The sequence below is a fragment of the Engystomops pustulosus genome, chromosome 9 (genome assembly GCF_040894005.1).
Source record: "Engystomops pustulosus chromosome 9, aEngPut4.maternal, whole genome shotgun sequence".
Lineage (NCBI taxonomy): Eukaryota > Metazoa > Chordata > Amphibia > Anura > Leptodactylidae > Engystomops > Engystomops pustulosus.
In genome coordinates, this window is record NC_092419.1 from 50798655 (window position 1) to 50870743 (window position 72089).

The 72089-nt window shown below is 42.3% G+C and overlaps 1 long non-coding RNA gene across 1 annotated transcript; it reads left to right on the top strand.

Annotated features, from left to right (window-relative positions):
* Nucleotides 1-1192: 1192 nt before the first annotated feature.
* On the top strand, nucleotides 1193-40500 carry LOC140077179 (uncharacterized). Its single transcript, XR_011849723.1, has 4 exons — nucleotides 1193-1396; nucleotides 11191-11334; nucleotides 38534-38692; nucleotides 39468-40500. It is a non-coding gene; the product is annotated as an uncharacterized lncRNA (long non-coding RNA).
* Nucleotides 40501-72089: the final 31589 nt, after the last annotated feature.

The window sequence follows — 72089 nt, forward strand, 5'->3', positions numbered from 1 at the left end:
CATAACTTTTTTTGATAACTTTTTAGAACATTTTTGTGTAGAGATTTTATGAAAAATGTACATTTTTGGCGTATTTTACGGGTTTTGTTTTTACCGAGCGGGTCCAATAATGTTTCTGAGTTATTGTACGGATTTTTACGGACGCGGTGATACCAAATATGTGGGGTTTTTTGGCGATTTTGTGTTTTTTCACTTTATTTCATGTGTATAGGGAATATTTGTGTTTAGGGGACTTTAACTTTATTTAATTAATTATTTTTATTAAAAAATTATTTTATGTAGTGTTTTTAACATTTTTTATTAACTTTTACAGGTTAGCTTGAACAAGTGATCCACTGATCACTTGTTCAAGCTCTTCTTCACATTACACAGTGTAATACAGATGTATTACACTGTGTAATGTAACACACTGAGCATGCTGCGCATGCTCAGTGTGTTACAGTCGGGTCCTGCCAGAAGGCACGGACCCGGCTCACAGAAGAGGATCGCGCAGCCCCGGGCACCGGCAGTCCCGGGGCTGCGATCGGAGCAGCGGACCCCCCCGGTAAGCGCCGCGGGGGGGTCCGATTCTTCTCAAATGCCCCTAGCACACTGCGGTCAGCGCGACCGCGGCGTGTCAGGGGTTAACACCCGCGATCGGAGAGATCTCCGATCGCGGGTGTTAGAGGCGGGTGTCGGCTATAATATATAGCCGACACCAGCAGCTTCTGGCGCAGGCTCCGTTCTGGAGCCGGCGCCAGAAGCATGACGTACTATTACCGCATTTTGCGGGAACGCACCTCCCGCCATGCAGTAATAGTACGTCAAATGTCGGGAAGGGCTTAAAGAGGACCTGTCACCAGTATTTTACTACCCTTACTAACAACGCCTGCTGATAAAGAGTTACAAGTCCTCCCTATTTTACCTAAAATAGTTGTCAGTGAGTCACTGTACCTTAATTACAGAAGTTTTTCTGATATGCAAAATAGCTGGCTGTGACTCTTCTCTATTTCAGGCTGGCAGAGAATCCCAGCTCTGCCTCCTTGTACTTAGGGACTGTCTGCTAATATTCAACTACAGACATATAAAGCACTATTTAAAATGAATGTGTCATTTTACACGGTGCCATGTGTTACATTCATGTCATGCGCCCAGAGTGTCAACATCCTTTAGCAGGCAGATCCTTTAGCCTTCTAAAAATAGCAAACTGCAGACCATGGAGGTCCATAGAGGCTGCTGTGACTTCATGTGATCACATACAGTACAGTATAGGTGCTATTGTTAAGAAGCTGAAGGCCCTGAGATCGTGTCACCCTGGTCACATGACATAAAGTACTGAATAGTAAGAAGGCATAAGGCGTCGGGAGAAGTAGATGGGATAGCCCTGCCGAGCAGAACACACCCTCTCTGATGCCAGGTAATATCAGATAAAAGTTGATTTATGTGGATGCAAGGGAAACAATTCTTAGCTAAAAGAAGGGTGTCAGATAGTTAATTGGGCTCTATAGGAACCTGTCACTGGCTGTATATTTGCAAATGTGGTGACAGATTCCCTTTAAGATTTAACAGTTATCATTCTTTAGTAGCTTGTTATAATTAGAGATGAGCGAACATACTCGTCCGAGCTTGATGCTCGTTCGAGCATTAGCGTACTCGAAACTGCTCGTTGCTCGGACGAATACTTCGCCCGCTCGAGAAAATGGCAGCTCCCGCCGTTTTGCTTTTTGGCGGCCAGAAACAGAGCCAATCACAAGCCAGGAGACTCTGCACTCCACCCAGCATGACGTGGTACCCTTACACGTCGATAGCAGTGGTTGGCTGGCCAGATCAGGTGACCCTGGGATAGACTAGCCGCTGCCCGCGCTGCTCGGATCATTCTGTGTCTGGATGCCGCTAGGGAGAGAGCTGCTGCTGGTCAGGGAAAGCGTTAGGGTGTTCTATTAGAATAGTGTTAGGCAGGAGTGATTCAACAAGAACCCAACAGCCCTTCTTAGGGCTACAATAACACTATATATTTTTTTTTTTTTGTTTGCTTGTGGCTGGGCTTGCTGGCACTAGTAGTGCAGCTAGTACCATATTGTGAGGAATTTGCAGGGGGACTTGCTACCGTTGTGTTTAGCTCTTAGTGACACACATATCCACCTCAAACACCAAAGTGGGAAAATTTATTAGGGGTTTGATTTCAATTAGGCACAGTCTGCCATTTACTTTTTATTTTACGTTTATTTTTTCATAACTCAGCGTCATCTCATCAGTGTGCTTTCATACTTGGCTAGAAAATAGCCATAGGAGAATCCAAACGGCTTACTTACGCCTACAGTAGCGTTATATATATTTGATTTCTGGTTGATCTGCTGGTGGCTGTCCTTGCTGCAGTGCATCTACTAGCAAATTGTGAGCAATTTGTAGTGAGAGTTGCGACCGCTGTGTTTTGCGCTTAGTGACGCACATATCCATCGCAAAGACCGAAGTGGGAAAATTTATTAGGGGTTGGATTTCAATTAGGCACAGTCTGGCAGTTTCTTTTTATTTTACGTTTATTTTTTCATAACTCAGCGTCATCTCATCAGTGTGCTTTCATACTTGGCTAGAAAATAGCCATAGGAGAATCCAAACGGCTTACTTACGCCTACAGTAGCGTTATATATATTTGATTTGAAATTGAAACAAAGAAATAGGGATGCCCAAAGTATATAACAATTTATAGATATTTATTGAAAAATAAAGTGCATATATTTAAAAACAATTAAAAAAGCACAGATTGTGCAAAAACAGACCAGTGAGTCCCGTGCCTAATTCATATCGGCTATACACATCATCAACAATATATAGTGGTAATAAAAAGTGTATACATAGATACTAAATATGCAATCCACTAGTGTGGTATAAATTTCATAGGTTGTATAGTAAGTTACATCATAATTACCTATATAGCATAGATATAAGAGCCGGGCACCGGGACCTGGAGAAGTCCCCACGCGTTTCGCCTGTTAACCAGGCTTCCTCAGGGGTGCCAGAGTATGTGAGATCAATCATTATATAGTCCTGCTGCCCCCGGACGTCCGGCACGGACCAATCACCCACTGCGGTTCAGGAGTGCGGCGTGCGTGCCACAGACCGGAAGTGTGTGGGTCACGTGCACAGCTCGGACCGGAAGGGAAAACAAAAGTGTATGCGGGTTGAAGCGCATGCGCAGGTGGCATGACAGACACGAAGGTCTTGTCATGTACTTATGGTAAGATTCATTCACTCCAAATAATCGCATGTGCATATTAATATACCTGCGGAAAACACAAATAATGACAAAAAATCCCTAAAGCAGGGTGACACGTTGTGATAAGCTATCCAAGTGCTAATGAAAGGTGTTTTAAGGATAAAAAATGGGTAAGTATTATGAAAGTGCCTGAGTGCATAGACTTGAATAAAGTGCAATATAAAGTGCAAAAGTGCAAACACAAGGGTTAGGGAATCATAGTATAGAGCCACAGCAGGGATCCGTGCCGGACGCTAGAGGCAAACAGGAAATAAGATTAATATATTATATATTTGATTTCTGGTTGATCTGCTGGTTGCTGTCCTTGCTGCAGTGCATCTACTAGCAAATTGTGAGCAATTTGTAGTGAGAGTTGCGACTGCTGTGTTTTGCGCTTAGTGACGCACATATCCATCGCAAAGACCGAAGTGGGAAAATTTATTAGGGGTTGGATTTCAATTAGGCACAGTCTGGCAGTTTCTTTTTATTTTACGTTTATTTTTTCATAACTCAGCGTCATCTCATCAGTGTGCTTTCATACTTGGCTAGAAAATAGCCATAGGAGAATCCAAACGGCTTACTTACGCCTACAGTAGCGTTATATATATTTGATTTCTGGTTGATCTGCTGGTGGCTGTCCTTGCTGCAGTGCATCTACTAGCAAATTGTGAGCAATTTGTAGTGAGACTTGCGACCGCTGTGTTTTGCGCTTAGTGACGCACATATTCATCGCAAAGACCGAAGTGGGAAAATTTATTAGGGGTTGGATTTCAATTAGGCACAGTCTGCCATTTCCTTTTTATTTTACGTTTATTTTTTCATAACTCAGCGTCATCTCATCTGGCATAGCAGTGTGCTTTCATACTTGGCTAGAAAATAGCCATAGCAATAGGATAGCATTGTTTGGTTTTAAAAACTAAAAAACACAAAAAAAACCTAAAAAACGAAAAAAAACACAAAAAAAAGTAAAAAAAAAATTAAAGTTATAACTTTCATTTCAAAATGTTTAACCCAAGGGCTAGGGGTAGAGGACGAGGGCGGGGACGTGGGCGTCCAACTACTGCAGGAATCAGAGGCCGTGGTCCTGGGCGGGGTGAGACACCACCTGCTGATGAGGGAGCAGGGGAACGCCGCAGAGCTACACTCCCTAGGTTCATGTCTGAAGTTACTGGGACTCGTGGTAGAGCACTGTTGAGGCCAGAACAGTGTGAACAGGTGATGTCGTGGATTGCCGACAATGCTTCGAGCAATTTGTCCACCAGTCAGTCTTCCACGCAGTCCACCCATGTCACCGAAATCGGCACTCCTCCAGCTCCTGCACCTCAGCCTCCTCCCCCCCAGTCTGCCCCCTCCCAGGAAAATTTGGCATTTGAACCGGCATACTCTGAGGAACTGTTTTCTGGACCCTTCCCACAGTCACAAACCACTTGTCCGGTTGCTGCTGAGCAATTTTCCGATGCCCAGGTTTTCCACCAGTCGCAGTCTGTGGGTGATGATGACCTTCTTGACGTAGTGGAAGAAGTGTGTAAAGAGGTGTCCGACGATGAGGAGACACGGTTGTCAGACAGTGGGTAAGTTGTTGTCAGGGCAGGAAGTCCGAGGGGGGAGCAGACTGAGGGATCGGAGGATGATGAGGTGACAGACCCAAGCTGGGTTGATAGGCCGGGTGAACACAGTGCTTCTGAGACGGAGGAGAGTCCTCGACCAGAACAGGTTGGAAGAGGCAGTGGTGGGGCCAGACGGAGAGGCAGGGCCAGACCTGGTGCATCAGCGCCAAATGTGTCAACTAGTGAAGCTCCCGTGGCGAGGGCTCCTGCGGCGAGGGCTAGATTTTCAGAAGTCTGGAGGTTCTTTAAGGAAACACCGGATGACCGACGGACTGTGGTGTGCAACATTTGCCAAACCAGGATCAGCAGGGGTTCCACCACTAATAGCTTAACTACCACCAGTATGCGCAGGCATATGAATGCTAAACACCCCACTCAGTGGCAACAAGCGCGTTCACCTCCGGCCGTGCACACCACTGCTCCTTCCCCTGTGTCAGCTGATAGTCAGCCCCCTGCCCAGGACCCTGCCACAAAAACCCCATCGTCGCCTCCACGATCCTCCACAGCATCCACCAGCGTTCAGCTCTCCATACCCCAGACGCTGGAGCGGAAACGCAAATATAGTGCAACCCACCCGCACGCCCAAGCCCTTAATGTCCACATCTCCAGATTGCTCAGCCTGGAGATGCTGCCCTATAGGCTAGTAGAGACCGAGGCCTTTCGCAACCTCATGGCGGCGGCCGCCCCTCGGTATTCGGTCCCCAGCCGCCACTACTTTTCCCGATGTGCCGTCCCAGCCCTGCACCAGCACGTGTCAGACAACATCATCCGTGCCCTGACCAACGCCGTTTCTGACAAGGTCCACCTGACCACGGACACGTGGACGAGTGCTGCCGGGCAGGGCCACTATATATCGCTGACGGCACATTGGGTTAACTTGGTGGAGGCTGGGACCGAGTCTGACCCTGCGGCTGGTCATATACTGCCGACGCCAAGGATTGCGGGGCCTACCTCGGTCCAGGTGTTTCAGGCCTACTATGCCTCCTCCTCCTCCCACCCCTCCTCCACCTCCTCCTCCGAACTACCATCCGTGGGCATGGCGCCATCAGTCGGTAGCTCTAGGCACAGCAGCAGTGCCGTCGCTAAGCGACAGCAGGCGGTGCTCAAACTGCTGAGCCTAGGCGATAAAAGGCACACCGCCCAAGAACTATTACAGGGCATCACGGCGCAGACTGATCTGTGGCTGGCACCGCTGAACCTGAAGCCAGGCATGGTTGTGTGTGACAACGGCCGTAACCTGGTGGCGGCTCTGCAACTCGGCAGACTGACACATGTGCCATGCCTGGCCCATGTGTTAAATCTGATAGTTCAGCGTTTCCTCAAGACATACCCCAATCTGTCTGATTTGCTCACGAAGGTGCGCTGCATCTGTGCGCATTTCAGGAAGTCCAGCACAGATGCTGCCACTCTCAGGGCAGCGCAGCGCCGCCTCCAACTGCCCGCTTACCGACTGTTGTGCGACGTGCCCACGAGGTGGAATTCAACACTGACCATGTTATCCAGAGTTTACCAGCAGCGCAGAGCGATTGTAGACTGCCAGATGTCAACTTCCACCAGAACTGGTAGTCAGGTCAGTCAGCTTCCTCAAGTCTACAATGAGGAGTGGACGTGGATGTCTGATATCTGTCAGGTGCTGAGTAACTTTGAGGAGTCAACACAGATGGTCAGTGGCGATGCCGCCATCATCAGCCTCACCATCCCGCTACTTGGCCTGTTGAAAAAATCTCTGATCAGCATGAAGTCGGAAGCTTTGCGCTCGTCACAAGAGACGGGGGAAGAAGATTCCCTTGTTGATAGCCAAAGCACCCTTAGGTCTGTTTCTCAGCGCATATCGGAGGAGGTGGAGGTGGAGGAGGATGAGGAGGAAGAGGAGGAGAATGTTGGCGAGACACAAGAGGGGACCATTGTTGAGTCCTACACTGTTGAGCGTGTATGGGCAGAAGAAGAGGAGTTGGAGGAGTTGGAGGAGGAGGAAATGGACAGTCAGGCCAGTGAGGGGAGTGAATTCTTACGCGTTGGTACTCTGGCGCATATGGCAGATTTCATGCTAGGCTGCCTATCCCGTGACCCTCGCGTTCAAAGAATTTATTCCAGCACCGATTACTGGGTGTTCACTCTCCTGGACCCACGGTACAAGCAAAATCTTTCCACTCTCATCCCTGGAGAGGAAAGGAGTGTGAGAATGCATGAATACCAGCAGGCCCTGGTGCACAAGCTGAAACAGTATTTCCCTTCTGACAGCGCTAGCGGCAGAGTGCGTAGTTCTGCGGGACAAGTAGCGAGGGAGAGTAGGCGAGCAGGCAGCTTGTCCAGCACTGGCAAGGGTACGCTTTACAAGGCTTTTGCCAGCTTTATGTCACCCCAGCAAGACACTGTCACCTGTCCCCAGTCTCGGCAGAGTAGGGCTGATCTTTACAGAAAGATGGTGAGGGAGTACGTAGCTGACCATACCATCGTCCTAAATGATCACACAGCTCCCTACAACTACTGGGTTTCAAAGCTGGACATGTGGCACGAACTGGCGCTCTACGCCTTGGAGGTTCTTGCCTGCCCTGCCGCTAGCGTCTTGTCAGAGCGGGTTTTTAGTGCAGCTGGTGGCATCATCACCGATAAGCGTACACGCCTGTCGACTGACAGCGCTGACAGGCTGACGCTTATCAAGATGAATAAAGCATGGATTTCTCCTAATTTCAAATCTCCAGCAGGTGAAGGAAGCTCAACCTGAATAATTTATCCACTCCTCCTCCTCCTCATTTTCCTCCTTCTCCTCCTCTTTCTACAGTAAAGCAGAGGAAACTGGCTGTTTTTTGACAGGGCCCACTGGCTCTAGGTATAGTACTTTATGCATTTAATTTTTCTGGAGGGCCACCGACACGGTCCTCTGTTTTAAACAATTTTTGGGAGTGCCACATACAGGCACTCAATCTATTCCATTTTTCTGGAGGGCCACCTTTCCGGTCCTCTGTTTTAAACAATTTTTTGGGACTGCCACATACAGGCACTCAATCTATTCCATTTTTCTGGAGGGCCACCTACCTGCTCCTCTGGTTTAAAAACTTTTTTGGACTGCCACATACAGGCACTCAATCTATTTGCAGATGATACTAAGCTGTGTAAAGTAATAAATACTGAGGTCGATAGTTTAGCATTACAGAGGGATTTGTGGAAGCTTGAGGGATGGGCAGAGAAATGGTTGATGAGGTTTAATGTAGATAAATGTAAAGTTATGCACTTGGGCCATGGAAACAAAAAGTATAATTATGTTCTAAACGGTCAATTACTTAGTAAAACTGAAGCGGAAAAGGACTTGGGCGTATTGGTGGATGGTAAACTTAATTTTAGTGACCAGAGCCAGGCGGCTGCTGCTAAAGCAAATAAAATAATGGGATGTATCAAGAGAGGAATAGATTCTCATGATAAAGACATAGTTCTGCCCTTATACAAATCCCTGGTCAGACCACACATGGAATATTGTGTACAGTTTTGGGCACCAGTATATAAAAAGGATATAGTAGAGCTGGAACGGGTGCAGAGGAGAGCAACCAGGATTATTAGGGGAATGGGGGGACTAGAATACAATGACAGATTACAAAATTTGGGATTATTCAGTTTAGAAAAAAGACGACTGAGGGGAGACCTCATTACAATGTACAAATACCTGAACGGACAGTACAAGGATCTCTCCAAAGATCTTTTTATACCTCGGCCTGTGACCAGGACAAGGGGGCATCCTCTACGCCTAGAGGAGAGGCGATTCTACCATCACCATAGACAAAGGTTCTTTACTGTAAGAGCAGTGAGACTATGGAACTCTCTGCCGCAGGAGGTTGTTATGGCCGACTCTATGTACATGTTCAAGAGAGGCCTGGATGACTTTCTGGAGAGAAAAAATATTGCGGGTTATGGGGATAAAACATTTATTTAATTCTTGAAGGTTGGACTTGATGGACTTGCGTCTCCTTCCAGCCTTATATACTATGATACTATGATACTATTCCATTTTTCTGGAGGGCCACCTACCTGCTCCTCTGGTTTAAAAACTTTTTTGGACTGCCACATACAGGCACTCAATCTATTCCATTTTTCTGGAGGGCCACCTACCTGCTCCTCTGGTTTGAAAACTTTTTTGGACTGCCACATACAGGCACTCAATCTATTCCATTTTTCTGGAGGGCCACCTACCTGCTCCTCTGGTTTGAAAAATTTTTTGGACTGCCACATACAGGCACTCAATCTATTCCATTTTTCTGGAGGGCCACCTACCTGCTCCTCTGGTTTGAAAAATTTTTTGGACTGCCACATACAGGCACTATCCAAATTGAATTGTCTCCATAGCAGCCTCCACACGTTGTCTCCATTGCTACCTCCAAAAGTCGTCCATATAGCTGCCTCCATACATCGTCCCTTTATCAAACGAGGTTTGTCAGGCCGAAATTTGGGTTGTTTTCATGGATTCCACATCAAAGTTGTTAACTTTGTCGCCACCCTGCTGTGTTATCCACAAAATACACTGGCAAACTTTTACCATTTACGGATATTATTTCAGCGCTTCTTGCGCATCTGTTTACATTCCCCTCACCCGCCATATCCTAAACTTATAAGAACGCTACTACACTTGATCTTATACAAAAGGTTCTTAGAAGTGCTGTTTGGGGAGTAGCCTAGAGACAGGGGCTTGGATTGGCGAAAGCTCGCCTAGCAGCGGAGCGCCAGCTCCATGCGCATCATGCGCTTCTTGCGCATCTGTTTACATTCCCCTCACCCGCCATATCCCAAACTTATAAGAACGCTACTACACTTAACTTGGTGCAGGCTGGGACCGAGTCTGACCCTGGGGCTGGTCATATACTGCCGACGCAGAGGATTGCGGGGCCTACCTCGGTCCAGGTCTCAAAGGCCTACTATACCTCCAAATCCTCCCACCCCTCCTCCACCTCCTCCTCCTCCGAATTACCATCCGTGGGCATGGCGCCATCAGTCGGTAGCTCTAGGCACAGCAGCAGTGCCGTTGCTTAGCGACAGCAGGCGGTGCTCAAACTGCTGAGCCTAGGTGATAAAAGGCACACCGCCCAAGAGCTATTGCAGGGCATTCCACATCAAACTTGTTAACTTTGTCGCCACCCTGCTGTGTAAGCCACAAAATATACTGGAAAACTTTTTTCATTTACGGATATTATTTCAGCGCTTCTTGCGCAGATGTTTACATTCCCCTCACCCGCCATATCCCAAACTTATAAGAACGCTACTACACTTGATCTTATCCGAAAGGTTCTTAGAAGTGCTGTTTGGGGAGTAGCCTAGAGACAGGGGCTTGGATTGGCGAAAGCTCGCCTGGCAGCGGAGCGCCAGCTCCATGCCAAGAACCAACTAACATAGTTTTAACTGCAGCACCTTTAATCTACTACTAGTTCACTGCCTCCATACATCGTCCCCTTATCAAACGAGCTGTGTCAGGCAGAATTTTGGATTGTTTTCATGGCTTCCATGTTAACTTTGTCGCCACCCTGCTGTGTAATCTACAAAATATACTGGCAAACTTTTATCATGTACCAATATTATTTGAGCGCTTCTTGCTCACCTCCTTTGGTTCCTCTCTGCTACCCATTGGTTTGAAGCCTGAGTCCATTTAGGGTATGTCGCCATGCCACTCTCTAGCCTTCCGCTGCTGCCGCTGCCTCTGCATGCCGTCCCCTATAGTGTCAGGGTCAATTATTGGATGTTTTAGATGCTATCTAGCTTCATTCTGTCACTCTGTCATGGCCATGCTGTTGCCCATAATTTTGGCATAATGGTGCGATTAAGCAGCCTCAGAGGCATCCATGCATGCTGCCCCTGCTGTTTCCTGTCCATTTCCGTGGTGTTTCCATCCTTTTCTGAGGTTCCCAGGTGTTTGGCCAAGCTTCCCTGTGCAGAGCCTTGGTCCCCTTGAAAAATGCTCGAGTCTCCCATTGACTTCAATGGGGCTCGTTACTCGAAACGAGCACTCGAGCATCGGGAAAAGTTCGTCTCGAATAACGAGTACCCGAGCATTTTAGTGCTCGCTCATCTCTACTCTGGACAGATTTCTTTCTAAACAACAATCTATTACCTATCGGCGGTCAAGGAATCTGAAGGACCAATTAGTCAAGAGTTATGATAGGGACCAGATGCCTAATAGGCTGTTTGGCTCCAAGGGGCCCAAATGGGGGTTCAGGGTTTGTGGGTCATGAGTGGCTTGCCCAAATGTTGAAACAGCTACATCATTTTGGGATGCATCTCAATGGCAAAAATATACCATAACTCACTCCATTAGTTGCACCACTGTAGGTGTTATCTATCTGGCTCCTTCTCCCTATGGCTTATCTTATGTAGGTCTCACCTCAAGGGAACTCCGAAGAAGGATTAAAGAACATGTTTTGGGTATAGAGGCAGCTAAGGACAAAGAATTTGACAGAAATCCGAAGACCCTTCCACAACACTTCAAACAATATCACAACTGTGACGGCTGTCTTAAAGGTAAGGGACATTGATAGGGTTTTTTTTGATTGATAGGGTTCTTTTTGATATTAGAGGAAGTAACTGGAAACGTAACATATTGCTTTTTTATAATTATTATTCCCTTCCCCAAGTCTTGTTTTCACACACTTTCAATTTCATAATTATAATAGGCATTAAAAAAATAATTATATTTTCACTTTCCACATGTGTCACTGTGTTTTCACTGCATGGGGTTTTCACTACATGTCACTTTGTCACTCACTGCACTGATATATATATTGCATTGTAAATTTGAGATTAGGGGTTAGGTATGCAACACTTTACTATGGTTACTGTATGCTGTGTACCTGCAATCTTTAGTTCTTGTGACACAGTTTACCTGCCCTGTATATTCCTCTGTAGGCCGAGATCTTGCGATACACGACTTGTATGGCAATTTCCGTGTATTTTCCGCAGGACCGTGATCTCGCAATATCTGAGATCTTACATGTCATTGTAGTCTCCACTATCCATCTAATTGCCGCAATAACTGGTGTAATGCGGTAGCTGTGTCCCGCATCATAGTCATAGTCATCATAAGTCCGCAACACATATGTTATCTGTTACACTAATTAGTTATTATTTTGTGATTGGGCGGCCATGATTTAAAAGTGTTCAGTTCTGTTTGCAAGGCAGTCAACCAGACAAAGCCATTTCTGGGCAAAACATGTGTCGGGGGTTGGTGCCCTCTGCCTGTGGTCTTTATATGTTTTTACTGATGTATATTCCCTTATGGTTGTTCCCTCCTTTTGGATACAATCTTGGTATTCATTAGTATCTCTGATAACTTGGGGTTAGGTAGGGTTGGGGTACCCGTTTCTACTGGAGGCATTAGCTTTACCATTACTATACCAGGATGGAATTTGGCCCTTGTCTGTCTTAGCACTTTATTTTATATAAGGGTACATCAATTTTAATAGGTTTACACCCAGGCAAAGTGCAACCTTTTTATCTGATTGTTGCTCTATATTATGCTTATCATTTTTTATTAGTAATATATAATAAATGTATCTACTTTAACCACTGTGGTTTTATGTATGTTATTACTTATTTTGATAAGTATGGTTTATTGTATTTGAGGTGACCCAACATTGTCACCTCTATAAACCCATTTCGGTGTCACATCTTCCTGTCCTATGGTATGAAAGCACAAGCTGTAGACATTAGAAAAATGTATATGTACCTTGCTTCAATATACTATTCATGCAAAATATAGGGCAGTTTTGGGGGAATTACAAGGAAACAGGCATCTTGCATCCAAACATATGCAATCATCTTTCTAACCAATCTATACTGTTTACTTTTAAAAGTTTACTGAAAGTATAGCAAACATATGGCATAAAAATAATTTATCCTAAAGTGGATCCCTGGATCAATGTTATAGGGTATTAACTGCGTCTTTTATATTGTGGTCTCCAAGAAATATTTATATTAGTTGTCACCATTATACAATCTAAAATTTTGAACAATAAAGTAATGCTATGATAACATTTTAAGAATTTGTGAAAATGGTTGAGTAATATTTTATTATCCTGGCCACTTGCTTATGTACATACTGGATGTATACAGTAGATGCTGCACACTAACACCAATTATTAAACCACCTATTATTAGTGCTACTTATAGCAGGCATCACATACCGTAGGATGCCCCTCTGAACCTCCAAATGTGGTTACTAAAGGGTTAATGGCCAGGATTGAAATGATCTACAATTCTTCTACAATGTAGACTGAAATAATTCACAGTTATGGGTTAAATATCTTTATAAATATATTAAATTCTAATTAAATTCAAGTTCTCGCCTCATGGTAACAGAAAAGACAATAAAGTGCATGAACCTTTTTATACATCATAAAACTCAACCATTTACCATGCACAGCAATAAAACACATTGTACCCTGAAACAGGAGGAATAAAGTACAGCTATCCTGCAAATTAATTGTTCATGTTACACTACATTTCATATGCAAAAAAAAATAAAAACTTAGATTATCTCATTAATAGTTTAAGATAGAAAAAATAACTGTTTTATGTAATACTACATTTAAAGGACATCTTGCCAAGGATAAAGGATTGTAAACCAAACACACAGACATACTGGTGTGTGCTCCCTCTAACCGAATCTGCTCTTCTTTTATGCCCTATTTTTTTTTTCTTTAACAATAAAGGGTTTTTAAAATGATACAAATAAGACTGAGGGGCTCCAGGCTCCACATGTGTTAATGGAGCCTGGAGACTCGCAGGCTCATTTTCTTAACTGTTGAATAACTGGTTTTATATTTTAATAGATCTGGATTTTTGTGATGCTGTGATACTCACATGTTTATGGTTTTATTTGTTTAGTTTAAATACATTCTATGGAAAGGGGGTGATTTGAAGTTTTAAGGTTTTTAAAAAATTTTTTAAAGCTTTTTTAATTTTTTAATTATTACTTTTTGAGGTCCTCTTGGGTGTTTGAATGCTAAGGGGTCTGATCCCTCATGCAATGTACTTCAGTACAACTGTATTGCAATATAATGTGAATACACAGATCTTTTATTACAGCCTGCCACATGAGCCTCCCAGAGGCTCCCAGCTGTCATGGCAACCAATCAGTAACCTCTGATGATGTTGTGGGGGTTGCTGATTGGCAGTAATATGGCTGAGCCTGCATGAAGCTGCTGGTTATGTGAAATTATTGGCTTAACTAGTTAACTGCCACAACTGTTGCCAGCACTGAGTGTAACAGTTAGCTCCAGTTGTCTGCTCTATAATATAGCAGATACCTGGCCTGTACGGAGAGGGAACAGCCTATAAGCCTTCTCCAGATAGCCCTATCCTCCTTATGACATATATTTACAATATGCAGTCCTTAAGTGGTTAAGGCAATAACTTATAATATAATAAAAAGCTGAAAGGATATATGTCCCAAGAAAATAATTAATTTTAACTGTTAAACCCTTCCTCCCTTCAACTGGTGGCGAGAGGTGGCACTGGCTGACAAGCCTACATTTTGCAATTCACTCAAAATACAATGTGACAAGACAAAGTTCTCATAAATTATCTGTATATGTTAAAGCATTTAAAAGTTATAACCACTTAAAGTGACACATGTCAGATTCTAACTATAGGGCCGTGTCAGGAATGTGAAACTTGGCTTTGGGGGCAGGTGGATTGAGACATATTAAGATGGACTGTTAACACTTCATGAATTCACAATGATTGGTTGATGGGAAACAGGAAATCGTCTGGATATGTGGGCAATCTTATAAAGTGTCTTACACAATACTGATTTTACTTGAAGGGTGATAAAGTAGCTGGTAGACCCACAATATTCTGGAAACCCTAATATTATAGGCAAATAAAATTTGTATACAGGTTCACTTTAAATAAATAGATAATTAATTATAGATATTCTATAAGTGAATTAACTATACATATAGTTACTATGGAGGAGAGTAGATGCATGGTGTGAGAGCTCCTGAACCACCTAGGGCCGCAACCAGCATTAATAGCAAAACCCATCAGCTTTCTACCCCAACTCAAGGGCCCCAAGAAGAGGAAGACAGTAAGGACTCCTCTGGCCCCCTCATTTTGAGCTACCCCGAGAGGCATCAGCCACTACCTTACCAGCTTGGTAGCTGTTGCCGCATCAGCTCCTGACATGGTGGCTCCCTGCGGGATGCCAGATACCTCACGAGCCAATCGCTCACCGTAGGACAACATCCATCTGGATCCTGAGACATCGCTTCCCCTGCTGATCCCTGAACAGGAGGAGAACTCCAGTGAGATGCCACAAGTCCCGACTCATTTCTACAAGGTGGCTCCCACGGGTGACAGCGCTCCCAATATGGCCACCGACAGGCGGCAGCCCAAGATGGCGACACGCTGTCCTGACGTGGCGGTCCTAGGAACCTGGCTGTCCGCACCCATCATGGTCCACATGGTGGTACCCGACATCCACAATGCCCCTGTGGCCTTTCTGGTTGCAGCGGGTGAAGTAGGGATACCCTCCACAACAGCAACCCAGCAACTCTCTCCGGCGATCCCCACCTGGAATCCAAGATGGCCGCCAGCTACATGACCCTGGAAGAGGGAGGACAAAACCAGGTGTCAGACCATCACAGGCCTGCGGGCTTCCACAGCAAGAGAGGCTCACAACCTCCAGGTGCCTCAGGCAATTGTCCCCCAGGTAGCCCAGCCATGTACAGGTGGGGCCTCGGGTAGCAGATGACCCAAGGAGCCCTCTGCATGCAAGCCATCCAGTTCCACAAGCCCAGGAGAGAAGGGAGCATGGCCTGCTCAAGAGGTAAGAGTGCATGGGGAAGGGGTAGCCAGAGCCCGGCAGTCGGCAGAGCTCAGGTCTCCATCGGGAGCCTGCTTAGACCAGCTGGGGGCTTCTTCCTCGGGCCTCAACCATTGGCCGCTGCCTTGTTGGACCCTCATCGGCCCAGTAGCCTCCCCTACAAGGTTACCTCCTACAATGGTGGGACCGAACCCCGACTTATCCGCAAATCCCTCGTACAAAGGGCAACAGCACGTCACCTGGACCCTATGCAGTGGTCCAAAGCAAAAGGGCTGTGATCTTCCTTGTTCTCTGAGCCCTTCCTCACCGGCCTTCTTCGCTACCCAAACCTCCGAGATGGCCCTATCTCCACAATCATCAGTATCCAGCCCGGTGGGCTCTCCTTATCCCTCTGCCTTCATGTATCTAACTTTTGAATCTCAACAAGTTTCTCTTCTCATCCAAATAATAGCAGGGCTAGCTGAACTATGCAATGTCAAAGCTCAGTTGAAAGCAATCCCTACTAGGGAGGACATTGAATGTTATGTATCCCGTTTGGAACAGTCCTACAGCGTCGAATTGGCAGTGCTAAGAGAAGAGGTCCAGCGAGAACAGAATGGAATAGAGGCTACTGAAGCGCTACAGACCACGCTGCAGGCCCAAGTTTCTGTTCATTCCACAGTGCTATCTCACCATGCCTACCAGATCCAATATCTTGTGGATCAATTGGATGACTGCAGGAGATGGTTGAATACTCTAAGTTGCATGGGGTGCTCTGGTCTATATTCAATTCCATATTGGAAGTCCCAGAGGACTCACCTGTCCAGCTAGATAGAGCTCATAGGGCTCTCTAGGCCCGTCCTTCTGCTCCGGACCCCCCACGAGATGTTATTTGCCGGGTACACCGGTATCAGCTAAAAGACATTATCCTGAATAAAGTTCGTTCTCGCGAACATATCACCTACCAAGGGTCACAACTCCAGTTACTCCAGAATTTATCCAGACTAAAGCTCCTCAAACTAAAGGCCCTAAAACCTCTGTTGGACTCTCTTCGTCAACGAGGCATCTCTTACACTTGAGGCTTCCCGTTCTGCCTCCAAATTCGCCACTCTGCAGCCACTTTAGACATACGACATCTGGATGACCTTCCATCAGTAGTAGCAGCTCTTAATATACCATTGCCAGATTTACCAGCATGGCCACAACTGCCTAAACCTCAGAATCTGGGGAACCCCCCAAGACCCCAACAGGCTGGTGAGCTGGGAACAATCTGGAGGGCCTAAGAAGGAGGAGGTGTCAAAATGATGCACCATAGGGCGGTAGCAGCTGGGGAATGAATGATGGGGTATACAGACTCCCCATTGAAAAGTATCCGTTACTATGATTAAAGAGTAACCCTCATTTCAGATGATTTTTTAGATTTATTGTATTGGGAGGGGGCAGTTGTGAATATATTTCTTTTATACTTCATTAACAAGTTCTCCTTACTTTGTAAAATAACAGGCTATGCCCCCTAGTTACAATGTTACTTCTAAATTGCTAGGGAGAATCTGTCTACATGATTGAAGACAGATCTTTCTCTTCCCTCCTGGTTTCTACACAACTGTGAGTGTTAACCCTTCCTGCACTCTCCCTAGCTGCATTATTCTTTAAGCATAATTTTAAAACATCAAGCTGAAAGGGAAGGGGTTAATCCTCACTACCAGAGTTGTTTAACCAAACACAATTTACATGCTGAAAATTTGTTAATAAAGGGTATTAAAAAATAAATACACAAAATAAAACATTATTTCAAATGACAGTTACGCTTTACTGTTCTTAATGTTTTCAGTTATAATATGCTGGGTTCTATTTATGTGTTCATTTGGATCAATGCTTCGATACATGTGGCGGCCCTTAGGTTGAACCTCCTCGGTAGTCTACTTCCCGCATGGGGTTGTGCACTCAGCTGGCCTGTGTGTACGTTACTTCTTACCTCGGAACATCCCTCAGGTCACTCTTTTGGCCTTCTGTTTCCTGTTATATTTTCTTCTTTTCTTTTTCTATTAGTCTCCCTCCTTCCTGGTTCGTCTCTTCCCTCCCAAAACTCCCAACCCCTTCCTTATCCCCACCTCTAGAGGACTTCCTCACGGAATAGAAATCCAAGTTCCCGCCCCCCATGGCATCCATTAAGCTCACTTCCCTGAATGCCTGAGGGTTTAATGTCCCTTCGAAAAGATCCCAAATTCTTCAGGGCATGCATAGACAGGGTGTGAAAATTCTTTTCCTACAGGAGACACACCTGGTTCCATAGTGCTAACGTGGACACACGCTCCAATGGAGTCTCCATAGCTGTTCACCGTTCTCTCCCACATGTTGTGCTAGATGAGTTGATGTATGATGCAGGTAGATATGCCTTTATAAAAATACTAATTTTTTACCAGATCTTCACCTTTGCGAACCTGTATCTGCCCAATCGATTTCGGAGCTTTCTGTCCGCGGCCCTCTCTAGGTTGGGCATGGGTTTTTAATTCTTGGGAAGGGTCCTAGCACTGCACAACCATCCTATGGCTAAAGTCAGAGCCAATGGTTTATTATTCAACTCTATATAGATAAGAAATGATACCCGACAGGGGAGCCCTCTTTCCCCACTTCTCTATGTAATTGTGATGAAGGTCTGGCTAATGCTATTAGGAATAACCCAAATATACACAGCATCCAGGTGGGTCAGGGACATTATAAAGCGGCACTATTCGCGGATGACCTTCTGCTCTATATCTCCCAGCCAAGGATCTCCCTTCCCTCCATGCTCAAGGAATTCAAGTCATATGGTTCGCTGAGGAACTTTAAGATTAATTACAGCAAGTCAGAGGCTTTAAATATCTCATTATCACCCAAAGACACTCAGCACATCAAGAGCACATCGTTGGCGTCACATATCAATTAAATATCTTGGAATTCAGGTGCAAACAGATCTTTCTAAACTGTACTCTCTCAATTATTGACTCCTGCTGGATCGTACTCTGAAGGACCTAACCTCTTACAATAGACAACAACTGTCATGGTTTGGGCGAATTAATGTAGTGAAAATGGATATCCTCCCTTGCTTCCTCTAAATCTTTCAGGGATCCCTAATCATTCCCCCACCTTCATTTTTCAAATCCATCTGATCGGTTATCTTGCGTTGTATTTGGGGCACAACCCGCCCCCGGATAGGATGGGGGGGTTTTGATTAGGCCAAAACTAGCTGGGGGGGAGAAGGGGCAGGATTACTAAATCTTAAAATATGTAACCAGGCATCTATTTTGGTCCGGTTGCTCGAATGGCACTTTCACCTACATAACAAACAATGGGTAAGCCTAGAACAATATATCTCTCTGATTCCCATATGTAACCTCCCTTAGGTGTCTCCCAAACATGTAGAAATTGAACCCCAAACACAATTTCTTGCCAATACCTCGAGTCTTTGGAGATCTCTCATCAAGTGTGGGATTCTCTCGCGTCCTTATAGCCCTCCTTACATTTTTATTTCACAATCCGGATTTAATCCGGCCTCTAAAACACCAGAGCCAGCTCTCCTCTCTATCCTTCTGGGAAACAAAAAAATTGTCTCTTAAGATTTGCCCTGATAGCAACATGCACTGTCATCCCGCGTAGATGGCGCTCTACTATTCCCCCTTCCATCTCTGAATGGGCTCAAGAACTGATGCATATACATTGGTTGGAGGAATTAATGGCGGAAACCCTCGGCACTACAGAGAAATGTATAAAGCTGTGGCAACCATGACTAGATTTCCGAGAGTCACAGAGCTTCAAAGAAATCTTGAGCATAGATCTCGAGATAACCTCAATTACTACCACACCTCTTCAGACAACTGTCCTCTCCTTACCCAACCCATTACCATCCCAATGTTCTTTCCTTACCCTAACCCTCCCCTGTTTGTGATGTCTTTATACTTGCTTGTACCTTGCTCAATGCAATGTTTTATTATGTTTGACCTTGTGCTGATGCTTCTAATCGTTCTCTTTTTTTGTTGGTATCTAGAGATGAGCGAACACACTTGTCCGAGCTTGATGCTCGTTCGAGCATTAGCGTACTCGCAACTGCTCCTTGCTCAGACAAATATTTCACCAGCTCGAGAAAATGGCATCTCCTGCCGTTTCATTTTTGGCGGCCAGAAACAGAGCCAATCACAAGCCAGGAGACTCTGCACTCCACCCAGCATGACGTGGTACACTTACACGTCGATAGCAGTGGTTGGCTGGCCTGATCAGGTGACCCTGGAATAGATTAGCCGTTAGGGAGAGAGCTGCTGCTGCTGCAGGGATAGCGTTAGGGTGTTATATTAGCTTACTGTTAGGCAGGAGTGAGTCTACAAGAACCCAACAGCTCTTGTTAGAGGTAGAATATTTTTTTTTCTTTGCTTGTGGCTGGGCTTGCTGGCACTAGTAGTGCAGCTAGTACCATATTGTGACGAATTTGCAGGGAGACTTGCGAACGTTATATTTAGCTCTTAATGACACACATATCCATCTCAAACACCTAAGTGGGACAATTTATTAGTGGTTTGATTGAATTAGGCACAGTCTGCCGATTTTTATTTTTTTTTTCAAAACCTAAAGAGACAGGCACACCACAAAATCCAGTTGTATGCTGTCAGTGTAGGTTAGAAACTAGGCATACAAGAACCCAACCGGCTTTCTTAGGGCTACAATAGCATTATATATATTTTGTTAATTTGCTTGTGGCTGGCCTTGCTGGCACTAGTAGTGCAGCAAGTACCATATTGTGACGAAATTGCAGGGAGACTTGCGAACGTTATATTTAGCTCTTAATGACACACATATCCATCTCAAACACCTAAGTGGGACAATTTATTAGTGGTTTGATTGAATTAGGCACAGTCTACCGATTTTTTTTTTTTTCAAAACTTAAAGTGACAGGCACACCACAAAATCCAGTTGTATGCTGTCAGTGTAGGTTAGAAACTAGCCATAGCAATCATCATCATCATTTGTGGTTGCTGTGTGATTTCTTCTAATTGTTTTGTTAAAAAAAAAAACACACAAAAAAAACCACACAAAAAAAATGTACAGTTTACAGTTTAATTTTGAAAATGTTGAACCTGAGGGCTAGGGGTAGGGGTAGAGGACGTGGCCTCCAACTACTGCCGGGGTCAGAGGCCGTGGTCCTGGGCGGGTGAGACACAAACTGCTGATGAGGGAGCAGGGGAACGCCGCAGAGCTACACTCCCTAGGTTCATGTCTCAAGTTACTGGGACTCGTGGTAGAGCAGTGTGAACAGGTGATGTTGTGGATTGCGGACAATGATTCTAGCCATTTGTCCACCAGTCAGTCTTACATGCAGTCCACCCATGTCACCGAAATCAGCACTCCTCCAGCTCCTCCAACGCAGCCTCCTTCCCCGATGCCCAGGTTTTCCACCGGTCGCAGTCTGTGGGTGAAGATGACATTGTTGACGTAGTGGAAGAAGTGTGTAAAGAGGTGTCGGACGATGAGGAGACACGGTGGTGAGACAATGGTGAAGTTGTTGTCAGGGCAGGAAGTCCGAGGGGGGAGAAGACTGAGGGATCGGAGGATGATGAGGTAACAGACCCAAGCTGGGTTGATACGCCGGGTGAACACAGTGCTTCTGAGACGGAGGCGAGTCCCAGCCCTGCATCAGCACGTGTCAGACAACATCATCTGTGCCCTGACCAACGCCGTTTCTGACAAGGTTCACCTGACCATGAACACGTGGACGAGTGCTGCCGGGCAGGGCCACTAAATACTGCTGACGGCACATTGGGTTAACTTGGTGGGGGCTGGGACCGAGTCTGAGCCTGGGGCTGGTCATATACTGCCGATACCGAGGATTGCGGGGCCTACCTCGGTCCAGGTCTCTCAGGCCTACTATGCCTCCTCCTCCTCCCACCCCTCCTCCACCTCCTCCTCCGAATTACCATCCCTGGGCATGGCGCCATCACTCGGTAGCTCTAGGCATAGCAGCAGGCGTTGCTCAAACTGCCCAAAAGCTATTACAGGGCACCACGGCGCAGACTGATCTGTGGCTGGCACCGCTGAACCTGAAGCCAGGCATGGTTGTGTGTGACAACGGCCATAACCTTGTGGCGGCTCTGCAACTCGGCAGACTGACACATGTGTCATGCCTGGCCCATGTGTTAAATATCATAGTTCAGCGGTTCCTCAAGACATACCCCAATCTGTCTGATTTGCTCATGAAGGTGCGCCGCATCTGTGCGCATTTCAGGAGGTTCAGCACAGATGCTGCCACTCTCAGGACAGCGCAGCGCCACCTCCAACTGCCCGCTCACCGACTGTTGTGCGACGTGCCCACGAGGTGGAATTCAACATTAACCATGTTATCCAGAGTTTACCAGCAGCGCAGAGTGATTGTAGACTGCCAGATGTCAACTTCCACCAGAACTGGTAGTCAGGTCAGTCAGCTTCCTCAAGTCTACAATGAGGAGTGGACGTGGATATCTGATATCTGTCAGGTGCTGAGTAACTTTGAGGAGTCAACACAGATGGTCAGTGGCGATGCCGCCATCATCAGCCTCACCATCCCGCTGCTTGGCCTGTTGAAAAACTCTCTGGTCAGCATGAAGTTAGAAGCTTAGAAGAGACAAGGGAAGAAGATTCCCTTGTTGATAGCCAAAGCACCCTCAGGTCTGTTTCTCAGCGCATATCAGAGGAGGTGGAGGAGGATGAGGAGGAGAATGTTAGCGAGGCAGAAGAGGGGAGCATTGTTCAGTCCTTCACTGTTCAGCGTGTATGGGCAGAAGAAGAGGACCCTCACGTTCAAAGAATTTATTCCAGCACCGATTACTGGGTATTCACTCTCCTGGACCCACAGAAATCTTTCCACTCTCATCCCTGGAGAGGAAAGGAGTGTGAGAATGCATGAATACCAGCAGGCCCTGGTGCACAAGCTGAAACAGTATTTCCCTTCTGACAGCGCTAGCGACAGAGGGCGTACTTCTGCGTGACAAGTAGCGAGGGAGAGTAGGCGAGCAGGCAGCTTGTCCAGCACTGGCAAGGGTACGCTTTACAAGGCCTTTGCCAGTTTTATGTCATCCCAGCAAGACACTGTCACCTGTCCCCAGTCTCGGCAGAGTAGGGCTGATCTTTACAGAAAGATGGTGAGGGAGTACATAGCTGACCATACCATCGTCCTAAATGATCACATAGCTCCCTACAACTACTGGGTTTCAAAGCTGGACATGTGGCACGAACTTGCGCTGTATGCCTTGGAGGTTCTTGCATGCCCTGCCACTAGCGTGTTGTCCGAGCGGGTTTTCAGTGCAGCTGGTGGCATTATCACCGATAAGCGTACACTCCTGTTGACTGACAACGCTGACAGGCTGACGCTTATCAAGATGAATAAAGCCTGGATTTCTCAGGATTTCCATTCTCCACCAGGTGAAAGAAGCTCAACCTGAATAATTTATGCACTCCTCCTCATCATTTTCCTCCTTCTCCTCCTCTTTGTACACTAAAGCAGAGGAAACTGGCTATTTTTTGCCAGGGCCAACTGGCTCTAGCTATAGTACTCTATGTATTTATTTTTTCTGGAGAGCCACCTACCCGGTCCTCTGTTTTAAACAATTTTTGGGAGTGCCACATACAGGCACTCAATCTATTTAATTTTTCTGGAGGACCACCTACCTGCTCCTCTGGTTTGAAAACTTTTTTGGACTGCCACATACAGGCACTATCCAAATTTAATTGTCTCCATAGCAGCCTCTACACGTCGTCTTTATAGCTGCCTCCACACGTTGTCTTCATTGCTACCTCCACACATCATCTCCATAGCTGCCTCCCAAAGTTGTCCATATAGCTGCCTCCATACATCGTCCCCTTAGCAAACGAACTGTGTCAGGCAGAATATTGGGTTGTTTTCATGGCTTCCACAAACTTGTTAACTTTGTCGCCACCCTGCTGTGTAATCCACAAAATATACTGGCAAACTTTTATCATTTACCGATATTATTTCAGCGCATCTATTTTACATTCCCCTCACCTGCCAAAACCAAAACTTATAAGAACAGTACTACACTTGATCTTTTACAAAAGGTTCTTAGAAGTGCTGTTTGTAGCCCCTGCCTGCTTTGAAAATTATAATTTTTTCAAAGTAAACGCTTCTGGCCCCCAGGCCCATTTTGGGTGGGGAGGAGCCAAGAGACAGGGGCTTGGACAGGCGAAAGCTCGGCTGGCAGCGGAACGCCAGCTTCATCCCAAGATCCAACTAACATAGTTTTAACTGCAACACCTTTAATCTATTACTACTTTACTGCCTTCATACTTTGTCCCCTTAGCAAACGAGCTGTGTCAGGCTGAATTTTGGGTTGTTTTCATGGCTTCCACATCAAACTTGTTAACTTTGTCGCCCCCCTGCTGTGTTATCCACAAAATATACTGGCAAACTTTTATCATTTACCGATATTATTTCAGCGCTTCTTGCGCATCTGTTTACATTCCCCTCACCCGCCATAACCAAGCCAATTACATATAAGAACAGTACTACACTTGATCTTATACAAAAGGTTCTTAGAAGTGCTGTTTGTAGCCCCCGCCTACTTTGAAAATTTTAATTTTTCAAAGTAAACGCTTCTGGCCCCCAGGCCCATTTTGGGTGGGGAGGAGCCGAGAGACAGGGGCTTGGACAGGCGAAAGCTCGGCTGGCAGCGGACCGCCAGCTCCATCCCAAGATAAGGCACCCCCAGAGGCATCCATGCATACCTCCCCTGCTGTTTCCTGTCCATTTCGCCTCCACGATCCTCCACAGCATCCACCAATGTCTCCATGCGCAACTTTCAACTGTCTATACCCCAGACGCTGGAGCGTGAGAAGATATACAGCACATCATCCCCTTATCAAACGAGCTGTGTCAGGCAGAATTTTCAGGTGTTTCACCAGATACATAGTGGAACTCGGCCCATCTGTCGCCGCCATGCTGGAGACCTGAAGTTTCAATCATAGCAGTGCAATATGGATGCCCCATACTGTCACTCTTAATCATGGAAGTCGTCTCCATGGCTGCCTCCACATGTCGTCCCCTTATCAAACGAGCTGTGTCAGGCTCATTTTTCGGGTGTTTCACCAGATACGTTATAGAACTTGGCCACTATGTCGCCACCATGCTGTGTTATCAAACACTGTGTGCACAAACGCCTCATCAACCCACCGGGACGTCCAATTGTCTCTGGTACTGACAGTCTCTGCGATATGTAAATTGATTGACTATCATCTACGTCCTTTGGTTGAGACCTTGCCATCCTATCTCAAGGATACCACGGATGCCCTAAGAAAATTTGAAGGTATACACCTTGACCCACACATGTTTTTTGTTACGTGTGATGTTGAATCCTTATATAAATCCATTCGACACACTGATGGTATAGCAGCAACCAGGTTTTTCTTGGAAACCTCTAACATAGATCTTGATTTTGCAGCTCTTCTGGTATCATTATTGGAGTTCGCACACATAACCTTTTTCTTTTTAGGGATCTACTCTACCTACAGCTCCAGGGAACGGTGATGGGGGCGGCATGTGCCCCCTCATATGCCAATTTGTTCCTGGGGCTATGGGAGAGGGAGGTGTTTATAACTAATCCTTCGAAGTTTGTGAACAATGTACATTTATACGCTAGGTACATTGATGATGTGATCATGGTGTGGCAAGGATCGGAATATGAACTGCACAAATTCATACAGCATTTGAATACCAATGAGAAGAACATCAGACTAACAATTAAGGTGGGAAGAAAGAATATTGAATTTTTGGATATTCTATTTGATGTTGATGATGAGGGAAATGTTGTGTCTAATGTATTTAGGAAGGAGACATCAAGTAATGCATTACTTCACGCAAGCTCCTCTCATCCTCCCAATCTTGTAGACGGCATACCAATTGGACAATTCCTTAGAATAAGAAGACTTTGCTCCAACAAAGCGAATTTTGAGAACCAGGCCACTGATTTGCGACAGAGGTTCCAGGAACGGGGCTACTCAAATCGATCTATTGAAAGCGGGAGTACCCACAACAGTCCATCCTGTTGTAATGCGTTCGGATCTTGTGGGCCGAAATGGGGGTGTCGTCCTTGTGGTGACTGTGTGGCATATGTGAATGTTGAAACTTCCACTGTTTTCTTCGATTCCACCAGACAAAAACAATATAGGATCACACACACGATAACCTGCATGACGATCGGGGTAATCTACTTCGCCACATGTCCCTGTGACCTCATCTACATAGGGCTGACATCTCGTGAACTCCGACGCAGAATTCGAGAACACGTTTTGGGTATTGAGGCAGCCAGAAATGAAATGGATCTGAATAAACTGAAGACTATTCCCCGTCATCACCAATGCGATGGATCCAAACATAAGGTGAGGGGGATAGATCGGGTCTTGATAGATGCCAGGGGTGGTAATTGGAGGAAGGTGTTGGCCCAGAGAGAGACCAAATGGATTTATCTCTTGAATACGGTTACCCCGCATGGTCTAAATGAAAATCTGAGCTTCACACCATTCCTATAACTTTCCTTGCTTTTCTTATTAGGATTTCCTTCCAAGTGTAGGTTTTAAATCATGTTTTTAATCAATTTTCTTCTTTTCTTTTGTACATTTGAACTTGTGCCTTTCACTTATTATTTTCTTTCCACAGCAAAAACTTTGGACCATTTCTTTCATCAGCTCCAGGACCATTTTTCATTCCACTGGCCTAAGGATCAGCCTTATACAGTCTTCATTTCCCCTTCACCCCCATTCACTTTCACGAGTGTTTCACTGGGTTTTGCACAGCACTGTTTGTTCACGTTTTTCATCCCTGTACATTTCATTGAATTATTGTTCCTTTTTTCACTGTTGTCCTGCGCTCTTTTGGTATTTGATGTATGCATTTTGCAGCGCTTAATATCATCACTAATACTGTATTTAGTATTTTTAATACTGTAAACTCGTTATGTGTATTATAAGCCTGTTATGTCCATTTCATGTATCTATTGTATGCAGCTTGAGGACTATCTGCACTTTACAAAATCAGTATACTAGTACTTTTTCACTCTATTGTTAGGGCATCTTTGCAATCATGGCTTTGCATACATTATTTATTACACCCTTTTTGCACTTTAAACATCATAATATTAGGATTATACAGTTGTTAGTATAACTTTACAATTATGTCTCATGCACTTTTTTGATTCTATTTTATGAATTGTTATGAATATGCACTCTGCACTTTTTTACATTGACTGCTAGGACAGTTATATTTTTGATTCTATTTATGAGCATTTCACATGCACCATGCACTGTTTTCTTAGCTAGGGGCTATTCTTCAATTTTATTGTCGCATGGACTGATTTATCCAGCGACACTCTTTCCTGCAGCGCATCTGGATAGCTAACTAGCGAGCTTGAGATCCCGCTTTCATTACTCACGGTGCAGCATTGATCGCTTGATCTAGCGACACTTTTCTCCGGCGAGTGCGCGATCTCGCGAGAGTTGGTGTCTGCGCAGTAACGCCCTCTGGCAGTAACTTGGCGTCCTCTCATCGGCTGACACGCCGTTCTGACCGTGCAGGTGAAGAATGTATTATTCAGGTACGCCCATGTATTTGATCTCTATACGTTCCATCTGAGTCCACAGTTTTGGTCCCCTTTGATTGGTCCTTCAGCTAGTTAAATAAGCACAAGTTCCTCCTTCCTGCACTCCCCTTGATAAAGCACCTAGTGCGAAACACGTGTCGGGGCATTCCTCTGCTGGTTACTATTGGGTATGGTATTTGTTACTGTCATAGTCATATCATTTTGTATGTTTTATCATTGACTGTCTATTAGCCTTGCATTACAGTGCATTGATGCTCTATGACAGCTTGTATGACTGTCTCACCTACCTTGAGGCTTTTGTCCAGCCATCTACTTCACTATGCAGAGTTTTAAACATATGTTACTTGTCCAGTAATTGTATTTATTGTTAATTTATTTGGCATATTACAAATAAAGTATTTTCTTGTTGCTAAATCATTTCTCTGGGTGATGTATCACTTGTGATCAAGCTTTTGGTGCATGCTGTGTTATCGACTAAATATACCGTCAACCTTTTGTTCACATAGGAAATCATTTCAGGGCTTCTTGCTCACCTCCTTTGGTTCCTCTCTGCCGCCTTAAACATGAAAATACTGATACATACAGTGCTACACGTTATCCTCGCCAAAAGGAATTTTAAAAATTGATTTGAAGCCTGAGTCCATTTGGGGTATGTCGCCATGCCACTCTCTAGCCTGCCGCTGCTGCCACTGCTGCCTCTGCATGCCGTCCCCTATAGTGTCAGGGTCAATTATTGCATGTTTTAGATGCTATCTAGCCTCATTCGGTCACTTTGTCATCGCCATGCTGTTGCTCATAATTTTGGCATAATGGTACGATTAAGCAGCCTCAGAGGCATCCATGCATGCTGCCCCTGCTGTTTCCTGTCCATTTCCGTGATGCTTCCATCATTTTCTGAGGTTTCCATGTGTTTGGCCAAGCTTCCCTGTGCAGACCCTTGGTCCCCTTGAAAAATGCTCGAGTCTCTCATTGACTTCAATGGGGTTCGTTATTCGAGACGAGCACTCGAGCATCCGAAAAAGTTCATCTCGAATAACGAGCACCCGAGCATTTTAGTGCTCGCTCATCTCTATTGGTATCCCATTCTGCTCCTTCTGCCCGGAGTTTAAGGGCTAGGGGAACATAATCTGTCTAAAGCTGTGCCTTAAATAGTACCCTCTCAAATGTACCTGATAATATGTCATATCCTCAGAGGCCAGATGGACTTGATGTCCATGAATCCAATCTATCATATTGTGCAGCCCCTGCAGTGCTTCTTGGATACTTCTAGATACCTGTTCATACCGATCTCTCCTGATATGACGGACACATGCTCATTGTTTATTATTTGAAACATTTATTGTATACCAACGACCAACTGAGGCTGTGTTGTACAAGTTTTATGCTACTCACTGTTTTTTCCTTTCCCTTTTGCATTGTTACATGTTGTACATGTTTTTACTATGTTAAAACCTTTAATAAATTGATTGAAGTATAGTATTAGTTGCTGGTCCTAGTAACAGCAATTTCACCTACTTAAACACCCTTAAAACTACTTTCCGTGCCCTAGATGATTGGGGGGAAGTGGCCACATTTAATTTCCATTACACCACAATGGAAAATTAGCAGCCCAATCCTGCTTTGTCTTGCCAACTTAAACTGGTAAAGGTTTTGTTCTCTTCGATTTTACCTCTTTGGTAATGTAACACTCATTGGAACTCTTCACAATCTCCATGGTAAAATTAGCAGTCTAAAGGGCAGTAGCTAAGAAGTTTTTGGGACGTGGATTGAATTTTTTTTTTATCACAGAGCAATGTCAGTACTGGCTTTCCTGGTTGTCATGGAAGGTGTTGATACACTGAAAGTAGTGGAAAGATGTAGCACAACGGGGGTCATTTACCAAGGGCCTGAATTGCGTTTTTTCGTCGGCTTTCCAGAAAATTACAGTTTTGCGCCAAATTGCCCCGGGTTTTTGGTGCACGCAATCGGATTGTGGTGCATTGGCGCCGGCATGCATGCAACGGAAATCGGGGGGGCATGGCTGGCGGAAAACCCAATGGATTCGGAAAATCCGCCGTATTTAAAAAAATAAATGTGTCGCTCGGCACACGCTTACCTGCACCCACGATAGGATGGTGAACTCCCAGCGACACCTGGTGGACATCGGGCGCACTACCTTAGTGAATTGCCGGAAGACCCGAATTCTCAACGGAGAACGCGCCGCTGGATCGCGAATGGACCGGGTAAGTAAATCTGCCCCATTATATCAACATATCAATTTGCAGCATTTAGTTCCATATTATGTTTTCAGTAGCTTGAAACCAGAGAATATGATGAATGGAATCTATTTTACATATTCTATGGAGGTTGGTTATTTTCACACACAGCTTCCTACAATGTCATATTTTTTAAAAATATATTTTTATTGAGAAACAAAAGGTATATAAAGAATACTTGACAATAGGCTTATCAGAGTTGCAGACACACAGGTCTGTTTGCAGAGGCATCAGGTGGTATCTTCTAGGTGGCATCACGTTTACACGATATAATAACCAACAACAATGAAATACGGCGAGAACTATATGTATTGTTGCTGCAGTGCAAAACATTTTTATTTGAAATGGGAACAGTGCTGTACAATTTTTTTTTTAAAAAGTTTATTTCAAATATTCTTCAAAACGTGGTACATATAAATGTTTTCTCAATATATACTTTTTGGACTGAAATGAAAGGCAGTAGTGCTATTAAATGTTTTTTCAGTAAACATATAAAAGCACTAAGCAATCATATTTGGCTGAATAAGATTTTTTTCATCATTGTATATTATTGTGTGCAATTTATAAAAGAGAAACAAAAATGTTTGAAAATTGTACATGTGGCTTGCCCATCCCTTAAAGCCCCTTTTGGCAAAAATAGTTTTTTATTACAACAAGATTTCAGCAACATTGAAATCTAAAATACAAAAGGTCTCCAAGAAGCTTTTTAGAACAATTTTTTAACAGCAGGATTTTCTAGGAAATTACTTTATTTCCCATCTATCACAAGGTTGTACAAAGTGCATGTCCAAACTATAAGTAGTTACAACTTTAGACATGCACTTTTAAAAAGTCGCTAGTGCTTAAATGCTAAAAAAAAAAATTCACACGTCAATACTAATAACTTTCCTGGAGTCTAAGTTGGATTTTTCTTGTATTCTCCAGTAATATATTTGCAAAAAAATACCACAGTAGTGAATGACAATCTCATTTCTACATCCAAGCCATCCTATCTAAATTGGGGAAAAAAGAAAAAAAACAGACAAAAAAAGGATATACTTGAAATACAGACCATTTGTTACAAACTAAGCAGAATAAGATAAATGTTCACAACACTCCCTTAACACAATATTAAAAATGATGTCAATACTCTAATACACAGTATGTGACCCTCTCTTTACATTTCCTAAATTTTTACAGCGCAGTTTCTTTACCTGTGTTGACCCTGTGGGAAGTAATAATTTAAATGCTTGATATATTATTGAATTGCAGAAAGCATAGATCTTGAAAACGATGAGGAACCAAAATTGAGAATTGATTGGAAAAATCTCACCTTTGCTAAACTGATGGAATATATTAAACAATGGGGCTTATTTACTAAGGTTCCCGTGGCTGCATTTCCATCAGGTTTTCCGACTTTTCGTGGATTGCGCTGCCGGGACAGGGATTTAGAAGGGCATTGTGTCACACGCGATCGGATTTTGGCTGGCTTTCATGCGACACAAATCGGGGGCGGGCGTCGGACAATCCGACGGATTCGGACAAACCACAGTATTTAACTTCAAATTGTGTCGCAAGACAATTCACTTACATGCACCTGGAAGAAGAAGGTGAAATCCGGCGGACCTGAGCGGGGAGGGACACATGCAGGATATTGGGCACACAATGTAAGTCAATCGTGGCACAGTGCACTCTCGTCAGACACTCCGGATCGTGGAACGCGCAGGACCGGGGAAGTAAATGTGCTCCAATATGTTACAACAAGAGTCTAAGTCTAAAATAGCGCAAAAGCGTAGTTCTCTTAGTGTTAGGTAATCTATCTTCAATTTGTAAAAGTGAAGACACTGATCACAGGTGGTGCAGAAGGTTTCCAAAAAGTCCTCCAAGGCTGTCTTTTTTTCTGGAGAGTGGAGGGCAAAATACACATCCGGCTTGAGTGTAAAAAGTGTGTCCTTAGCAGTAGGAGAGGTTCACCTGCAAAAGTATGTGCATTAGTGGGTTAGGGAGTCACTGCGGGGCCAGGGTGTGGCAAGAATCACTTGAATCTGTGCACATTGAAAGTTTACTGTTCGAAGTCTTCATGACTTATGGAGTATTACTTCTTTATCTCCAGCAGCCTGGAAAGTTCAGACTTTAAGAAGGAAGTTTGTGGAGATCTCCTAGGCTGTACATTATTGACCCAGCCCTGATCATCCATAACATGGTCTGCTTGAAAGACTGCTAAGCAGAGAAAGTTTCGATCCAAGGCCTTTTGGGGGACTTTAAATTGATTCCATTGACTTTAATAGGAAATGAGGCCATGTATCTGGTCACCATATTTCTCACCGCACCATGAACACCAGATGTAAAAAGTAGAACAGACTCTTTTTTGATGTTTTTGTGGCATGGTCTTTCCATAGAAGTCTAAATGCAACCCAGAAACACATTTTCAATTACTGCCTGAACTGAGCATTCCAGTACAATGTACTATTCAAATTAATTCTTTCAAGGGAGGGTGTTTTGTTCTTCCATCCAATTGGCTTCTGAGAACAAAGACTTTGCCATCCAAGCTTGTGTAATGCTACACAATGTACTGAATGGATATGGATGGAGAACAATCTTTTCCCTCCTTACCAATTATTGGACTGTGCGTCAGTGCATAATACGTGGCTTGTTTATTGACTACGTTTTGACCACAGCGTGCAGATGAATTATTTAAGTATCAGTTGCTAATTTAGGTGACCATTGGGTGTATATTCATTTTCCCATTGTTTAAAGTGTTTATTATTTACATATAAATGTATGTTTTAGTTACCTTATATTTATTCCAAATGTAGGTTTTAAAACTACTTTGCCATTGTTTGAAATTGCTTTGCATCTTGACAACATTATGGAATTTGTCATGATAGGCAAGTCCTACAGCTACAGTCCTACAGCTCGGGCCAACCTTGTGTAATGACATGTTCCACATCCAAGTGACGGGTTAACTCTAAACTGCAAGGTGATGCTTTCAATTGTGCTAAACTAGTGCAATTAATTTTAACTTCTCCATGAACCTTTGTAGTTAAAGGAATGGACACATGCTTCAGACAGGGGCATTGATCCATTAAAAAGTACCGCATTTAATGCAGCAGGGTGCTGTCTGAAAAAAAAATGTCTGTCACTGTTGTGGTCATGAAGCCTTACTCTCTCTTAGTTATATGGAGAAAGTAAAAACCAGGATTGTCACAATGCGCTGCTCAGTAGACAAACGTATTTATTGTTGAAATGGAACAACGCGATTAAGGAGCAAACAGCTCCTCACATGGCGGCAACTCAGTGCATTTAGGCATGTAGACATGGTCAAGACAATCTCCTGCAGTTCAAACCGAGCATCAGTATGGGGAAGAAAGGAGATTTGAGTGCCTTTGAACGTGGCATGGTTGTTGGTGCCAGAAGGGCTGGTCTGAGTATTTCAGAAACTGCTGATCTACTGGGATTTTCACGCACAACCATCTCTAGGGTTTACAGAGAATGGTCCAAAAAAGAAAAAAACATCCAGTGAGCGGCAGTTCTGTGGGCAGAAATGCCTTGTTGATGCCAGAGGTCAGAGGAGAATGGGCAGACTGGTTCGAGCTGATAGAAAGGCAACAGTGACTCAAATCGCCACCCGTTACAACCAAGGTAGGCAGAAGAGCATCTCTGAATGCACAGTACGTCGAACTTTGAGGCAGATGAGCTACAGCAGCAGAAGACCACACCGGATGCCACTCCTTTCAGCTAAGAACAGGAAACTGAGGCTACAATTTGCACAAGCTCATCGAAATTGGACAGTAGAAGATTGGAAAAACATTGCCTGGTCTGATGAGTCTCGATTTCTGCTGCGACATTCGGATGGTAGGGTCAGAATTTGGCATCAACAACATGAAAACATGGATCCATCCTGCCCTGTATCAACGGTTCAGGCTGGTGGTGGTGGTGTCATGGTGTGGGGAATATTTTCTTGGCACTCTTTGGGCCCCTTGGTACCAATTGAGCATCGTTGCAACGCCACATCCTACCTGAGTATTGCTGCTGACCATGTCCATCCCTTTATGACCACAATGTACCCAACATCTGATGGCTACTTTCAGCAGGATAATGTGCCATGTCATAAAGCTGGAATCATCTCAGACTGGTTTCTTGAACATGACAATGAGTTCACTGTACTCAAATGGCCTCCACAGTCACCAGATCTCAATCCAATAGAGCATCTTTGGGATGTGGTGGAACGGGAGATTCGCATCATGGATGTGCAGCCGACAAATCTGCGGCAACTGTGTGATGCCATCATGTCAATATGGACCAAAATCTCTGAGGAATGCTTCCAGCACCTTGTTGAATCTATGCCACGAAGAATTGAGGCAGTTCTGAAGGCAAAAGGGGGTCCAAGACGTTACTAGCATGGTGTACCTAATAAAGTGGCCGGTGAGTGTATATGTACAAGTAACAAAAGAGAACAATAATGATACAAAATAGGTAATGACCAGAGTATATGTTGTTGTCAGCATTTACAGTTTCATCTTAGGTTTGTTCCGTTCTATAAAGAACATCAGTTTTTGTATTAAACTATAGTGGTAACTATGTTACAAGAGCGGGAGGAGAGGGAAATGGAGCCTTGTGGGGGACACTGATCAGAAGGATGTAGATATCTCATAAAGCAGATCGGGAGCCAAACGTCATAGTTGTTATGTATCTGTGTGAATGATATAGTTGTCAGAATAGTAGCTGTTACTGGAGGAATGTAGATAGATCGATGTACAGGCAGTCCCCAGGTTACCTACAGGATAGGTTCTGTAGCTTTGTTCTTAAACTGAATTTGTATGCAAGTCGGAACAGCATATTTTAGAAATTTTTGTTGCTCCAGCCAAATATTTTGATTTGATTTTTAAAAATGTTTGGATGTCATAAGAACCAGGATTAACAACTGTAACAGCTGTTTATTGCTACCTAGGACCAACATCCAGAGGTCTGTTTGTAACTAGGGGTCATCTGTAGGTCGGATGTTCTTCAGTAGGGAACTGCCTGTATAGTACTTACACCAAAGGTCCGGAACGTTGGAGGATCGCTGTGTTTGGCGTCCTGTTCAGCTTGCCGGGCACCTGCGTTGGGAATCAGATCCCGACTTTTTTATTACAGGTCATTAATTGTTCTTACTATTTTTACCATATGTCATACGTTTTTACCATTCATTTCAGTTACTAAACATTTGTTCATTACACTTTATGTATTATGATATCATTCAACACTGAGATATGCCCCCTTCTGGTAGTCTCATACATGTCCTGCTGTATTAAAATGACTATTACTTTCATATGAAATGTATCTGTTTTATACTGATTTTTATAGTATATATTTTTGTATTGTGTTAAAGCGATTTGTTTTTTTATTGCAAAAGTGCATTATATTATAAGTGGAACTGAGGAAGGGAGCTGTTCGCTCCCGAAAATGCGTTGTCCCATTTAATCAATAAATACGCTTGTCTTCGGTGCAGCACATTGTGACAATTATGGTTTTTACTTTCTCCATACAATTTACCGCTTTCCGGTCCAAGTTGGCTCACCCATCCTGCTGTTCTATTACCCTATCACCTGACGTTGGCTCACTACGTTATATTTGCGCTGCACGTTTTTTTATGTGCTTATATATTAGCTATACTCTCCCTTTATTAAGCCTTGTCAGTTTATCCCAGGCAACTACATTATCCCTAAGGTCCTAAAGTCTGTATATAAAGGTTATCACAGATACCTACTGGTTAATAGGTCATGAAGTTTTATTTATTTGTGTTTCCTGGTTGGACTATAGTACAAGCACTGCTGGCCTCTTGTGTCACCCGTTCTTCCTCATAGATTGTAAGTTCTTGTTAGCATGGCATTTATTCCCATTGCTTGAATGCATGATATAATTACTACACTACTACACTGTAATGTATAATTTGCCTGTCTATATATTCTGTGAATTGTTAACTGCAATTGAATATGTTGGAGCTATATAAATAATCATTATAAATTAAATTTGTGGACATTTCCAGTAAAATAACACAAGATTAGTTCACCCCGTCACATAACTAAATGTTTGAATCCCATATTGCTGTGTACCAATTGTTATACAGACAGCACAAACATTTCCCTTATCTATATTCCCCAAATGTAGACACTGTGCAGGAGCAAGATGTGCATCTGTTAGAATAAAACTGCAGCCAAGTGTATACATCACTGGTCTTTATGGCAGATGCCAGAACAAAAACATGTCTCACTGGTGACTCACTGTTCCCAGAATCTTGTACTGAGACATTGTACTATAGAAAAATCCATTATTAAGATGCCTTCTCTAAAGAGCAGAAATTACCGTGTGCCATGTACAATTTTTTTACAAGGGCTCCAATACAGGCTTTGTGCCTTTAGTTGCTCTTCTACAACATATGTTGGTTGAATATCAACGGTGCCCATTGCATACATTGCTCCACATGACAATTTGCAGTGATTAATTGGCCTGGCTACAGTCGCTAGTCAGTGGCTTCAATCAGACCCTGAACAATATTGTGTGAAGAGGTTTCCTGTCTCATTACGAATTGCTCATGACCTCTAAATTACCTTATTGAAACTGCAGATATAAATACCGTATATTTCGGCGTATAAGACGACTTTTGAAGACAGAAAAATCTTCTGTCTTCTCTGGGGTCGTCTTATACGCCGGTAATCCCGACCGCCCGCCGTGTATTCACGGCAGCGGTTGGGTCCCGGTGCATGGAGAGGGCTCACGGGCTGAGCCCTCTCCATAGCCGGTAAGTCTTTGCTAGCACCGATCGCGAGTGTTTTCACAGCGATGGCTGCCGGCAGCCTCAAAAAGACATCGGGGCGCATACTCACCCTCCGTTGGCCCCGATGTCTGCGCGGCTCGTCTTCAGTCTTCCGCGCCGTCTTCTTTCTTCTGCTGGGCGCCGCCATGTTTTTCCCAGCAGCGGCACATCATACTAGGCGCCTGCCGGGGAAGATCAATGGCGGCGCCCAGCAGAAGAAAGAAGATGGCGCGGAACACTGAAGACGAGCTGCGCGGACATCGGGGGAGCAGCGCAGCACATCGGGGCCACCAGAGGGTGAGTATATAAGTTTTTTTTTTTTTTATGCTGGGCTGGGCTGTATACTACTGGGGGCTGTGCTGTATACTACTGGGGGCTGTGCTGTATACTACTGGGGGCAGTGCTGTATACTACTGGGGGCAGTGCTGTATACTACTGGGGGCTGTGCTGTATACTACTGGGGGCTCTGCTGTAATGGTAATGTTGTTGTTGTATGCCTTATGTTTAAGAGCGACAGTTTTCCTGCTATATACCTGCATGTCATAAGAATTTAAATTAAAAAAAGGACCATGTTAAATTCAAATCTGTTTTTTTTTTAATTTTTACCGGTGTTTCGTATGCGTTGGAAAAGGGGTAGTCTTATTCTTAAACTCTATATTTTAAACAGGAAAGTAGGGGGGTCGTCTTATACACCAGGTCGTCTTATACGCCGGAATATACGGTATGCATATTGATAAAGTCTAGGAGGAAATAATTCACATACAATTATAGAAACCAGTAATGTCATCAAGTCAGAGATCACAAGACCTTCAATATGAAATCACAGTGACTTAGCGGTTATCATTACCCCTGCGGTGGTGGGGACCTGGGTTCAAGTCCCAGGGTAAACATCTGCAAACAGTTTGTATGTTCTCTCCATTTTTGCGTGGGTTTCCTCTGGTTTCCTTCCACACTCCAAAACATACTGGTAGGTTGATTTGATTGTGAACACCATTGGGGACAAGAACTGATGTGACAAGCTCTGTGTAGTTCTGCGTAATCTGTGTGCACTATATAAATAAAGGAATTATTAAAGCCAACACTTTGGGGATATTTATCAACTGGCAGCGATTGATGTTAACCTTGCCTTACATGTCATGCCGAATATACTAAATGGCTTTAATGCTGTCCAAAAAACACATTTCATCTATATTTATACTGTCACCTGATACTATGTATCATACTGATACTATGTACCATATTTATGATTTTATTTGAGGCCATGTCAAGGCTATATCTAGTGCAACAACTTTATTATGCCAGTACAAGCCTTGAAAAGTGCCCCCTATGTCCTATTTTCTACCTATAGACCTAAATCTTGCAGATATTCTTCAGGGAATGTAGGGCTACATTCTCGAGTGTAAGCTGACGCATGTATAAGCCAAGGTACCTAATTTTAACACAAAAAAAATGGAAAAAACTATTGACTCAAGTATAAGCCGAGGGTAGGAAATGAATTGGTCCCAGCCTGCACCCAGTATACAGCCAGCCAGTGCATGCCTCCCAGTATACAACCTGCAGTCCCTGCCCCCAGTATACAGCCTGTAGCCCCTGCCCCCAGAATATAGCCTGCAGCCCCTACACCCCTATATATAGCCACTGCCCCCAGTATACAGCCTGCAGCCCCTGCCCCCAGTATACAGCCAACAACCCCCTGTCCTTAGTATTCAGCCTGCAGCCCCCCTGTCCCTAGTAAACAGCCTGCAGCCCCCTGTCCCTAGCATACAGCCTTCAGCCCCCAGTATACATTCTCTGCCCAGCCTATAAGGGAAAAAAAAGTGTACTCACCTTCCAACACCCCCCAGGAGGTCCTCTTCTGTCCAACGATGTTCCAACTCCCTCTCACAGTGCGGTACTGCCACTTGAGCTGTGACATCAGCAGCTCACTGACGTTCTAGTGTGTGCGCCACCTTCGGTGAGTACACTTTTTTTATACCCAGCTTATACTCGAGTCAACTCAATTTTCAGGTGGAGTTAGTTAAGCGGGTAGTGAATTAGCAATTTTGTTTCCCACTGCAGATAAAGAAGAGGGGGAAACACCATATGTAACTACATGTAAATGTCTAACCTTCTGGGACACATTAAGATTTCCTTCTATTTTTACAATTGTTATGTAAGATGAAATAGGGAAGAGTGGATCGTTAAGGATTTTTACATAAACATTTATTTATCATCTATTGAATCCTTTTAAGACTATATCAACTTCAGTGTATTCATTTTCATTTTTTACTTTCAGCCGAAGTTCATTTTTGAAATTTACAGAGCCAAAATGTGGGCTTGCGATCTGTGGGACTTCTCAGTGTCACCAAGGCATCAATTATTATTCTATGCAATGAACTATGAAGCTGGAAAAAAAAACCCTAAGCATGGATTTTACTAAAGCAGATAACAGCAGGTGAGGACCCTCTGTATGCACCCTAGATGGCATAATAACAAATATACATGTATCATATATATATATATATATTAGAGATGAGCGAGCACTAATATGCTCGAGTGCTCGTTACTCGAGTCGAACTTTTCCCAATGCACGAGTGCTCGTATCGAATAATGAACCCTATTGAAGTCAATGGGAGTCTCGAGCATTTTTCAAGGGGACCAAGGTTCTGCAATAAAATGTGTCATTTTATTGAGAAATAAGGAAGTCAGTCCTGTTTGTCCATTTTTTAATTCAATGGAATATTTGTGGAACTTCAAAAAGGAGAATGACCCGTGTTAAACATCTGCAATGTGTTCTTCACAGATAATGTTCTTCACATACTATTGTGAAGAACACCTTCCTGAACTCATGTCTTCTGATAAGTTAGCAGATGTATGGAAACATCTGCAATGTGTTAATCACTGTGTTCTTCACTTTGTTTTCTGTGTTCACTGTTTTCACTGTGTTCTTCACTATTCTTCACTGTCTTTCCTTAAGTGAAAGCTCGTTATCGAGCAGGCGAAATACTAGTCTGAGCAACGAGCCATTTCGAGTACGCTAATACTCAAATGAGCATCAAGCTCGGACGAGTATACTCGCTCATCTCTAATATTATATATATGTATGTGTATAGTCTCCAACTACCTATTGTCAGCCAAGTCAAAACACAACTACTCTGCTCTCCTTACTTTGTTCAAGAACCCTTAGAGTACTGTATGACTCTGTCTTATCCTTTATGTCTTACATGCAGGTCCATCTCTCACCTCTCATCCTTCCTCAATCTGGAGTCTACAAAATTGCTAGCCCATGCCCTAATCATCTTGCGCTACTGCAATATTGTTCTCTGGGGTCTCCCAGCTAACTCTCTAATGTCCCTCCAATCTTTCCTTAACTCTGCTGCCCACCTATTCCATCTCTCTCCTTGCTACTCCTATCTGCTAGTCTCTCCACAGGTTACCCATTTCACAATAATTCTATATGTTACCTCCATATATTTCTAAACAAATTAGTCAATAGCGCCTCATGTGTAATCTCTGTTCCTCATAAAACCTTCTGCTTCACTTTATTATCATCCGCTATTCTCACAATGGTCTTCGGGAATTCTGCTGTGCATCACATATACTATGGCATTCTCTACCAAAACTGTCCTCTACTTTTCAAACTTTACCTGAAGACTCAACTGTTGACTATTGACTACAATATGCAACAACTGCACTGCTCTGATCCCCCACCTTGTGTCTCCATCAACCCTCCCATATAGATTGTGAGCACTCATGGACAGGATCCTCCTTCCACTTGTTTCAGATCTCTGCAGTATTTCAATATTGTACTTATTATTATGTCTTAAAAGGACCACCAGGATCAAGGATTGTAAATCAAGCACACTGACATACAGGTGTGTACCTCCTCTGGCAGAATCTGCTCTTATATTACATCATTTTGCAAATGTGGGGTGTTAGGATAGGTGTTATTGGAGCCTGGAACCCATCAGGCTCATTTCATAATTTTTTACACCATTTTTCTTAAAAACAAAGGGCATAAAAAATGAAAGAGGAGCAGATCCTGCAAGATGGGCCGCATGCCAGTATGCCAGTACACAACAAGTTTAAGTTGCATTACAATATAATTGTGTGTTACCTTGCTGCCTGACAGAATCATATGTGTAGCCCCAGGGGTTAGGCTTTGGTTTGGATGCGTTTCAAAAAAACAACATGTGACTTGTCTCTGCTGCAGACTGCTCAGCTCTTGGCACCCACCTTTGTGCTTCTGAACAGCTCCTCCCTCCCCCACAGATGTCAGTTCACCTGGCTCTGAGCTCTGAGAAGGAGCAGGAGGGAAAAGCTCTACAGGAGCACAAAGGTGGGGGCCAAGAGCTGAGGATTGAGTAGCACAGACAAGTCACATTTTTTTTTTAAATGCATCCAAACCAAACCACAACCCCTGGGACTACATAGAGAATTGTCAGGGTGCAAGGTAACACAAAATTAAACTATAACGTACAATTATATTGTAATGCAAATGCTTAGAGAAGGCAGAAAAGCAGATTTGCAATGCAGCTGTAATAGGCTTCTGCAACCAGTCTTTAGTGATAATGAGGTCCCTGGTGACAGGTTCCCTTTAACACATATCTAGTGAAGCTTTGGTTAGCCCTGAGCTGATGGCAATATTAATTCAGATGATAATATCCAGCAAATTTATTGTTCAGCACTTTCACAATATTTGTAGTTTTGTTTTCTTTTTGAAACAAAAACAATTAAGTAATTATACAGGCAGTCTCCTACTTAAGAACACCGGACTTACAGATGACCCCTAGTTACAAACAGACCTGTGGATTTTGGTAATTTATTGTACTTTAGCCTTAGGCTACTATAAACAGTTAGAACAGTTATCAAATATGTCTGCAGTTGAGCTTTGTTGTTAATCCTGATTCTTATGATTCCAACATTTTTAAAATCTAATTGTCACCGAGACCAAAAAAAAAATTCTGTCTGGGGTTACAATTATAAAGCATACAGTTCCGACTTACATACAACTTCAACTTAAGAGCAAACATACAGAACCTATCTTGTACATGACCCGGGGACTGCCTGTATTTATGCATGAAGCTGGTTCTAATACATCTAAAATGTTCTGTGCAACAAAATCCTGCTGAATATTGGAGCAAAAACAACATAGTCAAACTTTGTTTTCTTACATTATTGAAAACAGTCTCAGGAACCTAACGCCATAAATATGTAGGTTATTTTACAATTCCTTCTCATGTGACCTCATAAGTCATACATATGTCATTGTTCAGAATGTAGATATATGAAAATAACTGAAGATTTAAAATGGTCAAGCACACTGGAAATACACATCTTCTAAATGAAAACCCAATAACCTTTATTGTATTTGAGATGGCTCTAAGCTACGCTTGCCTACATGAGAGCTAAAATTAAAGCAGTGACATTTAATTTAAATACAACTTCATAAAAGGTGACAAAAAGTGTAAAAAAAATAAGCAAAAAACTGCCTAAATTGACATTTTTTAATCAAACATCACACAAAAAAATTATAGAAATCACAATCAAAACACACAAAAAAATGTATAGTTTCAAAAGTAATTTCTCCCCAAAAGTGTTTTATTATGCAGAGGAAGCTATTTTTTAAAAAAAAAATTTATATACGGTATACACTCACCGGCCACTTTATTAGGTACACCATGCTAGTAACGGGTTGGACCCCCTTTTGCCTTCAGAACTGCCTCAATTCTTTGTGGCATAGATTCAACAAGGTGCTGGAAGCATTCCTCAGAGATTTTGGTCCATATTGACATGATGGCATCACACAGTTGCCGCAGATTTGTCGGCTGCACATCCATGATGCGAATCTCCCGTTCCACCACATCCCAAAGATGCTCTATTGGATTGAGATCTGGTGACTATGGAGGCCATTTGAGTAAAGTGAACTCATTGTCATGTTCAAGAAACCAGTCTGAGATGATTCCAGCTTTATGACATGGCGCATTATCCTGCTGAAAGTAGCCATCAGATGTTGGGTACATTGTGGTCATAAAGGGATGGACATGGTCAGCAACAATACTCAGGTAGGCTGTGGCATTGCAACGATGCTCAATTGGTACCAAGGGGCCCAAAGAGTGCCAAGAAAATATTCCCCACACCATGACACCACCACCACCAGCCTGAACCGTTGATACAAGGCAGGATGGATCCATGCTTTCATGTTGTTGACGCCAAACTCTGACCCTACCATCCGAATGTCGCAGCAGAAATCGAGACTCATCAGACCAGGCAACGTTTTTCCAATCTTCTACTGTCCAATTTCGATGAGCTTGTGCAAAATGTAGCCTCAGTTTCCTGTTCTTAGCTGAAAGGAGTGGCACCCAGTGTGGTCTTCTGCTGTTGTAGCCCATCTGCCTCAAAGTTCGACGTACTGTACGTTCAGAGATGCTCTTCTGCCTACCTTGGTTGTAACGGGTGGTGATTTGAGTCACTGTTGCCTTTCTATCAGCTCGAACCAGTCTGCCCATTCTCCTCTGACCTCTGGCATCAACAAGGCATTTCCGCCCACAGAACTGCCGCTGACTGGATGTTTTTTCTTTTTCGGACCATTCTCTGTAAACCCTAGAGATGGTTGTGCGTGAAAATCCCAGTAGATCAGCAGTTTCTGAAATACTCAGACCAGCCCTTCTGGCACCAACAACCATGCCACGTTCAAAGGCACTCAAATCACCTTTCTTTCCCATACTGATGCTCGGTTTGAACTGCAGGAGATTGTCTTGACCATGTCTACATGCCTAAATGCAGTGAGTTGCCGTCATGTGATTGGCTGATTAGAAATTAAGTGTTAACGAGCAGTTGGACAGGTGTACCTAATAAAGTGGCCAGTGAGTGTATAACTATCTATCTATATCTATATATATATATATATATATATATATATATATATATATATATATACACATTTGGTGCTGCTGTATGTGTATTGAACCAGGAAAAAAAAATATTATTTGGGTTCAGCGATAAAGGCAAAACATTTTTATTAAAAGAACAGCATCAAATTAAAATATGCTACATAGGAAGGGTTAATAAAAGTTCACATGTAGGATACACAAAACTCAAAATTGTGCTATTAAAAGATACATTTTGTCCTGAAAAAACAAGACCCCATACAGCCATAGTGACAGAAAAATATAGAGGATATAGAAAAACTGAAAATTGACCTGAGCATTAATCTTGAAAACAGATGTGGAGATAAGGGGTTAAAAACTGCATGAGTATTATCATGAATTGACATGGTTTACAGAAGTGTTTTCCAGATGCAGGCCAGTCCATGACATCAATGTGCTCGAAACATGCATAGAGTTCTGAATTGTCTTGCTGTATATAAATGCATCCTAGGACTGATAGGTAAACCATGTAAATTAAAAAATCATGTGTCACTATATTGCATTGAGCATATTCCACATCCCATAATTCATGCCCTATTATGCGTTCAGATGCAGTAAAATTATATTCCATAGAGACAGGCTATTGCTTTTATAGAGACACAACAGAAAATCAGCCGGAGTGATTGGGATCTTTCCAGTGCAGGTTTCATCTTCATAGCTCAGCTGAGAATCCTTAGCTGCTGTCTTCGGTCCTAAAAATTTGTTTCTCTTGTTCCCCCAGCTGCAGATCATGAAACAGAGAGAACGGCGAGGAGGTAGCTTCCCCTCTTTTAGCAGAATTTATAGTTTTATATTGGAGAGGCATACACACATAAGCAGTTTTATGTTCCCAGACTTGGCTTTGAGACACTGGCAGGGCTTAGAGATGCATGTCCCTAAGGAAATGAGCTTGTTGGAAATGCTTAAGTGTGTTTATCTGGCATATGGCCATCCTCTCCTTCCTTATTCTGATCTTTATCATTCGAGACTATGACATAAATGTGTAAAGCTGTAATTTAGAAAATTTCACTCCATATGCCAAGGGTATTCTGTGCAAAAAGCCATGTGAAATATAAGGCAAAACAACATTTACTTCCCTAAATGATAATGGGCACAGGAGCCATTACACTCTCACACAACAGTCTTAGGAAATGATGTCCTTTATCACAAATTCCAAATTCCATACGCAAAAATGTCTCAGTAAGTGGAGGGTATTTGATTCTGGTTATCGTTTTTTTTGTTCTTCTGTTAATTCTAGTAAATACATATGGTAAAACACTTAGTGGCAAAAGAACGGTAGGGTATGTGACAAGCACATGATTGTCAGTACTCAAATAAAAAACATCATGGAGTGGTTCCAGGTTGGATGTTTCCCTGTGGTTAATCTTCTTTTCACAAACTTTGTCCTTTTTCATTAGAACCTTTGTTAAAGAGATATTGCTGCCAAAACCTTTGCTAAATATTGTGCACACTGTTTAACACATCACTTACAGCAAAAAATGAAAGTTTGCAATTCAACAAACTGCCCAAATCAGTAGTGCCAACTTACCTATCTGCAGTCTACTTCTATAAATGTGCAGTTGTCTCTTAGAGGCTGGTTGGAGATCTAGTTGCGATGTCCCCCACCCACCCTTCTTCAGAGAGACACTTCATCGACCTTGTGCCTATCTTGTAAGAAAACAAAATGTATTTAAGATGTAAATTAAGAGTGAATAGGATATAAGGAGGAAAGGAGCAGGATGATAAGAGCCAAAGAAAGCATTTTTCTTTGATAAGGTGTGTTACAAGATTTTTTTGTAGTTCAGGAAAGCCTTTGCAGCAACAAACGCCTTTAAGGCCATACAATTCTGGGCTGACTAGACTTCAGGTTGACTAGATTGTGAGCCTCCTTAGGGGAAAGTTCTGCGCAGCACTCCAGAATATTTTGGTGCTATATAAAGTAATTAATATTAATTATTATTAGTTCCATGTAGAAAAAATCATGACTGTCAAGAAGTTTTGTTTTCAATGTGTTCAGTTGCACAACTGGTAATTAATACCTAATGGCTGTGTGTGGAATACGAGCCCCATATCAATGGCCTAACCCAATCAAATACAGTATATACCATGCATTTATAAACCAGATCTGGTGCAACAACTATGAGGGATAAAACATGTATTAATTTATTGGTATGCACTAAAAAACACTTAAAAAGCACAAGAACAATCTAATGTGCTCAGACAACTGTGAACTAGTTGGCTGAAAACTCAACCCTGCTATAGTCTGAATCAGACAAATAAGATACACACTGGCAACAGGTCAATGACAATATACAAACGCTGAGAAAATGTACATAAACTGCTCAATATTACCACCATGTGTATTATAGGGAGAGGCTAACACCTCACACACATCGATCCTGCCTCGTGGCTTCGTCAGGAGTAATGTGCCATACCGGATGGAGGAAATATAACCAGCAGCTGTGTAAGCAACCCTCCAATGGGATGTGTGCCGGGAACTACGATGAATCAGGAACCGCATCATCACCGCACGTGCAGTGACCCACTTCTCCTGTCTCTTATGTGGGATCACTGCGCGTGCGTGGTTGCAACCTGGAAGCACCTCATCACCAAGGAAACCGGACATGGCATAGGATGATAGAGGTAAGTATGAAGTAGATTATTCAGTTTGGCAGCCTGCAATAAAGAGTCCATATAGTGACTCGTAGAATGAATTGAGTCATTCATTGAAGAAATATACATAGCTGGTGCACTCATCTTTTTCTTGATTTGTGGATCTTGGTGTTGTCTATGAGTGGTGTTACATCCTCCACTATGTCCATAGAATCAGACACACGATCCTGGTAGTAAAGTGGATCCTTATTCATGAGTTATCAGGGCTGAAAAAATATAATAATAAGCCCCAAGGGCTGGAAGATAATGTACCCTAATATATGCCTCAGTGGTGTGTGTCATTCTATATGTTCAAGTAGGTATGTATTTCCTAGAGTGAAAAAATGTCCTAGTGTGTCCATGTGTACAGTGCGTCCTACCTATGAGTAGATTGCATTGCCCACATGAAAGTCATAAACTATTGCGAATCTATAGATGTCATCTGTAAGAATGTAAATGATGAAAGTGTACCTTAAGATAAAATACTGTGAATCTATCGATATCATCTGTATGAATGTGAGTGATGCAAACATACCTCAGCACTATACGAATTATGAACCAAGTAAGGAAGTGTCCTGAAACTGAACTGTGCATTTAAAAAAAAAATACATTTTTGTTGCCTTTTATCCCCCTTCCCTTTACCATCTGCGTTGATGTTGTCCTGGATTCTTTGTTTATAGAAGCCGGTGAAAAGGAGTTCTTCATTGAGACCTCGAGGTGTCATGGACTGTAGCTTGTGTATCCAATGCTATTCTCTCTGTAGTAATTTGGTTTTTACTTCTCCTCCTTTGATGTTCCTTTGGATCCTGTGAAGTCCAAATATTTTTAGATTTCTGCACTTACTGTGATGGAAATCTATAAAATATGTATCCACTTCAGTCAAAGTTTTGTCCTCAGTCAGATTTCGATGGACAGTGTTGATCAAGGAGATGTGTTGTAGAATACATTATCAGAGTTCCTGAGTTGTTTGTCCTATAAAAACTTTTGGACAGGAACATACTATGGCATAAACACTTTGTTCTACAATTTATATATTGATTACGTTAGTATTCTATACCTATCTTGAGATGCCATATATTGGCAAATATTGCAGTTTTCACATACATAACTGCCTTTGATCTTAAATTCTCCTATTGTGCTGCTGACTGGACGTACTTTGTGTTAATTGGTCCTTTAAAGTTGCACAACTGGATTATCGGAGGTGTTGTTGATCGGCATCTGAGTTACTCTCTTTGAGAGTACAGAAAAAGATCTGGTTACAGAAGCTATACATGTATCTGGACAGATCTATTTTTTGAAGGTTTTCGGAGGTAATAGCTATTATATTATGGAAGCTATTGTGAAATGGAGACATATTGGCATGATGTAAATTTGGGTCAATGGAACGGTAGATGAGCCAAAACAATGGACCATAATACAAATGGAAAAATACATTTGCAATATGCTTGTCTGAAGCTTCTCTGAAAGTCTCAACCAACCTGAAAGTTTCCATCTACTCAAGTGCCAAATATAGAATTTGAGTATATACTTGAGTATAAGCCGAGTTTTTCAGCACACAAAATGTGCAGAAAAAACGGAACTCAGCTTACACTTGAGTCAAGAAAAAAACAAAACGTGTAACCATCTTTCGTTGCCCCGGCAGGTCCTTTTCCATACACCACGGCTAAGGCATCAGCTCCGTGTCCCCACACTATGCCTCGCAGGAATCGTGATATCAGCCGCACGCTGACACTCTAATGTGTGTACCGGGATCGGCACACACTATGATGTCAGCGAGCAGCTGACATCACGCATCCTGCGACAGACCGCCAAGGAACACGGAGCTAATGCTGGAGGCGCTAAGGATAGAAGAGGACCTGCCGGGGTAAGGGGGGCCTCGGAAGGTAAATACACTGTTTGTTTTTTTCCTACAGGCTTCATATTGGGGCAGGGGCTGCAGGCTATATACTAGGGGGGGTGCTGGCAAGCTATATATGACAGGGGGCTGGCAGGCTATATACTGGGGGAGTCTGGCAGGCTATATACTAGGGGGGCTGGCAGGCTATATACTAGGGGGGCTGGCAGGCTATATACTACAGGGGCAGGCAGGCTATATACTGGGGGGGCTGTTACCAATGCATTTCCCACCCTCGGATTCATACTCAAGTCAATAGATTTTTTCAGTTTTTTTGTGTATAAATTAAGGGTCATCGGCTTATACTCGGGTCGGCTTATAGTCGAGTATATATACGGTAGATTATGTAACAATTGTTTTAATTTATTATACTATACTTATGAAACCTAAAGTAATCAGTAAATAAGACTAAATAGATACTTCTAAACCAAGCAAAATGATAACAAGTGAACACGTATACTATAATTATATTAATCCTTTTAATGTCTTTGTGTATATTTAAGATGTAATCAATATATTTCTGTGTCTTTTATGTCAGCTGATGCTTTTCTTAGTTGTGCAAACAAGAGATAATTCGCTGGATTAAAAGACCTATGGGCCGTCAATCACCAGAGCGTTCTCATGTTAGGACAGGCAAAGTCAAATTATTTTTAAATCAGGACAGAATTTATTAGCCGTGAGTAAACAGTCTGGCGAGATATGTAACAACATGATAAAACTGAACACAGATTACATCCACCGGCGATCTGCTGAAACTTACAGCTAAGTAAACCGGTTTAAAATAAAACATACTTAATCTTAATTAAGTCTAATTCAGTCTTCTAATGTAAAAGTTTATTTTGGTTTAGTGTTAATCCTTTTGAGTATTTTTTTTTAGAAAACTAGTTATAAAGGGCCGATAAAGGTTACCCTAAAAATGAGTGGCATACTGTTATACAACCAACTTGTAGTCAGCAGGACTTTAACCTGCGGGATCCCTTCATAACTGGATGGAAATAGCACTAAAGACAGGTTACAGAAGCCCATTACATTTGCAGTACACATATGCCTTTCTGCTTTCTTTCTGCATTTAATATAATATAATTGTATGTTATAACTTACATTGCATTCTGACAGAAACCTCTGTGTAGTCCTAGGGGCTGGGCTTTGGTTTGGATGCATTCCAAAAAACACCATGTGACTTGTCTGTGCTGCAGATTGCTCAGTTCTTTTCCCCCAACTTTGTGCTCCTGTACAGCTCCTCCCTCTCCCATTGATGTCAGCTGACCAGGCTGTGACCTCTGTTCCTGTGAGTGAAGGAGCAGGAGGGAGGAGCAGTACGGGAGGATTCTGTCAGGGTACAAGGAAAGTTATCACACAATTATATTGTAATGCAAATACTCAGAGAAAGCAGAAAGGCAGATTTGCACTGTGATGTGTGATGGGCTTCTGCAACCTGTCTTTACTGTCCCTGGTGACAGGTTCCCTTCAAAATTCCTTTCTCCAAGCGGCTACATGGAGAAAAAGTGACTTTTATTATTAGTGCAGACCCTTGTTGAGTGGAATAAAATGGAGGCCCTGTGAACAATAAAGGATGTGTACCCCTGTCCAGTCTCCTCTTTTCCTTCCTACTTCTCTGCCTTAGTTTCTGATGCTGGCTTTATTTGCTGGCATTAGGACCCAGAGCAGTCCCTTAGACAGAATATTGGAGAAGCCAAGCAATGAGTATATATGTCCTCACTGCACAACATTGACCGCGGTGGTGGCCAAGGTGAGGTACAGAATCGGCAGGCAGAATCAGAGTCGTGGTCAGGCAGAAGGTCAGGACAGGCGGCAGAGAACCAACGTCAGGAATGGAAACAAAGGTCATAACGGATAATCACAGAATAAAGCTTTCTCTCAAGCTATGATGCACAAAGATCCAGCAGGGGTTACAGGAAGAGGCCGGCTATTTATCAGGTCACCATCCAGCTAGCGCCAATAAGCGGCATGCTGGCCCTTTAAATATCACAGAGCTTGCAGACCACAGAAGATGCTGCTGGAGCACGGATGGGTAAGCCTGCCTGAAGACTCTGCGCACTCACAGAGGCACACGTGTGCACCTGTGACCTGAGACAATGCCAGGAGCAACCGTGACACTCATGTCCCCTCTCACTCCTGACATTGCACTGCCCTGGGTCCTAATGCCAGCACACACATCTAGCATCAGAAGCCAGTTCTGAGCAGGGGATACCATGAGCAGCCTGCCCTCCTGCACCAAAGAGTGCTACCATCACTAATGACAGCACTCATTGGTCTCTGTGGGAAGCAGCATACAAGCCGCAACCCAAGGGCCGTGGGTTGTGCAACCCGGTTCTAAAGGAATCAGACCACACTAGTTTTTATACTCTATTAGTATGAGCTTGTATAGAACTTCTGATCATTTAACAGTAAATATTTATTCAAGACCATTTGTAACATTATTTCTGTTGCAGAAGAATGGAAATCAGGTGAACACCAGAAGCCCCCATATAAAATGGAATTCTTTATTTTTCTTATCCGTAAGAAAAATAAAGAATTCCATTTCATATGAGAACTTCCGGTGTGGCCTGATTTCCATTCTTTTGGTATTTCCACTCCAGCTGTTTTGGCACTCCAGACTTGAGGACACCCACTAGGCATTCACCCTAAACAAAGACTTTGCTTACACTAGGGTTGTGCTAAGGATGAGCACAAACACATTTGTGAGCTTCTTTGATTATTAATCATTTAGAAAAATATACCCGACATACTCAGCCTCTACTTTCCTTTTCCTCTATTTTTTGATAGATATTTTTTTCATTGCTAGACACTAGAGTAATAAATATAGATAATCAAGATGTTTGTTTTCATCTAAATGAATAACATGTTTTGAGATGTCTTGTGTGACTGTGTATTTAAATGTTACATTTGAAGGTTCACTCTAAAGAAAAAGCTGACTGTTTGGGAAATATTCTCTTAATAAAACCTTTTCTGTAAATGCATAGTGTGAGGTTTCTAATGCAGTAATGAGCCATAGCTCAGGCCTGAATACCCACAGAGTTGTTCCCTGTAGTATAGATGAATGAACTATTTTGGACAGCTTTCACTTAGCAAAATATTCCCATTGAATGGTTTTGTTTATAGAAGCGCAGTGTGACGCAGGGTCCTGATGGACTCTATTAAACTGCAGAGACATCACAACTTCTTTCTAAGTAAATAGAGACAAGAAGGCACAATACTTAGAAAAAGGATAAGCAGATTAGATTATACTGGAGAAGGCCATGAGGAAGAGATCATTTACAGCAAAGTGCAGACCTGTGATAGAATAATGTACTATTCACAGGTAGGAGCAGAGTAATGCACCTAAGTAGCAGAGAAGGGAAACATGAGCATTTCTGGAAAATAGTCCATTTTCTTTTTTGAAGAGGACATGCAAATCAACAAAGAAAACACTTTTCTGAAAGGCACAGTTTATCTCAATTATCCTTTACCTCTGTCCTCCCAACAGGTCCTGCTTCTCTTCTTGTTCATGGCAAAGATAAAGACTATAAGAGTCCTGTATATATAGTATAAAAAGGTCTCTCAGTTTCACGTGTGGGTTAGCCTTCAGGTGAGCTCACTCACATAGCTGCAACATCACGGAGGTTTGCCTCCTTTCTCAGGCTAGGATGGAGCCACGCATCCGAAAAGTTGCAGCTGTGTGCGTGGGCTCACCTGAACGCTAACGCACATGTGAAACTGTGAGACCTTTTTATGTTATATATACATGACTTTATGGACTTTGTGCAAAATGTTACCAGAATTTATTTGTATATGATATGAAAATGAAAATAAAGGTATATATTCTTGCAAAGAGAGGAGAGGTGTATGTCTATGTTTAATGAAACAAAGCAACGGAACATTGGGGAAATATGTTAACATACATTCAAAGGCTCACAACGTAAGGCTATATTCACACTGCCGTTGCCCGCCCGTACCGTACCGTAGCGGGCAACGGCAGTGTACGGGGAGAGGAGGTGAGCGCAGCTCACCCCCGCCCCTCTCCATAGCAACCTATGGCGCACGGCACCGTATTACGGGAAAAGATAAATCAGGTCCTATCTTTTTCCCGGGTACGGAACGGTACGGTGCCGCACGTGTGCTGCACTGTACCGCTCCCGTAGGGTGCCGTGCGCCCATAGAAGTGTATGGGGGACGTATATCGCCGTATATACGTCCCCCATACGTTCGTGTGAATATAGCCTCAGACTGTATCAAAGTGTACAAAGATAAAGACTAGGCAGCAGATCACTGGGCACTTCAGAATTGGCTCGGTGGGGAACCAGTGAAACACATATTGCTTATTGCTGAATTTTGTTTAATTTTAAAAGTTAGACTCCAGTCCAACAATTTTTTTTTACACATTAACTGTGTAATAGAAAAATGTGTTCATTGCTGTCAGAAGTTAACATTTGCTATTGACTTTAAGCAGGCTGCAGACAACAGTGTTCAGTCTGTAGAAAAGGATCCGTATGTTGGTCCAATCTCAAGGACTCAACATGTTGCACGAAACTGGAATCTGTGAATCTTACAGAAATAGGTTACAAGGACTCCCTGCCTTCCAGTCTACCTAAAGAACCCATACTGTACAAATTCTTACAAATCAGAATGGATTTAATAGACAGGAATAATAAAGGCATGATAGAACTCATAGAAATTAGAGACCACTTCTACATGATATATTTCAAGTTGATAATGCTTGGTGTAGATGGTATACTCCTTTTAAATCTCTGTCCATTTTTTTCAACACTTTTCCTAACTCGGAAAAAAGTGAACAAAAATAAAAAGCTGTTGTGTAATAGTACAGCATGTTAATATATTTCTGAAACACATTGGGACTAATCAAATAACACCTAGTGTTATAGATAAAAACGGTGCAGTTTATGTGTGGCAAAATAAAACATAGGAGAATGCATCTTATGTAATTTGTTGCCTTGGAGACTGGAAGGAGATCATTTTATTCTAATAATGTATGTTTTACGAATAATGGAGAAAAGTATTGGCGATATCCTGTGCAATATCCTATGTAGTGTATATTTTAGCAATTTTCATTAAACAGAAACACTATTAAATTTTTAGTATTTCATTTAAAGAGATAATTATATATGAAACAATTCATGTAATAAAAATCTATGTTTCTGCACAGCATTGTTGGGTATATTTGGGTATACAGAAGTATTGATCCTTAACCATCTTTTTGGCTGGAGAAAAAAAAAGATATGCGTTAAACAAGCAAAGCAACTTTTCTTAAAGGGGTTGTCTGACTCTTCTCAAAATTCAGCAGGTGGGCTAAGGAGGTATTTTTAACAAAAAATAACACAGCTGTACTCGCCCCCACCATCTCTCCTGGCCTGCCCCAGTTTTCTTACAGGGGCCGGCCACGCCCACCTGTCCCCCATATCTCAGCATATGATACAGTGCTAGGAAAGGTGCCGGGTGGGCCTGGCCGGCCATATGGTGCAAGACATTTTATTACTGCAAATTATGAATTCTATGACAAACTGCTTGATAAATCTACTCTTATGTGTCTGTTGGAGTGCTTATTAGAGGTTTTGAAATATTAACATGTAATAGCCAGCTACTATAGGATACAGTACTTTTTAAAATTAAATTTGGATATTAATATTAAATTTAAAAAATCTTAAACCTCAAAAAAGCCTAAGAAAATATGGTTAGCAAGAAAAGGTGACACCTTTATATCATATTCAGTATAAGGTTTGCATAGAAAGATGACACATATATTACATATATATGTTTATGCAGAATAGCATTAAATTAAATAAAACACACAGATTTTAGACATATGCTATAAATTAAAAAAAAAAAAGGTTCAAGCTATCCCTGTTTCATTAAATTAGTTAATCCTATCTAGTTTCCACTATCAAGACACATTCAGAATCATTATTGTAATGTCTCAGATTTCTTCCCAGTTTTGACTATGTAGCCATCACAAATATTCAGAAAGAACATTGGCTTTGAGGCTAATCAGAATTCATTGAAAGTCACAGGACTGTCAGTGTGAGTGACATGTTGACAATACTACATTACTGCACATCGCTTTTTAATTTTCTTGTAATCAGTATGCAGAGGAACGCAGTTCAAATAGCTTTTTATATCCTCCGCAGATAGTTGACAGGACCTATGATCCCACAAAGTGACGTGAATTGTGTCGATCTGGTTTCCATTTGAAGTTAAAACATGGAATTAAAATAGCAGTTTGACATCTCTATATTTTATGAGTCATATAAAACGGTGCATTTATGTGAAGGGAGGGGCATGACACAACATTAACACTCTCTCAAAAATCTCTTACTTCCTTCAGCAAAAAAATGTCAATAAGTATCAGTTTAGTAACAAAACTCTCATAATGAACAGCAATGATAAAAGCTATATTTTATGTGAGACAAATATACAACGTATGAACAAATGCATTTAGAATAATGGGAAAAAATATTTAGGGAGTAGAAAATCTTGCCTGGGGTATATGTGACATTTCTGGTGCCTCAGTAGGATGGGTACCTCCTATGGAGCACCACTTCCAATAACAGGGAAGCTGTTCTTATGCTCTCATACCATGGCATCCCGAGAACACTGATATAGTTTGAGGCATGTGTAGAGGATAAAGGTCAGCATACTGCTTCTCCAATAGAGAGATCCACTCACGGTCCAGCCAGTATCCACTGCACACTTCTTTATTTAGTAAATTACCGTAACAGAGAAATAACAAGGTCTACGCGTTTCTAGCGGGTCAACCGCTTTTAATCATGACTGATACATAAAAGATACATTACAAACACAGCACATTTAAAATCCCTGCCGGGAGGGGAAAACTCCAACCTAAGGTTGCATGTCACTTCCCGTTCGTTGATAAATATTCATGAGTGGGTGGTATATTCCATGGAAGACAGATAAATCTCATACGAGTGAGCGGATACAATTTATAAATAAATAAATAAATATCTGTGTACATACAACAGAGGGGATTGTTTCCTATTCATGGCTTTAATAACTGTAACACGAAAAATGTAATTTATTTGATTTATTGCACATCTTGCAATTTAATATATGTCGGCCAGACAATGCGTAAATTTAAAACCCGATTTATGGAGCACTTACAAGAAGTAACCGAGAAGCCTTTTGGATTTTCCATTTTGAAACACGCTTCCCGTTAGGCTTAAACTTAAAGAAGGAAATAATGTATCATTACCACCATACCCACTAATTCTTATCTGTTTTGTAACTGTCTTAGATATTAGGAACACTGTTGCTTTCCTTTCATTCCAAGACTTTCAAGCACATACCAACAATATTTGTAACATATTTAAATGTTTACTAATAATGTGTCTTGCTCTGTCTTGTACGATCTTATTCACATTAAGTTGATTTTTCTAGTGTAAACATGTTTTTAATATATTCCCTCTCTGTTCTTTGCAGATAATTCTTGGGGGACACGTTGCACCGCGACGGGTTTTACAGGGTCCTTCAGCCGGCTTTTATTTGCCGCACTCAATACATTTGACCCGCCTCTCCCGGCGTGGGGCTGCGCTGCTCCTCAACATTGTTTGTTATATTGTTTTTCAATTATCACACTGATCCCCTCTGTTGTATGTACACAGATATTTATTTATTTATAAATTGTATCCCCTCATTAATTGTACGAGACTTACCTGTCTTCCACGGATTATACCATCCACTCATGAATATTTATCAACGAACGGGAAGTGACAAGCAACCTCGGGGTGGAGTTTTCCCCTTCCGGCAGGGATTTTAAATGTGCTGTGTTTGTAATGTATCTTTTATGTATCAGTCATGATTAAGAGCGGTTGACCCGCTAGAAACGCGTAGACCTTGTTATTTCTCTGTTACGGGGATTTACTAAATAAAGAAGTGTGCATCGGATACTGGCTGGATCGTGAGTGGATCTCTCTATTGGAGCTTTAGATACCTCAGCAGCAAGGTGCCTTTTCCGTCACACGAGGCATTGTGCTTGGAGGGTGAGCTCATATCTTTTCTTCTATGTTACAGCATACTGCTTCTCCCCAATTCCTTGAACTAGTCCAGGAGAATCAGTTGCATTGATGTGTGGGTCTCCATAATATCTAGGGTCACAAGGAATTAAATTAATGTGTTGAAAGCAAATCCAGGCTCAAAGTTTCAAGCATCTTTTTACCTGTGAACAAAGCTGCTGTAACATCCGTGCCAGCGTTGTCTCCTGTCCAATGAAGGTGGCTTAGAAAGTGTTCATTCTTTTCTGTGTTTTTTTGTGTGTATGTATTGTAGCTAATCTTGCTTCTGTGTTTGGACCGATTGAGCCACAGCCAGCCTGAAGACGAGCTCTGTCCAGCAGGGGTTACTTAAGTTACAGATGGCTGATCCAGTCGACTGCTGTGAATGGTGTCTTGGAACTGCTTTACATACCTGCCCAGTCCCATTGCACTGATTCTACTGGTTCCCATTGATGGCTCTAATACTCATTTCATACTTGTTCCTTGTGATCTTATGCTATTAATTGCTATTCTTTGTATCTGACCTCTGCTACATGTACTCAATCTCTCTGTGGTGATATAATTCTGTGCCTTCATTGTCATAATTGTTTTGACCAAATCCGCTTTTTTTCTGTCTGTTGTTTGTTTTGCTGTGAACAAGTGCAAATAGTGGTCTATATCTGTCATCTTATTACCTCTTTCCTAAACCATCCAGCAGATGCCAGAGGAAGAAAGATTTCCATGTCACATCACAGGGTCTCTAAGTGTCTGTTAGTTAAGTTTATTACAGCGGGTTGACCCTTATCAGGGCAGTTTATCTGCTTTAGACAGTCTGACAGCTTGTGCCAATATATTATTCTAAGCACATATTGTGGTACCCATGTGATCAGGTCTGCGACCAAGGGAGAGCAGGTGCTAAGCCATTGGCCCAACATATTGTGAGCACAGAGAATATATTTTTCCTCGAGTTGTACATGCACTTACAAGACACTTCATAATCTAAATACAAATATTTACCTCCCCTCCAGATCTGTCATATCCAAGCAGTAGAGAGAGGGGTCGTGTGATCAAAATATGAAAAAAAAATATTTATATATGATATAAATAACTATATACATACGTGGAGCCCTGAGGGAGTCGCAACAAGTGGGGCTTAACCTCCCACTGCCTGAAATACTTTGCTCATGGGATTAACAAGCAAATTGGTAACTATGTCAATCAGGAAAGGAGCAACTAAGAATGTTATCCCTTAGGCTGTGCCATCTAACTTGTTTATGTACAATAAATTTGATAGGATATTATTTACTGACCTTGAATTTTGGATTTTGATAACTATTGTTATACTCAAGTGGCATGCAGTATTCAGATCTTCCCTTTTCGGCAGTGTGTGATATATGGGCTTATCAGGGTCCCATAAACGGGTCTATGTTAACATGTACTTTGGTACATTTTAGGTGGTTTTATTGTTGAGTATCTTTGGTGTGGTGTATTTATAGATATGATAAAATAAAGTGTTCCTGGGTCTCATTCTTTTCTGTAGCTTTGAAAGAGGGAATACACAGAACTCTCTATGGGAGCATAGTAGGTAGGCCATGTTTGGTCTCAAAAGACGCCGAAAAGCGCCGTACAGGTCTGATGGGAACAGAATCATAATCCTATGACCTTTCATTGAGAAGTTACAACTTATCCAAGTTCATGGGTCTGGTTTCTTAGAGCCACCCATGGGTGTGAGAGTTGTGCCTCGAATATAGGAATTGTACCCCTTCTGTCCATTGTTCTTCTCCTGGGAGATATTACTACCATAAGATTACAATAGAGCAAATAGAATCTTCAAGTGTGGGCCATCTCATCTCCATTGGTTCCACAAAGACTTTCACTGAATTGCTTAGACTGGTAATATTCTGCTTGTAATTTACACTTTGCTAAAGGGGTATTCCCATGTCAGCAAATTAATGTTGTTGTATGTATTATAAAAAGTTATACAACTTTCCAATATACTTTCTGTATCAATTCCTCATGGCTTTCTAGATCTCTGCTTGCTATTATTCTATAGAAAGCTTATATACAAAGCTTATACTTTGAGTGGACAAAAATCTGACCATGGTCACACAGCTGCAGAGATCGTTAGTATCACAGAGAGTAATCAGAGCTGTGTGATATAAAAGCAGTGCACCTGTGTGACCATGGTCTGATTTCTGTCCACTCAGTCTCAGGGTGCATTGTGAATACATTTATAGCAACGTTAAGGCTGCCTCCATGTAAAAATTGCAACAGATTTACATCCCATGGTGCAACAAACTAAATTAGGATGAAAAGTTCTACGGTGAAAGTATGGCCAAGTAATTTGCTGACGTGTAAAGCACATAAGTTCTTAGAGCACACATATTTTTGCTAAACCTTCCTTTAAAATTAATAATAATAAATTAAATGTTAACAATTTCTTTCTTTTCATCTTAACATTTCTTCAAAATTGGTTTACTTTAAACTGTAAAGACAGTTTTAGTCCAAAATTGCTTTAATGAGTCTAATAACAAAGATATTCTTTGGCCTTTGTGATCCCCAATGCTAATGTGACACATGCTAAAATACATGAGTAGTTGAAAATGAAATTAGAAGCAACAATTCAAGAAAAATGTTGAAATCCATCAAGACTGGTAATTATTTTCTTGAGTTCTGGAGACTTTGTAAAGGTGTTAACATGAAGCAAATAAATTATGTGAAATACTGTACAATGTCACCACTTACTGATTTCATTTGAAACATTATAACAAATTTGAGAGCCATAAAACCAAAAAATAAAATGTATTCCCTATCCGCTTGATTTGATCCGTCTGATTGCTGATGTTCCTGCTACTGGAACTTCTTATGAATGAAAAATTGGATCCTGTGTACTTTAATGAAATAAGGGTTGCCCAAGCTGACTGCTGCTCCATTCTTCTTTATTGGAGTACCAGAGGCAGACTAGTGCTATATACATCTCAGTGGAACTGCGATTGGTGTAGGTCGCAGTTAATAATCTATGATTTATTACTTATCATATTAATAGGAGATAAAACGTACTTTGAGAGGCTCCTGTGTCTTGATGGCTGGACAGATAGAATTTAGCAGAGATTTCACGATGAAAAGCAAATTAAGATGGTGAGAGAATGATTAGAATCAGATTAAGTGCAGAAGGAAGTGATTTGATCTGATGAGATACATTAGAAATAGTGATGAGTTGGTTGGGTTAAATTCCGGTTTGACAGGTTTGTCTGAATACCGTGACTACAGCACAAACTTAATAAGACTATGAAGGGCAATGGGGGCTTTGGTAAAGTACTACATATACAAAATAATTTAACATTAAAAGGGTTTTCCCACGAATGCATGTTAGGCCCTATCGCAGCGCTCGGCGATCTCCGTCAGCTCCACAGACATGGTCATGTGCTGTCATCTGCTCCATTAAACTGAGAAGAAGCAGGGGCGTGGCCTAGACACTGATGAGAGCAGACGTGTGAGCCTGCAGCTCCATCTTCTCACCTCACATTGCGGACTACCACCACCACCATCCGCCGCCTGATGGGTCAGAGGAGACCTAAGAAGCAACAGAGCACCCCCTCTGCAACTCCGGTACCTGTGTCGGGAGGCGGCATGGAACAGTTCCTGACCTGTGCCATCCGGTCGGGACGCAGGCCAGCGCCATCTTTCCCGCCACGCGTCGCGGACCTCCAACCCTCCGCAGCGAGCCGCGGTAGGCCGGATTCATCAACGGGGGCGGTGGTACGCTCCCGATCCTCGCCGGCGGCCCACCGACACCCTCCGCTACTGCAGGTGGAGACGCAGACAACTCCACAAGCCCGGGACACCAGGCCCCTGGAAGCGCTGGCCGACAAGCCGGAGGCCCTGGAAGGCCTGACAGGCCGCGGAGTAGAGTGGCCGCCACCGCCGCCGCTCCCGCCTCCCTCAGCCCCTCTCCCCCAGCAGCGACTGGGAAAACCAGGTGAGAGGGCTCCCTCAGCTAATGGCGCAACACCCACAAAGCAGCCTCCCCAAAGCCCCACCATATGCAGTGGGCCGGAGCATAAGGGGGATCAGTCCCTGGCAAGGGGTGCACAACCCTCCCCTACCACTATGAGCCAAACAGGGATATGGGAGGAAGAAGATTCAGAGGAGGATCTGGGGGCAACCCCATCTATGTCCCAGTTTGCACACTTTACTCTAGAGATGGGAGCCACCTCGTCAATTCCTCCAATGCCACCTGCTGACAATGGCAACCAACTCCCTGATTCTATTATTCAGTTTATGCATACTCTTCCAACGAAGAAGGACTTTCAACAATTAATAGCAGAGGTGGTGGAAATGTGTCGCGCTGAGATATCTGCGGTCCGACAAGATTTACATCATATTGGTGCTAGAGTTGAAACTCTGGAAGGGGACCATGATATTACCAGACAATATGTATCCCAATTGCAAACCACAGTAACTGGGCACTCAGAGGCCATGAGGAGTATGCAGCGACACCTGGAGGATTTGGACAATCGAGGGAGACACAATAATGTGCGAGTCAGGGGTCTACCCGAAACCGTACTAGACCCGGAGGTCCCACAGGCCCTAGAACACATTTTTAACAAGCTACTGGGCAACACAGCGACGAAAAAAAATTAAATTAGACCGCGCACACAGAGCACTTCGCCCTAAAGGACTTTCCTCTCATCCAAGGGATGTCATATGCTGTATACATGACTTTGCACTAAAGGAGGCAGTAATGGCCAAAGCACGGATGGCTAAAGATTTAGAATTTGAGGGCACTCGTGTAAAATTATACCAAGACCTATCATGGATCACACTGCAGAAGAGGAGACACCTGCGCCCCCTCCTGGCCGTTCTTCGCGAAACACATTTGCCATACAGATGGGGATACCCGTTTGCCTTGACGGTTAGGAAAGATGGGACCTCAGCGAGTCTACAATCCTTTAAAGATTTACCCCGTTTTTGCAAGGACTTAGGAATTACAGAACCCCAGCTAACTGATTGGGAGGTGGAGCTCCCTCCCCCGTCGCCATCTCCGGCTTGGCAGCCAGTACGCCAGAAGAAGAGGCGCCCGCGGGGGACTGGCTCCCCACCGGAGCACTCCCCAACAGCTCATTCGGAGGGCTAAGTGATATCATTGATGGCTGTGACATGTGTTACTATACAACTCTATACTTGTCTTTTTTCCTGTACTGTTAGATTTTATATTGAAAGTTTCAACTATATGGTGGTGGATCAGCATGAATAGAGGTTTCCTCTTTATCTTAGGCGTTAACATTGTGAGGGGGGGATGGGGGGCTGGCGGTCGCCTCTGATCTTGTTGGGTAATGGTTCTCCCCCCACTTCTTGGGAATTGGGTCACTGTCGTTTCCCCTTATGGGACACTGTTAGTCCGTTATGGGACATTTGACCCTTGGAAAAGTTCCCGGAATATCTAATGACGTATGATAGATCGCTCCATACTCCCCAGGCTGGCCCGGTGAGTAACGGTTGGTGCCAATTACATCTTCACATTATGGTGAGTAAGCATGACCTTAGCATTGAAAGTAATCCTATGTATTTATGGTTAACTGTGTCACGTTTAATGTAAAAGGCCTTAACTCCAATGTTAAGCGCCGTCTGCTATTAAGAGAACTTCGGCTACTACTTCGGCTACACTTCGACCAAGCAGGGAATTTCAACTTCGCCAGCCATTACTTTCCACAGGCCTACATGGCAAATCATGACCGTAAAAGGGCGGGGGTGACAATATTACTATCAAATGCATGCCCAGTGACAGTATCCAAACAACACTTAGATCCGCAGGGGAGGTATGTTATCTTAGAGGGGACCTTGAGGGGAAACCCAATCATACTATGCAATATTTATGCACCTAATGCAGCCCAAATCCCTTTCCTACGGAGAATGTTACACAAAATACAAGTGCTCCCGGCGGCTGCTGTAATAATAGGAGGAGATTTCACTATGATCTTCTCAACAACGGCAGATCGTTTGACTTTGACAGGTGGTCCGGCTACCACAGCATAAGAACGAATGGCCAGAGAATTCCGTAAGCTTATTAGACTCCACTCCCTATATGATCTCTGGAGAATTGATCACCCAGGCGAGCGCTCCTTTTCCTTTTTCTCACACCCTCACAAATGCCACACACGTATTGATTATTTCTTTGGAAATATCACAGCTTTACGGCTGATGGGTTCGGCGGAAATGGGCTCTATCTCCTGGTCTGATCATGCACCAGTCTCTGTAGCCCTTACGCGCTCTCTGCAAACCTCTAAAGTCAGTAGATGGAGACTGAAAGAATCACTGATTAAAGACCCTGTCTTGAGAGAACAGATTAGAGCAGCCATCCATACCTTTCATGAAAGAGAGGAGCATTCTCCACTCTCAGAAGCGGCATTATGGGAAGCGCATAAAGTTGTAGTACGAGGAGAGTGTATGGCGGTTTCCTCTAGACTGAAAAAAAACAGCCTCAGAATACTACCAAAAAATTCTGCTCACAATTAGGGACCTGGAGGCTAAAATGTTATCTTCCCCGAGCACGACCCACTTACAAGCGCTAGTGGCAGCGCGAGCCAAATTACGGGATTATGCCTATAAAAAAATAGAAAAGCTACTTACGTTCACTAAGCAGCGATATTACGAGAAAGGCAATAAAGCCCACACACTGTTAGCACGACTATTATCAGAAAGACACACCAATGGCACTCCCCAAGCTATAAAAGACGTAGGAGGAAACCTGAGGTACCACCCTCAAGAGATTGCAAACCTTTTTAAGGCCTACTATACCAAGCTATATGCGTTGCCGAGTGGACTCCCACAAGACGCAAATGTAAGACGTGACTTATTAGACGCGTATTTGTCTTCCTGTCAATTACCGAAGCTATCTGGAGAGGCAGTAGCCAGTCTTAATGCCCCTATTTCTTTAGAAGAGTTAGCTGAAGTTATTAAGGCACTTCCCGCAGGTAAATCCCCGGGGCCGGATGGGCTTACTTATTTGTACTATAAAGTCTATCTAGATGACTTAGCCCCTTCTATGCTAACATTGTTCAATGCTTTCCTAGAGGGTTCCTCGCCTATACGTGACACGCTGTCATCCTATATCTCATTGATTCCTAAACCAGGGAAAGACCCAACTGATTGCGGCAACTATAGACCTATTGCATTGCTCAATTCTGACCTGAAGATTTTTACCCGCATCCTGGCTAACAGGCTTAATGAATGGCTCCCACAACTAATTAGTAAAGATCAAGTGGACTTCGTCCCTTGGAGACAGGGATCGGATAACACAAGACGTACCATTGATCTAATTGATGTGATAAATGCAGAGTCCAGATCTGCATTGCTTCTTAGCCTGGACGCGGAGAAAGCATTTGACAGGTTAGATTGGTCATTTATGTTCACTGCACTGCAGGCTTATGGTATAAAGGGAAAGTTTTTAAGAGCAATACTTGGGTTATATAGTGTTCCCACTGCAGTTGTCCGCTTCCCTCATGCAATGTTGGACCCTATTACTATACACAATGGCACTAGACAGGGGTGTCCCCTTTCCCAGCTACTATTCACCTTGTGTATAGAGCCCCTAGCAGCGAAAATTAGGCTTAATCCAGATATACGAGGAGTATTGGTAAGAGATAAGGAGTTCAAAATATCACTATTCGCTGACGATGTCTTATTGACTTTAACATCCCCCCATACCTCCCTCCCGGTACTGCATGCGACCATTCAGGAATATGGTAGATTGGCTGGGTATAAGGTGAATACGGCGAAAACAGAGGCTTTGCCCCTGAACATACCCCCCACGGACCTATCCCTTTTACAACAGAATTACCAATTCCAGTGGAAGACGAACTCACTGAAATATCTGGGGGTACAACTTATGACTTCCTACTCATCGTTGTATGGTGCAAATTATCCATCCCTATTTAAGGACTTACGGGCTATGCTAACTAAGTGGAAAGGGCATCATATTTCCCTGCTTGGTCGAATAGCTGCAATTAAGATGACATGGATCCCGAAGCTCTTGTATTACTTTAGGACTCTACCGGTTAGAGTGCCACAGAAAGAACTTAAGGCTCTACAAGGAGCTATTTTAAATTTCATTTGGGATAATAGACGACACAGAATGCCTAAATCGGTCATGCTTGCTCCCAAGGCCCGGGGGGGTCTAGCGGTCCCACATATTGTAAACTATTACTGGGCAACGCAACTACGATACTTACCCTATTGGACAGCCTCAGCAGCATACACCAAATGGGTTGAGATCGAGAAGCTCTGGCTGGCTCCTGTGCACCCAAATTCCTGCTTATGGGGGCCTAACCCTGCCATACCCTGGGGGGGGGTGCTGGGTGATTAGAACAGGTCAAAAACTGTGGTGGAATCACCATCATCAAATGATATACAGTGTCTGAGCTGGTAAGACTATTGCATCTGTGTTATTGCCAGTGCATAGACTGTATGATTTATGTTCTGCTAGTTCCTTGCTTACTTGTCACGTGTTTACCCCTGTGTTTATATCACAGATATAGGATACCTCTGGTTATTGGTGTCCGAATGTGTATTTATAACCTGGGCTGTTTTTGTCTTTTTGGCTTTATCACTTATGGATGGGTGATATTTTAAGTTAAGTGAAATAATTGTTATGAGTTTTAAATGTTCACTGCCATGCTGGTAGATATTCTCAAATTACAGTGAACCGTAGGATACACATACTTGAGTTGGTTAATCGATTGTTGCTTATCTTTACTTGGCAATAGCAGGTAAAAATGTGGCTACAAGCTGACAGCTTTAACTCAACACCCCATCACTTATTCTGCTGGCTGCCTGGAGCTTCTGGACCACCACCTCTCTGTCCGAACTATCACTACCTTCCACCCATATAGGGTCTAAGACCTCATTATCACCATTTCCTTCTTCTTCGGAAGTTAGGTTTAATTATTATCGTAGGTCTCTTCTGATGGCCCACCATCTATATCCTAATCCTCCTACAAGTTCTTGGATATCTTGCAACTCTATGTCTCGTGAAGGGGCTGGTGGATGGGCCACAGATTCTTAACTGGGAAAGTCATCATGATGGACTGTTCATGACTTTTGTCTGAAACAGCTTTGCTGTTTTGAAGAGGGATGCTCTGCACTGTCAATAGAGGCTGAGCATGGCAAAGATAATCCCATGGAAGTTGAGGCACTTTGCACCATGTAATTGACCAATGTCTCAACCTTGTGTGGCCTTTTGGGGCCTACCACGATATGCTATACAAGCTGGCACCAGCATCCACCACATGATCTTGAAGCAGGCAGAGATGGAACATCATCTCTCCCTGCAAAACCATCACCACCAGTAGCAGCACCACCAACATGTCCCTGTCCCTTAATTCAACACTGACACAAATACTTGTAAAACAAGTAGTGTAAAGTAAAGCTGATGCAAATAGGTCAAAGACTGGTATTTTAACTTTATATCGGATGATGCCAGAACTGAATAACTATACTTTGACAATGCCTTTTAGATTTTGATGGAATGGAAAACCATGATGTAACAGCACCTCTAAGATTTTGATGGAACAGCAAACTATAATGCTACAGTGCCTTTAAGATTTTTTGATGGAATGACAAACTATAATGAGGCAGCACCTTTTAGATGTTGAAGGAACTGTAAACCATAATGCTACGGCACCTTTAAGATTTTAATGCCACTGTAAACCATGTGAAAGCGCCCATAAGATTTTGATGCAATGACAAACTATAAGGCAAGAGCACCTTTAAGATTTTGATGGAATGGCAAACTATACCGAGATTGTGCCTTTAAGAAAATGCTGGATGATGCTGTAAATGCTGATAAGGACAAGTCTGGTTCTACACTATAGAAGCTTACCAATACCTTAATGCAGTTCTTCACAGTACCAAAAACAGGCCTCCTGTCTCTACTTAAGTGCCCTGAAGAGGGCAATCATTGGTATTTGTGAAATCTGTGTGACTGACCTTATGAAGAGCAGAAAGTTCTCCTTAGCTCAGTCTCCTGTCTGTAAAGGCATTTGGACATGTGATCCTGTTTTTATACAGCAGAATCATATGTCCCGTCTGGCCAATCACAGTCTGTGGTTTCTAAGGGGCTTCAAGCTAATTGATTGACTGACTCATTACTAATTACAACGTTTCTTGTATTTACTTGTGCTATTCATTTATGCAAAGTTTGCTGAAAATGTGATGGCCATTTAACAACGCATTAGGAAGGTACATGAGATACAAAGACATCTGAGCATTCATGAATTCTCCATATGTTCTTTCTTCCTTCCATTCCCCACACTATTGACACTATACATGGCAGACAGCAACCACTGGTTGAAAAGGTGAGATCAAATAGGGAGAGCTAAATAAAATAAAATATTATTCTGTCCTAAACTAGGATAGACATGTTTTAAATCCATCTTAGGCTTGACTAACTTTATGTTGTACTATATAGTGTTCCGTTTTTTCAAAGGCAAAGAACAATGAAAAGAGCAACCAAAGACATTAACGTTCATGGAGTTTCCTTTTGTTTGTTTGTTTTCATGCTACCCTTTCTTGTCTAGGGTTTTTATTATGGAATTTACAGCATATACTCAAACCAAAATGAAAGTAAAGCGATAATTCAAGGGTTTAGATTTTGTTGTAAGTCTAATTTCATGCATAAGCAATTGAGATTCTTACATAATTAGCAATATAAATAAGGATATGATCTTAGACGCAGATGGCAAAAGCAAAAACATTTAATTGAATGGAATTTTTCATAGAGGATACTAACTGCACACAAAACCTGAATAAACATTTTACCGGATTTATGAGATAAACATCAAGTCTGACAACAAGATGTACATCAAGTGCAGTGGCAGGCAGGGAAACATTAAGATCCACAATTGCTGCATTATATAATGAATCACAATGAGTTCCACTCCAATACTTATTTTTAAATGTGTTGTTGAATGTGAGGAGTTTTCTTGGGTCAGAAGTTTGCAAGTAAATTATAAGCACAATATAATATAATGTATATGTTTTACATAACCTAAGATCGGACAGACAGATTCTAATATAGCTAGCATCACTGGAGTTCCCAATAATCAGTTTACTTCTACTGTTCTAAATATGTTCAAGGCATGACATGTTTTTTTTTTGTTATCACTTACTCATAGATCCAGGCATAGTCATGGTGATAATCTTCTTAAATTTGTTGACCATAGCCTATTTACTTCTAAAATTGACTTTTATAATTATGTTAATGAGCCAGAAGGGCTCTGGTGGGTGCTTCCAGTGCCCCTTAGTGCTTTAACTTCACTGGTTGTTATAATTTTAAGGGTTGGGATCCACATGCACTTCCTGCTGTTTCTAGATTACACAGGTAGAGGGGGAGGGAGATAGCAGGGGAAGGGTGAGATATGTTCTGGTCATTGTAACAAATGAAAATACATCACTGAGCGGCTCTCGAAATACCCTCCTAGAGCCCCTCAGACTCATTCATTAAATTTTAAATGTATATTTTAAAAGGAAGGAGGCCATGGATAATAAATATAAGAAGATTACCACGGCCTGTATCATAGCGCAAGTAACCCTGTTTATTCATGCTTGATTTCATTTAAACTTTAAATTGTTGCATTTTTTTCTCTACCACTGCCATGTATATCTATGAATTTATTACACCATTAAACTTGTTGTTATGTTGCTATGTTATAGTCAGATCTAATCTGGTTCTACAGTCCATGGATGTAGTAAATCCTGAAAGCAAACATTGGGCTCTATGCATCAAGACTTGCCAGAACTATAAAGTGGTTTCACACACTCACAAATTCTGGTTTGGGTCTCAAAAGCCTGAATGTCAGTCATGATTACCTTTTTTTTTGTTTTCTACATAAGGGCTTAAAGATAAATTTTCTGTTTTAAAAATGGCGGCTTTTTCATGCCTTGCAAGCCAGAAAACTGAAGCAGAAGGAAAGATACATCAGCGCCCGAGTTTTATTCTCTTATACCAGAAAGAGAGACTTCACTTGGAGAGATTTCGTGTTCTAATATTTTACCTGTGACAAGGCTGAATATTGTTCTAAAGGGCTACTTAATGCATAATGATTTGCTATTGGGGCAACAATGGGATAAATAATAAGGGCAATAAAAGGGGCTATTATGTAGGAGAATGACTGGACAGAGTAGAGAGGATAGAAAATATCTATGCTATATAAGCTGAGATAGTCTAAAGAAAGGGACTCTTTCCTCCCTGGTGATAAGTACTGTCTAAATCAGTTCTATCCTGCTGTTAAGGTAAATATATATATATATATATATATATATATATATATATATATATCACACACTCACCGGCCACTTTATTAGGTACACCATGCTAGTAACGGGTTGGACCCCCTTTTGCCTTCAGAACTGCCTCAATTCTTTGTGGCATAGATTCAACAAGGTGCTGGAAGCATTCCTCAGAGATTTTGGTCCATATTGATATGATGGCATCACACAGTTGCCGCAGATTTGTCGGCTGCACATCCATGATGCGAATCTCCCGTTCCACCACATCCCAAAGATGCTCTATTGGATTGAGATCTGGTGACTGTGGAGGCCATTTGAGTACAGTAAACTCATTGTCATGTTCAAGAAACCAGTCTGAGATTATTCCAGCTTTATGACATGGCACATTATCCTGCTGAAAGTAGCCATCAGATGTTGGGTACATTGTGGTCAGAAAGGGATGGACATGGTCAGCAACAATACGCAGGTAGGCTGTGGCGTTGCAACGATGCTCAATTGGTACCAAGGGGCCCAAAGAGTGCCAGGAAAATATTCCCCACACCATGACACCACCACCACCAGCCTGAACCGTTGATACAAGGCAGGATGGATCCATGCTTTCATGTTGTTGATGCCAAATTCTGACCCTACCATCCGAATGTTGCAGCAGAAATCGAGACTCATCAGACCAGGCAACGTTTTTCCAATCTTGTACAAATTGTAGTCTCAGTTTCCTGTTCTTAGATGAAAGGAGTGGCATCCGGTGTGGTCTTCTGCTGCTGTAGCCCATCTGCCTCAAAGTTTGACGTACTGTGCGTTCAGAGATGCTCTTCTGCCTACCTTGGTTTTAACGGGTGGTGATTTGAGTCACTGTTGCCTTTCTATCAAGGCATTTCCGCCCACAGAACTGCCGCTCACTGGATGTTTTTTCTTTTTTGGACCATTCTCTGTAAACCCTAGAGATGGTTGTGCGTGAAAATCCCAGTAGATCAGCAGTTTCTGAAATACTCAGACCAGCCCTTCTGGCACCAACAACCACGCCACGTTCAAAGGCACTCAAATCACCTTTCTTCCCCATACTGATACTCGGTTTGAACTGCAGGAGATTGTCTTGACCATGTCTACATGCCTAAATGCACTGAGTTGCCGCCATGTGATTGGCTGATTAGAAATTAAGTGTTAATGAGCAGTTGGACAGGTGTACCTAATAAAGTGGCCGGTGAGTGTATATATATATGTATGAATCAAAAAAATAGAGCAGCACAGTCCTTAGAAATAAAGAGATGGATGCTATCCTACACTCTCACCAGCCAGAGTCCAATAGTTATCCAAATGAAAAAACAGCAGCACTCCAATACATTTGTATTCACTATTTGGACTGCTGCCGTTTTTTCATTTGGATATATACATACATATAAACTTTACTACATTCATACAGCAAAAAATGTGTTTTTCCTAAACATTCACATGAAAAGCACTTAAGATGGGAAGCCTCGGCAAACCATTTACTATCCCACTATAATATTATTCTGAATATCTTGACACAAGCCCATTGCTATACAATGCAATCCTTTTTATACAAATCTCACAATACCATTTTTCAAGTTTTTTTTGGTATCTTTGTCATCTAAAATTCCTTATGGGAGAACATCCCTGTTTAAAACTGGAAATGAAAAGGGCAACTTCCATTCATCAACAGAACTAATACTCACTAATTATTAGGTTCATTACAATATTTAATTAAACGGTTCAGTGCATTGTAATGTCTATTAGCATATTGTAATAACACATATGTGAAATAATATGTTAGGCCATAGCTTCTATTTTGGTGCATTTATCGTGCTAAAAGAATTCTTCTGGAGATACTATAATGACTTCCATATAGTGAATTACCATTGATGACACTATTATTGACATAAGTTTAAAAAATATATATTTATACATGAATTGTTATTATAAAATGCATGAAATAATTCACAATTTTGTAGTATTTTATTTAAAAAAATTAATATAGGCAAATCATTTCTAAGAATTTTTGTTTAGGGGAATCATTTTTATTTTATTTCATTGTTTTTGTTATTGTCTGCATATTAACATTGCTATATCAAATATTACATAATAGATCTAGATAATAGATCTTGGAAAAAAAATTTACAAAATTTATTTATTAAATTTATTAAATTAAATTCCATTTTTGAAAATATGCTTCTATGTCTAGCTATTGAGGTTATAAAGATATAATGGTGCATACTGGTATGTATTTGATTCCTCATTTAGAAATTCCACCTAAACTTTAGATGAACACACTCCGGCTCAGTCCTGTACCTAGATAGGGAAATTATATTTGCTTGATAAGAAATTGGATCATAACCATTTGAAGGAGTTTTCCCATCTCAGGTATATCTGTGATAGATGAGGTTTTGGTACGGCTTTGTAGCCCAGAACAGGTACGTGTCTGTAAGTTTGTTCTTAAGTTGAATTTTTATGTCAGCTGGAACAAGTATATTATGTATGTATAACGCTCAACCATAATTTTTTGGCTGCTTTGACAATTTGATTTTCTCAATTTTGAGTTGTCAAGGGGAAAGTATTAACAATAAAGCTTCATTGCAGAGACTTTTGATAACTCTTACAGATGTTCCTGTATGTTACCGCCATCCAGAGAGTTGTCTGTAAGTTGGGTGTCCTTGAGTCGGGGATTGCCTGTTCAGGCAGTCCCCGGGTTACATACAAGATAGGGTCTGTAGTTTTGTTCTTAAGTTGAATTTGTATGTAAGTCAGAACTGTATATTTTATCATTGTAATCCCAGCCAGAACTTTTTTGGTCTCTGTGACAATTGGATTTTAAAAATGTTGGGTTGTCATAAGAATGAATATTAACTCTAAAGTTTCATTACAGACATCTTTGATAACTGTTACAGCTGATTATTGTAGCCTAGGACTAAAGTACAATAAATTACCAATATCCAGAGGTCCGTTTGTAACTTAGGGTCGTATGTAAGTCAAGTGTTCTTAAGTAGGGGACTGCCTGTATATACAACCCTAAAAAGCCGTGAAAAATAACCAATACTTGTGGCAATGAACAAAGTACTATACATAGATGTTCAAAGAAGTGGATGTATGTATTAAATGATGTATTATTCAGCCCAGAAGCATTTAAAAGTAAGATTCTAAATAGGCAATAGAAAAATATAATATTTTTTCATTACTGTATGACATAGTGATCTAGTAGTGATCTAGTACCATGGAATTAATCACACTTCTTATTAATAGATAACAAAATAAAAAAAATATTATAGGAGAAGTATCTTTGGATTGATAGCAGTAATGAAACATAAAAGAGTCAGGAAATAGCCAGGAGTCATCAGAAGAAAGTCAAAATGAAAGTCTAGGAGCAGACATAGGACAATAGAAGAACTAGACATTACAATAAAAGTAGCAGAATAGGTAAGAGAAGCCACCTCTATCTCCGGGCCATAAGAGAAAGGTATGTCTGAGAATGTGTACTGTATTTGGGCTAATGAGCGCCTCAGAACAATTGACAAGCAACAGTGCTCAAAACTAATAAACTAAAATTAACGATTATTGTCATACTGGGAGAATCAGGAGAATTAGAGAGCAATTACCATAAAGGAACATTGGGATGTACCCAACAAAAGAAATTAACACAATGGAGGAAATTTATCAACTTGCACTTGAAATGCTGTGTGACTTTACTGAAGGTTTTAGACCAATTTTAAGCTGTTTTCCATCTTTTACCAAAAAGGGTTTTTTTTCTTGGTAAAAGGAGGTTTGTCAATGTCAGAAATAACCTGTGCACCAGAAAATTCAACATTGTGGCAAAGCAAACTAAACCATCTAATAGGAGGTGCAAAGTCGGACTTTATACTTCACCAGATTAATCCTCCAGCATCAGACAGATTAATCTGTAGCAGCATTAAACTGGCTAGTTCTACCCTGCACTGGTCTAAAGACCAACAAATTAATACATGTCCCTCAATAAGTTATTTTCCAAGAAAAGACAGAGGATAGTTATACTTGGTACAGTAATTGGAGTGCATGTATATACTTACTGAAAATAGTGAAAAGTGTTGCTTGGCACACTTCCCTTTATTACAGAGGATAAAC